Here is a 72,089-nt window from a genome sequence, read left to right as displayed (position 1 = left end):
AGAGGAAGTTCTCCTGGAAAGACCTGTGGGAGATGGAGGCATCCAGGGCAAGTTTTATAATTAGGGCTACCTATGATGTCTTGCCTTCTCCTGCAAACCTAAAACAGTGGTATGGCGAAGACCCCTCATGCCCCTTATGTCAAAGCCCAGCAACATTGAAGCACATCTTGGTGGGATGCAAGACCAGCCTCAGTCAAGGCCGTTACACCTGGCGTCACAATGTGGTTCTAAGGTGTCTGGCAACAGTGCTGGAAAAACAGAGAACAAGCGTGAACGCCCTTCCTCAGGCAACATCTCATCGGCAGCTAATACCCTTCCTCCGAGAGGGTCAGGCCACCTTCAACACCACCAGTGCAGCTGACATAGGACAGCTGGGTAGAGCACGGGACTGGAAAATGATGGTGGACCTGGACAGAAAACTCTGCTTTCCACGGGAGGTTGCATCCACCAACCTTCGACCAGACCTTGTACTGTGGTCATACACACTCAAGCTCGTATACATCGTAGAGCTCACAGTACCCTGGGAGAGTGCAATAGAGGAGGCCTATGAAAGAAAGATGCTGAGGTACGCCGAACTTGCAGCAGACGCCAAAGAGCAAGGCTGGAGCGTGAAGGTACGCCCAGTGGAAGTAGGCTGCAGGGGTTTTGTGGCCACCTCAACACCCAGGCTACTCAGGGAGATGGGAGTGCGAGGGAAGGCTCAAAGGCAGGCAATTAAAGACCTCTCCCAGGCAGCTGAGAAGGGAAGTCAGTGGCTATGGATCAAGAGAAAGGACCTGACCTGGGCCTCCAAATGTCTGGTGACTGATGGGGGTGAACTTGGGACGCTGGGATTCACTGCTGAACCCTCTGGAGGTGTCGTGGGCCTATCAGCGAAACACTGAAGAAGGAGGGCGCCCACTTGAAAACCCAAGTGACGTCACCACTCATCTGCTTGCCACAGTGTCTCATCGGTGCCTTAGTAATTATTCAGGGATAACAACAGCTAGTCCTATAAAACAGACATGATCATCTGGTGAACCAGTGACTGCTGTGAAAGCGCAGCTGACAACAAGGGAAAGACCTTGTGACAACATGGAAAGACAGTTGACAGGAGGGAATAGACCCCACCGGGGCCACCATGGGCTAGCTACTCATGGTGGTGGAATCCAGCACGAGTGGTGTATGGGTCCCACCCCAATTTTGCTACAAAGAATTCAAGGAAAACACCCCCAGAGCCTGCGAGAGCGGGGGCGGAAGATGGCTCACTGACTGCCAACCCGGTAACGAACATAGGAACGGAACAGACTACGAGATTAAAGATTAGCACACCTGAGGCACCGATAGTTATAGCAGGACGCAAGCTCCAGAAGTGTGTATGTGGTTGGACAAAAGTTACCACTACTCATGGCCTGCAGATACACCAGGGCAGGAAAAAGTGCCTAACAAAGGGACAACAGGGGCGTCGCATCGATAGCTACTTTTTAAGAAGTAGGTTGAATCAGTCGACTGAAGTTCAGCAGCAGGACACACACCACAGTCTGCAGGACATCAACACTCCTGTCCCAGAGGCGGAAGAACTAGGCACAGGAGAACAACCAGAATCCAACACATCGCACCCCCCAATTGAGAAGAAGATCTTGGGGCAAAGGCCATTAGTCAAGTGGCCGAAGTCCTGCGACAAGACACTGTGGATGGAGGTCAACAACGATCTCTGCCATATCCTTGAAGGGGTCAGAGGCAACACCATGAAGAAATTGGAGAGAATGGGGAACCTCATCTTCACATACGGATTGGAACGGTTCGGAGTGGTCGAGGGCAAACGATCTACTCCGACAATCCACACCAAATCCCGAAGGCAAAAAGAAATAGACCTGTTAGTTAAGGAGAGGCGGCAGCTGAAGAAACAGTGGAGGAAGGCCACAGAGGAGGAAAAGGAGGGAATAAACGTTCTGCAGGAAGAGATCAAGGGTAGGCTGTCCACACTGAGAAGAGCAGAAAACCTCCTGAGGAAACGCAGAAGGAAGGAGCAAACAAGATCACGCTTTTATAAAGATCCCTTCAAATTTGTAAAGAGTCTATTTGCAAAAGAAAAAAGTGGAAGTCTCTCTGCATCAAAGGCTGTCCTGGAAGAACATCTTAAAAAAACCTGTACGGATGACCGACACCATGAAGAGGCCTCACTCCCACCTGACATGCCACCAGTGAGCACACCAGAATACCAGCTTGACGCGAGTCCACCCAGGTGGAGTGAAGTGGTCAAAATTGTGCGTAGGGCAAGGGCCGCATCCGCACCAGGCCCCAATGGAATTCCTTATAGGCTCTACAAAAATGCCCCAGGCGTCCTGCAATTCCTCTGGAAACTGATGAAAGTTGTGTGGATAAAGAAGGAGATTCCAACATCCTGGCGGAGAGCCGGAGGGATCCTCATCCCCAAGGAGAAGGACTCTGCAGTTCTCGGCCAGTTCCGCCAGATCAGTCTCTTAAATGTTGAGGGAAAAGTCTTCTTCAGCGTGGTGGCTCATAGGCTAACAAGCTACCTGCACAGAAACAACTTGATTGACACATCAATCCAAAAAGCAGGGATCCCAGGCTTCTCAGGGTGTGTAGAACACACTAGCGTTATCTGGCATCAGATTCAGCTTGCCAAGAAAGAAAGAAAAGATCTCCATGTGGTCTTCCTGGACCTTGAAAACGCATTTGGCTCTGTCCCCCACAAGTTCCTGTGGACAGCCTTTGATTATTTCAAAGTCCCACCAGCTCTCACAACCCTGGTAAAAGCCTACTTCCAGGATATCCAACTGTGTGTGACGACGGCAGAGTACACTACAGCGTGGCAACACCTGGAAGTGGGAATCATGGCTGGCTGTACCATCTCCCCGTTGGCATTCACCCTGGCAATGGAAGTCATCATACGGGCTTCTCAATGGGTGGTTGGCGGGCAACAAATAAGACCTGGGCTGAGGCTTCCACCGGTCAGGGCCTACATGGATGACCTGACTACTCTGACTACGACCAAGGCTTGCACAGTACGGCTGTTGGGAAAGCTTCACAAGAACATAGAATTGGCTCGGATGAAGATCAAGCCAAGTAAGTCCAGAAGTATCTCCATCGTCAAGGGGAAGCTGTCAGACCACCGCTTCCACATTGGTGAGGAACCTATCCCAACAGTTTCCGAAAAACCCGTGAAAAGCTTGGGCCGCTGGTATGATGCTTCCCTCAAAGACAAAGAGCAAGTAGAGCAGCTCAGAAAGGACATAGCTGGTGGACTAGAGAACATAAACAGAACCCTGCTCCCTGGCAAACTGAAGCTTTGGTGCATGCAGTATGGTTTACTCCCACGACTTCTCTGGCCATTAACCCTGTATGAAGTGCCACTGTCAAAAGTGGAAAAGTTAGAGAGGCTGATCAATGCCTATGCCAGAAAGTGGCTTGGCCTTCCCAGGTGCCTCAGTACCATTGGACTCTATGGCAGGGGGATGTTAGAACTACCTATATCCAGTTTGATAGAGGAGTACAAGTGTGCCAAGGTCAGGTTGGAGATGACACTCCAAGATACCTGTGACTCACTGGTTGTCCAAGCAGCTCCCATCCTGGCCACTGGGAGGAAGTGGGCCCCCAAGGCAGCAACTGATCTGGCCAAGGCAGCACTTAGACATAAAGACATTGTGGGATGCGTGCAGGAGGGGAGAAGTGGTCTTGGTCTCTCATCTAGCGCACCTTCCTGGAGGAAGGCCAACCCAGCTGAGAGGCGTAGACTGGTGGTCCAAGAGATACGCCGGGAAGAGGAGGCAGCAAGGTGTGCTCAAGCCGTGGCCCAGGCAAAGCAAGGTCAGTGGATGGGATGGGAAGGAGTGGAGAAGAGGAAGTTCTCCTGGAAAGACCTGTGGGAGATGGAGGCATCCAGGGCAAGTTTTATAATTAGGGCTACCTATGATGTCTTGCCTTCTCCTGCAAACCTAAAACAGTGGTATGGCGAAGACCCCTCATGCCCCTTATGTCAAAGCCCAGCAACATTGAAGCACATCTTGGTGGGATGCAAGACCAGCCTCAGTCAAGGCCGTTACACCTGGCGACACAATGTGGTTCTAAGGTGTCTGGCAACAGTGCTGGAAAAACAGAGAACAAGCGTGAACGCCCTTCCTCAGGCAACATCTCATCGGCAGCTAATACCCTTCCTCCGAGAGGGTCAGGCCACCTTCAACACCACCAGTGCAGCTGACATAGGACAGCTGGGTAGAGCACGGGACTGGAAAATGATGGTGGACCTGGACAGAAAACTCTGCTTTCCACGGGAGGTTGCATCCACCAACCTTCGACCAGACCTTGTACTGTGGTCATACACACTCAAGCTCGTATACATCGTAGAGCTCACAGTACCCTGGGAGAGTGCAATAGAGGAGGCCTATGAAAGAAAGATGCTGAGGTACGCCGAACTTGCAGCAGACGCCAAAGAGCAAGGCTGGAGCGTGAAGGTACGCCCAGTGGAAGTAGGCTGCAGGGGTTTTGTGGCCACCTCAACACCCAGGCTACTCAGGGAGATGGGAGTGCGAGGGAAGGCTCAAAGGCAGGCAATTAAAGACCTCTCCCAGGCAGCTGAGAAGGGAAGTCAGTGGCTATGGATCAAGAGAAAGGACCTGACCTGGGCCTCCAAATGTCTGGTGACTGATGGGGGTGAACCTGGGACGCTGGGATTCACTGCTGAACCCTCTGGAGGTGTCGTGGGCCTATCAGCGAAACACTGAAGAAGGAGGGCGCCCACTTGAAAACCCAAGTGACGTCACCACTCATCTGCTTGCCACAGTGTCTCATCGGTGCCTTAGTAATTATTCAGGGATAACAACATCTAGTCCTATAAAACAGACAAATCTTTGAAAAGGTTCGCACCAATTGCCTGATACAAACAAAACCACATTTACACAGATCAGATTTGAGACTCCTCTCACGTCTCCAGATTTGCATCTAGTTAATGCATTTAGCTGCTAGATTGCTGTGTCATCAGAGTTTTCTTATCCATTGCTTTGAACTTTGATTGTAAATAATATCTTGTAAAAACTTTACATTTTTTCCACTTTCAACAGAGGGCCAATGGTAAATGGCGTGTACTTATTTAGCACTTTCTACCCTCTTTCGAAGGCCCAAAGCACTTTTACAGTCACAGTCCCATTCACCCATGCACACACACATTAACACACCCTCTGCTGCCAACCTCCCACCAGAGGCAAGGTGGGGTTCAGTGTCTTGCCCAAGGACACTTCGACACATGGACGTGCAAGGCGGGAATCGAACCTGCAATCTTACGATCATGGGTCGACCGCCCTACCGCTGCAACACGACCAATCCTGGCTCTGCCTGCTATCCCTGTGATTAGGGACTAGAGTTCGAGGAAAGGCTCAGTGCATTGGCTGTATAAGAAGCACTATCATAGATAAGTCATAGACCGCTCAGTGAGCCAGTAGCTCGAAAATGTTCATGTAGATTTTATCTATGGGAATGCTGAAAGCAATATCTCATAGCAAACACTTACACAACACACAATGGTAAGTAAGTGTCACCAGTAGTACAAATTTTATGTATTTTTCGCGACCCACTCCCTCTAAGTGCAGCAGACTGTGCAAAAAACGTGTAGGTTCTGCTCACGTGATAAGTGCGTGCTTCATCCGTGTAGCCTGACTGTTAATAATGAGGACATTAAGACAAAGTGCAGTTTATTCACCTTTTCACCTACACATCTCGTGCTTGCGGAATTCACATTGAGTTACTTAGTGGCCAGTACTCACACTTTAGCAACTAGTGTGGTGTAAGTGCAATGTACAACAGCATCACTCGTACATAATAAGTGTGTGCAACTTCCATTGTCCTGAGAAATACTTTACGATACTCTTACTAGAGACGTGAAAATTCTATGTTCCATTTTAATGACGTCCCTTGAGATGGTCGCATGAACCTCAAAGAAACTACAATACACACCTGCACTGCGCTTAAGATGTGGCCGCTCCCTTCCACGACCCTCCGTGGGCCGTAACAACCAATAAACCCCATATCACCCATACGGGTCAACAGCCATATCAGTGCATGTGACTAAAATACCAAGGTCATAGACCACTCAGTAAACCCACAGAGTGAAAATGTTCATGTACATTTTTTTAAATGGGTACACTGCAGGTGACAACTCGTAATGAATATGTAAACACAATGTAAGAGTAAGTACTGTAAGGATGAAGTTGGTGAGAGACAGGTGTGTCATACGGATTTTCCCTTTTTTTTAAAAACGGCTGCTTTTTTATGGGTTTTAACTCCATAGCAACCATTTTATGTTTTGGTCGCGTAGGGGTAACTAACAAGGCGAACAAGGCTACATATTTTTAGAAGAATCTGCAAAAGTAAACTTTTAGGGTGATTCAGACTGGCAAAACTGTTTGTTCCGGACCAGTCTGTTTGATTTGTTCCTGATCTAGCTCTGAAACTTGCGCTTGGTCTGAATACAGACCAAACTTGAGCAGACCAAAGCGATTCGAACCAAAGCTTGTAAACAAAACCACGTCTATAAAATTCTCTCCACTCATTTGTCATGATCAAAGCAACTCGAGACAGCAATTATGGAAGTCCTGAGTTTTGCAGTCCTTTTCAGGGTTAGTTCATTCAAACGTTGTTTTGATGACCAATTTTAAACGTCTATATTAACGTCAGGCTCAACACCTTTTCCGGGCTTTTTTGGTACAGTGGAGGCATGCTGCAAGAGGACAGCTAATAATGTACACTGATTAGTGTTTATGACATAGATTGTGTGGAAAACTCTGAGAAGCAATGTGTTTTAAAAGTTGTTTTTCTGAGCCCACATTAATCTGACTACATTTCAATGAGTTGCTATATATCATCGTTGTGGTGTTATGGCATTGTTTTAAGAGAATTCTGTTAAGGAACTACAAGGTAGCTTTTAGGATGACGTCACAGCAGCACATGCCGCATAACGAGGCTCAGAAAAGCATATAAGAAGTGTTTTCAGCCATGTTAAAATAAACATTGTAACACGTGAACAGTATGACTCTTTTTATCTGTTTGATTATACAACAATCATTGCTGTATATTTGTCCGTGGCTCATCTCTTGCTACATTCTGACTGTGTTTAGATCACATGACCAACGGTTACGGTGGCCGTTTTGGTCCTTGGACAAATTGTATTCAGTCTGAAAAATCTTAGAGTGAACCAAAGCTTAGTCCGACTGGAAACAAACTGAGACCACCTCCAAAGATGGGTTGGAGAGCGTTTCTGGTCCTGGACCATGGTCCACTTAGTATATTCAGACTGAAAATTTGTTCTGGATTATCGGTGCAGACAAACTCTGGTTCACTTAAAGGGAACCAAATGTGTCCAGTCTGAACACACCCTTAGAGTTCCTTGGCAACTAAGGTTTCATTTTAACCACACCCACGTTTTTGAGTATGTGGCAACATCCGAGATGTCACTAACATCTCGGATGTTAAAGGGTTAATCAAGCCCTGGTGCGGGGTAAGAAATAAAACCTTTCCAAAAAATGATTGGAGAAAGACAGTGGGAGGAGCTAAAAACTGGGATTACGGCCACTAGATGTTTGCAAGATATAAGCAGTAACTGATGTTGTCTGCTGATTTGTGAAAATGTCTATCCTGGACAGAACAGACCTGTGCTTTCCCCAATTTCCAAATAACTCCTGCAAGAAACCAGCCTTCTCTTTATCTGAAACTGTGTCTCTTCACTTCCTGCTCTCCTGCATTTCTCTGCTAACCACGGCTCTCAACTTGATCATTATCATCGCTGTCTCTCACTTCAGGCACAGTTTAGTTCTTCTATTTTGTGTCTTGCTTTTTTGTCTCTTTTTACGTATGTTAGATGTGCAGACTTTAAGACACTGGTGTATTACTATTTCGTTGTGAGCTGCTGTTTCTGTTTTGTTTTCACTGATAACCTAAGACTGTTTGGTCTAATAATGTTTTTCTGTGTCTCTACAGGCAGCTCCACACTCCCACTAACATCCTCCTCCTTTCTCTGGCTGTCTCTGACTTTCTTGTTGGTCTGCTTGCGATGCCTGCAGAAATCATGAGAAGAACGTCCTGCTGGTTTCTTGGTGACTCTCTATGTTTTCTCTATAATTATGTTTCCTACATCATCACCTCTGCCTCAGTAGGGGTGATGGTTCTCATTTCAGCTGATCGTTTTGTAGCGATCTGTGACCCTCTTCATTATCCAAGCAGAGTGACTGAGAGAAGAGCTAAAGTGTGTGTGTGTCTGTGTTGGCTCATCTCTGCTCTCTATAATATTATACTTGTAAAAGATGAATTGATTCAGCTAGGAATGCACAATTCCTGTTATGGAGAATGTGTGATAATTGTTGACAGCATCACAGGTACTATTGACACTGTTCTAACCTTTATTGTTCCAGTTTTTGTGATTGTAGTTCTGTACATGAGAGTGTTTGTGGTGGCCGTGTCTCAGGCCCGTGCCATGCGTTCTCATGTTACAGCTGTCACACTGCAGCTCTCTGTGGCTGCCACTACAAAGAAATCTGAGTTGAAAGCAGCCAGGACTCTGGGAGTTCTAGTAATTGTCTTTCTGTTATGTTTCTGTCCGTATTTCTGTGTCTCTGTTGCAGGTTCTGATTTGCTTAAAAGGTTTTCTGAATTTGTTGCGTTTCTGTTCTTTTTTAACTCTACCATAAACCCTCTGATCTATGCTCTGTTTTACCCCTGGTTCAGAAAAGCTGTCAAACTGATAATCACTCTTCAGATTCTGGAGCCTGGCTCCTGTGAGACAAACATTCTGTAGAGAGAAATTATCCTTTGAACTAAATTCTGTTGTGTAAATATAAATTCTGGAAGACCACTTTTACTTACATGGGTTAAAATGGCCTTTTCATTAGTATTCCATGATTTTTACCTAGGGAAGTCAAATGATGATGTATTAAACTATGGGGGTGCACTTAGATGATATCTGAAACTGTTAAATAATCTTGTGCGACATATGTTATTACTAATATGTCATAATTGATATGGTTACTGTGATAACTTACATATTTAAAATTTAATGCTGATATTATTAGGACTTATATTTACGTAAATGATAACATAGCAACCATGTATCATTGTTAAGATATGCATATTATAATAGGAGAGGGATTGAATAAGTTTGCTTCTTCCTGTCCCGTTTCAAGCATTAACAGTTTGTATAATGAAAAGTAAGATACAAGGATGACTTGTGTACTTTGTGGCAAGGATACTCTCAGATTTTGACTTATTTTACAATCAATAAACTCAAAAAACAAAAAATGAATGAAGTAGTTTGTAGTTTGAAATTGCAAACTTTGGTGTGTCAACTTGCTTCTTTCCTACAAAGAGCAGAGGTCAGATATGTTTGTACACTTCATTTAACAAATGTTCTTACTATGATCAATTCAGTCCTATATGCTAGACTAGCACTAGGGGGCCGGTTTAGCTCGTGCTGGTTTGCAGCACCTTCCGCCGTGAAACCTGGGTTCGATTCTGGGCTGCTACCTATTTCCCTTCTCTGCTGCAGTGCCGGTCCCAAGCCCGGTTGGACTGAGACGGTTATGTCAGGAAGGGCATCCAGCGCAAAACATTGCCAAGTTAACCATGCAACTCATCCTCGAGGGAGGGTTGTTTCACTGTGGCGACCCCTGATGGGAGAAACCGAAAGTGAAAGTAGATGCTAGACTAGCACCATCTCCATTTTCTCCTGGGTCCTGTCACAAGTTAAGAAAATATTGCTCAGATGATCTTGTTAATACTTACTCCATATATTTTTCAATCTTTTTGCCACAAGAGCTAATCAAACTACTACATATGTACATATTTCACCTGGGGTTTCTTGCCAAGTGGCCACCTTGAGGCAAGAATGCTAAGTTACACAAGAATATCCCCTTTGTTCTAAATTTAGAAGAATAGTAGTTTGTTTCCAAAAAAATTAAAAACATTGGCAGAGTTATGATTTTTGGCACATTTAATTATGCTGAAACTCCAATTAATTTTAGATTTAATTTATTTTACAAACTGAACACTGAAAGGTTTAACAGTTTAACTTAAACTATTAGTGCCTCTACATTGTAATGCATTACATGACTGCTTTCATAAAGTAAGTATCGCTATATTTTTTTGATTAAGTGATAGCACAGGAACACTTGAAGGATGTACCAGAACCTTTAGTTAGTTCAGTCTATGAAAGTGGAAATAAATGCTTTTTTTTTTTTAAACTTGTCCTGTCCAACAGCTAGGCAAACAGATGAGAGCTGAGGGCCTCTTGTGTTGGACATATTTTATTTTAACAAGAGGGGTTATTCATCTTTAGACAAACCAAAGGTATGTCTGAATAAACCCCTTTTGTAATTGAGGCCAAACTTTATTAATTTCAATCATGTTTGAAAATCTTTGGTGTTGGACCGGACGGAAAAGGAAAGAGGGGAAGAAGAGAGAGGGACGTTAGAGAGAGGGGGGGGTAGGAGGGTGATAATAGGAGGGGAAGGGGGGTAAGACCATGAAGCAGCATAGAGCGGACAGGTTTACTGGTTGTTTATCGTTACGGTACGGTTCAAATGTAGTACAAAAAGGGCGGGGCCTGTTCACACACACTCAAATATTATCAACACACCTGCTAGCCGCAAAAATGTCCACATGTCAACATGCACACAAAACAGATAGTGTTCACGAACGCATACCTATGCCTTTAAACCAACTAGTGTGAAATCTTTCATTCATTCAATCATGCAAACTATTAGTGCAAAGGTGAGCTAACACCTGTGCTCAGGTGAGTGTTTATGTTCTTCTAAAATGGATGGTGGAATGTGAAAAGAAGGAGGAGGAGCGCCCAGCCACCCCCACACCCATACCCCCGCCGCAGCAGCAGCGGCAGCCGGAATTCCCCCAACGCCACACGGGAACAGGCAGGGAACAACCGCCCCCCGGGCGACCAAGACCGCCACCCAGGCCAGGGCCAGCAGGACCGCCGCGAGGCCCCCAGAGCCAGAGAGCAGGGAGGCGCAGAGGGAAAGAGAGCGCCGCCCCAGCCCAGCCAGGAAAGCAGCCCCCGCCGCGCCGGAAGAGCCCAACGCAGGGCCCCACCGGAGAGGGACGCCCACAGCCCCAGACGAGCACCCCACCACCACCCAGGAGTTCCGGGCATCCCCCCATCCCGACCACCAGGTACGAGCCAGGACCCCCCAAGGGAGACCCGCTCCGCACTCCAGGCAGCCACCCACCCGGCCCACGGTTGGTCCAGGTAGGAGCAAGGCAGGGGCCCGCCGCCCCCGCCCAGGAGGGGGGGAACCCCGGGGAAAAAAGGGCGGCCCACAAGGGATGTTATAAATATGGCCCGACCAGGCTCGGCCATGTTGGAAGTTTGGCGGGGCCCAGCGCCCAGGGGCAAGGACCAGGACCCACCCCCCAGGGACACGAACACCCCCGGCTCAGGTGTAATATGAACCCCCCCACCGTGCGGAGAGAGCACCGCCGGGCCCAGGGAGCCGGCACCCAAGGGACACGGCCGCCATCGCCAAGGGGCCCGCACCCCCCACCAGGGAAGGGGTAGGGGACAGATGGACCCAGGTCCCACCTTCCTTGTAAAATGTGTGTGCGTGTATGGGTGTTTGAGAGGGTGTTTGTGTGCATGTGTGTGTGTTTATGTTTGAATGTATATATTGAAGGGGGAAGGGTGTGTGTACTAAGGGGGGTGCAGTTAAAATTGGCGAGTAGGGCACTAAGGGGACATCTCCTGATTACTCACAGTGATGTCCCCTCACCCTCCACACCAAGGGGCCCTAAATGTCTAAGGTGCGGTTAAAATTGGCGGGTAGGGTGCCAGGAGGACATCTGCTGCTTGCTTGCAGTGATGTCCAAGCACCCCCTCTACCAAGGACCCTACATGTCTAAGGTGCAAATAAAACCGAAAGAGGGGGGGCCCACTCCATACGGCAACCATAGGAGGGGGGCCACTCCCAAGTAGCCCCCCCCAAGGCGCATCGCAGGCTAGACCCCCCACCCCCTCACCCAAATATGAGGTTATATAAGGAAGGGGGTAAGTTGGGGACAGCTGGTAGACTGTCCCCCGGTGGTCAAACAGCCGTCCCCCAGCCCACCCCCAGCAAAGGGGCCAGGGCCACCCAGCCCAGGGGCCCACCCCCGGAGGCGCCGACACCCCAGGCCCGGCACCACCCACCCCACACAGAGAGAGAGAAGCCAGAAAGCGCCGCCCCCCCCGGAGCAAGCCCAGGCCCCCACCCCCAGACGCCGGCCCTAGAAGAGCTCTGGTCAGGCCTCGACGGGACCGAGGAGGCCAACCGGCCGAGGCAACCACTGATTGCCTCAGCGGAGACCCCGACCCGCTAGCCCCCCCGACCCGTACTAATAATGGGCCCCCCCTCCCCCCCAGAACGCCCCCCCACAGGACAGGGCCGACAAGCCCCCCACCCCACCCCACCCCAGACCTCGCAGCCGAAGCGGGTGACACCCAGAGCGACCGGGGGCCCCGAGAGGGTTGTCCCGTCCCGTCCCAGAGCCAGGGAAGGGCCGATCCCAGCCCCAGGTGCAGATGGGCAGCCCATCCGGCGCCGCTGGGCCCCCCCCACCCGAGCAGGGCCCCCCGCCAACCCCCCCCCCAGCACAAATAAATGCTTTTTATTTTCCAGAAATAGAAAACCTGTGCGCCTCGGACAACTTTAAACAAATGCTAAAAACAGTTCAAATGACTATGTATGATAGTCTGCTGTAAAAAAGACAGTGAGAATAGGCCCTATGAAAAAAAGGACTAGAAACACTTCATAGAAGTGAAATAAAGTGTTTGTGTTTATGAAGTCTTAAGGTCCAAATGAATTAAAAAGTTTTAAGTGACTCATGAGAAAAACTAAAAGGTGATTGTGTTGTTGTTGTTTTTTTTGTTAATTCCTCACTATCCAGCTGCTTTGCTCAACTACATTTTGGGCAGTTAGTCTGTTGAGAAAATAGTTACTGAACATGTAATCAGTAAAAATGTTCACATTTTGTTAGTATTGCCTTACATTGCTTTGTTAGAGTAAAAAGTGAGAATTTACTGTAATACATAACTTATAAACAAGCCACTCTCAACACTACTACTGTAAAACTATGTAATCTGGCTTCTGTATTTTACTTGAAAACAGGCAGAGGGATTATGGGGGGGGGGGGTCCATACTATCCATCATTAGTCCATCCTCTGAACCCGTTGATTCCCTTTTGGGGTTAGAAGGTTAGTGGAGCCTATACCAGCCGTTGTTGAGCAAAGGCAGAATGTACCCTGGATGGGTCACCAGTTTGTTTCAGAGCCACTCACTGTCACATTCAATTTAGAATCACCAATAAACCTATGAAGAACGTTTCTGAACTGTGGCAGGAAGAAAAATCTCCACACAGAAAGGTCCCAGCCAGGACTCAAACCTGGGCTTCACCACTGTGAGATGAAAGTGCCAACAGCTACACCACTGTGCAAGCTCCTGCGAAGAAAGTCAGAAACAAACATAACGACTAACAATCCTGACAAAATTCAAATATTGTATCTCCACCCAGTCTTACTTGCATTAATAGTTCATGAGATTTTGTTCAAAATCGATTTTAAAACTTTTTTTCCTTTATTTTAGCCTACCATTGAGAATATTAGAAGCAACATCAAAGCCTATCAGCAAAGTATATTGAAGCGGCAACAGGCAGCAGAAAAGAAAGCAGACAGGTATGATGGCCTTACCCATAAGCAGTGGGTGGAGCTAGAACATTTTAGATGGGGGAAGGAATGGGGGCAGAAAACTTTGGAAGGGTGGCAAATGACAGCAGCAGACTGGAAGACCATTACAATTAAAAGAACCAAAAATACATAGACATAGAATATACTTAAAAGATGGGGCTTGGGATTTCATTTCAAAATATTGCTTTTGTAATTTTTGGAATGTTTAAAGAAGCTTGTATTGATGATTTCAGTATCTTTGTTAGTAATGATAAAAATACTGACACAAAATTGTAGCCTATTTGCTTGTGGAATCTCTGCAACCAGCAGTTTGATAATAACTCATTACAAAAGTTATATAAAACAGCAATATATTCATCACTGTGACAATGTAGTGCAGGCTTTACTTGTGATGTTTAAGAACTATTTTACCCATAACATGTTCAGAAATGTTTTTATTTCAACAGATTAAAACTCTAAAATCTAATTATTTAAAGCAGTGTAGCAATAAGGAGATGACAAAATGTTACTAAATCTTTTCTTTTCTTTTTTGAGTGTTCAATTTTTTAAATTTAAACAGTTACAGAGCAAAATGTAATGTTAACCCTTATAACCAAAAAATTACTTATTTTACTTATACTGTATGTGTCTAAAGTAAGCTAGAGTAAGCTAGAGTAGCTGCCTGTTCAGTTGTTGCAGGTGTAGTATTGTTAATCTGCTATTATTAGATAACACAGGCCTCAGGTTCGCTTTATGGTCTCTGGTTTCTTTTTATATAAATTATATATCTAGATTCTCTATATTCTTGTGAACTAAATTGACTAAATTTGCAGGTTGGGCCTCTTTAGATGTGTTTCCTGTGCTTCATTGTGTCTAAAAGTAAACAATATTACAAATAGTTTTCCCTTAGCTTAGTGTAAAATATTTTGTGGTAAATTCGTTACATTATATGTATTTGGATGTAACCTTGCACAACACTGCTAACCCATAATGATGACAAGGCTGTAGCAGAAAGGCTTGCTGTTGTTCAGCAGCGGAGCTATAATGCTCCATAACCACAGGACAACATCTTCTGCAAAGAGCAGGGAGGAAATCCTGTGGTCTCCAAACCAGACTTCCTCTGGCCATTGTCTGCGCCTATATATTTTGTCCATAAAGACAATGAACAAAAACGGTGATAAAGGACAGCCCTGCCGGAGTTCGACGTGTTCCGGGAACAGGTCAGACTTACTAACCAAGCTCCTGCTCCTGTCATACAAAAACCATACAGCCCTTATTAAGGCTCCACATAATCCCAGAGAACCCTCCACAGGACACCATGGGGGGGGGGGGGGGGGGGGGGGGGGAGTCAAGCACCTTCTCCAAATCCTCAAATCACATGGACTGGATAAGGTGAAGTCCCACAAACCCTCCAGCACCCTTAAGAGGGTGTAGTGCTGGTCCACTATTTTTACGACCCAAAACAGATTAAAACTATCCTTTAAATCCTTTAAAATGTGTCAATGTCATTTTTATTTTATGTCATTTTCAAAAGTGGAAATTTTATTTTGGAAGTTTGGCACCTATTTCCGTTGAATTTACAATACATTACATTAACATTTACAATTTATAATTCTGCATTTATTTTAATGGTTAAAATTAAATCTTTTATACTTCTAACAAGTAATTTTCATAGTTTTCTCAATTGAATGAAAACAACAAATTGTTGGGTTCTATTGTCATTGTAGATGTGCTTGTGTACAAGTCTCTCCATGGCCACGCACCAAAGTACATCTCTGACATGTTAGTGCCATATGAACCATCTCGTACTCTGAGGACCTCAGGGGCCGGCCTCCTGTTGATTCCCAGAGTCAGAACTAAACAAGGGGAATCAGCGTTTCAATATTCTGCAGCTAAAATCTGGAACAGCCTCCCTGAAGGCGTAAGACAGGCCTCTTCTGTGTTCATGTTCAAATCTAGACTTAAAACATTTCTGTTTAGCCGTGTATATGACTGAAAGGTCCTATCTGCACTTTTCTTTCCTTCCTTTCTTTTTAAATCTTTTTTTTTTCTTCCTTTTCTTTTAAAGTAAATTTTATGTTGATTATTTCTATGATGTATTGTGATTTTAATGCACTTTTCTGTTTTGTGAAGCACCTTGAATTACTTTGTGTACGAATTGTGCTATACAAATAAACTTGCCTTGCCTTGCCTAGAACGCCTAAATCACTAAATCACTTATTTATCTTTTATAACAAATCTGTACCAACAAAGTCCTCCAATGTGTCCTCTGTCCTTTGAGGTCAAACACACTCATGCATGTCACTGATTTTCTGGTCTGAGTGGACCTCAATGTTTTCATAAATGCTGAGGCTGTACAACGGCAAATGAATATCTCCTCATTCTGCAATTTATATATTTTTTTTAAATATCCATTAAATATGTGGCTATGAAGCTCCGCTGACTAATAACCACATGATTCATTTGCATAGGAAGAAAAGAACCATTGGTTTACAGTAAAGGGAGGGCAAAAGTTGATGACAACAAAGCTTTGTAAGCAGGAACTGCAGCTGTCAATAGATTTGTGAGGATGTCGCTCCAGGATACAACAGACCTCTGTTTTCCACAGCTTTTCAATTACTCCTGCAAGAAGCCAGTGTCGCTGTTGTCTGAGACGATGTTGCTTCATGTGTTGCTCTCCTGCATCTCTCTGGTCACCGTGGTTCTAAATCTAATGATTATCATCTCAGTCTCCCACTTCAGGCACAGACTCTCTGTAACTTTTTGATCTGATTATTTACCATATTCTTTTGCAAAAAGAACATGTTAGAAATATTTTGTTAGAAATATGGTACTCAAACAGCAAAGTTGAAATGTGCTTTTTTGACTTTCATACAATGTGGGTCTATGAATAAAATGCACATAAAGAATTGGCAAATTAAGATAAAACTGATTATTTTTATTGTGACTTGCTATTTTATGCAATTGAATGTCTTTTATTATAATGATGTTTTTCTGTGTCTCTACAGGCAGCTCCACACTCCCACTAACATCCTCCTCCTTTCTCTGGCTGTCTCTGACTTTCTTGTTGGTCTTTTATCGATGCCTGTTGACATCCTTAGAAAAACCTCCTGCTGGTTTCTTGGTGACTCTCTATGTTCTTTATTTATTTATGTGTCATACATCATCACCTCTGCCTCAGTAGGGGTGATGGTTCTCATTTCAGCTGATCGTTTTGTAGCGATCTGTGACCCTCTTCATTATCCAAGCAGAGTGACTGAGAGAAGAGCTAAAGTGTGTGTGTGTCTGTGTTGGCTCATCTCTGCTCTCTATAATATTATACTTGTAAAAGATGAATTGATTCAGCTAGGAATGCATAATTCCTGTTATGGAGAATGTGTGATAATTGTTGACAACATCACAGGTACTATTGACACTGTTCTAACCTTTATTGTTCCAGTTTTTGTGATTGTAGTTCTGTACATGAGAGTGTTTGTGGTGGCCGTGTCTCAGGCCCGTGCCATGCGTTCTCATGTTACAGCTGTCACACTGCAGCTCTCTGTGGCTGCCACTACAAAGAAATCTGAGTTGAAAGCAGCCAGGACTCTGGGAGTTCTAGTAATTGTCTTCCTGTTATGTTTCTGTCCGTATTACTGTTACTCCATCGCGGGTTCCGTATTGTTTGACAGATTTTCAGAGTTTGTGTATTATTTGTTCTTTTTTAATTCTACCATAAACCCTCTAATCTACACGTTGTTTTACCCCTGGTTCAGAAAAGCTGTCAAACTGATCATCACTCTTCAGATTCTGGAGCCTGGCTCCTGTGAAACAAACATTCTGTAGAAAAAGATAAACTTATATACAAATTTCACATTATGGAAAATTAAATATGACTGCATGGTGGTATAGTGGTTAGCACTCTTTCCTCACATCGATGCATGTTCTCCCCGTGTATGCCTGGTGCAGGCCAGACTGACCATGAGTTGAGACATGATTCCCCGTTTTAGAACGCCAGGTTATTTTTAGTTGAGGAAGAAGCAAAATTCAAGAGGCTAAACTAAGCTATTTTATTTGGAGATGAAGAAGAACTTACAAACCTTTGGAGACCATTTCTCAGCATTCCTTCTAAAATAGTCTGACTTTGTCTCACCCTTCTGCAACTCCACGCATGCAGGGGCGTTCCCTTGATGCTCACACTTAAAAATCATTGGGGTTACCTGACACCAGAAGCCAACTTCTGACCAATCCAACTGCTCCTATGGCCTCCCTCCCCCTACTACAGCTGTGACCCCTCCTTTCTGCACACAACTCCAGATCTCAGACAATAGACTTATAAGTAAAGAAAAACGTAAGTCATTCAAAAGCAGTAATTAAACCCTGTAGAAAAGCTGTATAAAAATAAAATCTGTATGAAAAGCTTTTGTGAAATTAAAATCCTTCACATGCCTCATAGGAAAACTGAGGATTCAAAATTGTATGTTGGTGTGAACGTGACTGTGTGATCCTGCAACAGACTGGCGACCTGTCTGGGTTGTACCCCGCCTTCACTTCACAACAGTAGCTGGTTTGTCACGAGAAAACCAGTGACCCAGAAAGGAATTCAGTGAGAAGATAGGTTGATGGGTAAAAAAAACAAAGTTATTAGGTCAATAAATCCTTAATTTGACATTTTGTTCCTTGGTATTACTTTCTTTATTCATTTGACTTTATCAGCACCAGTTTCAACTGTTGAGTAAAATTACAGGTTCTTTAACCTAGAGAAGCTTTTTAGTTTTTACCTTATTTGTATTTATTGTTTTTACAAATAAGTCATTTTGTAATCCCAGACAGTGTGGAGCAAACAAGATTGTGAAAACATACAGCTAAAATGAAAATTGTAATTAACTCAGGAATAATACTTTTGGATTTAATTCTAATAAGTTTATCAAATGAACAGCTTCTAAAATTATTAGTCCATCAAATCCGGGCCCCTTAAAAAGCCACAAATCTTATGTGTAACAAAAACACGAACAGTCTGGAAACCGAGTTTTTTTTTTTAATCAAATACTTTCTCCATGAAAAATGTACAAGAGATAAGGTTTTGTTACTGGTGGTGTTTCAAGGCGGAAATGCAAGAAAATGAGTTGGAAATAACTTAAACTTTATTAAATAGAAAAAAAGATTACCTGAAATAAACTTTAAAAAGAACAAACTAAACAGATAAATTTCAATAGGGAAAAACAAAAATGTCAGAAAAACAGAGGCCCTTACCATGAGAAAACCATGAGACTTTAATAATGATGTATTATTACCTTAAAAAAAAGCAATTTTGATGTTTAAAAGCTCAAATCTGGTTTTACTATGACTGTAGAAAACACAGAATTCTAAAAAAGCTTAACATAATTAAAGGATTACTCATAACCCAAAGGATACCAGTAGAAAAGCACAAATCCTCAAAACACTTTACTTTATAACATGTTTGAGATAAACTTCCAATTAACATGGATGTGCCCCTGTGACTGCTATTGGCTTTTTTTTTTTACTAAGTTTCTGGCCAAAGGAAGCAAAGCAACCTTTTCTCAGCTGATCTGAGGGCTGTGCTAGACTCAGGCACTTGAAACAAAAGAAACAGTGACACCTCCTGGCGGTCTTTGAGAGCTACAGTTGCTCATTGATTCCTGATTGAGTCTCCTTTGTAATGAACATAAAACTGTCAACACTATATTGATAAACTGTGTCTTTATTAATCATATTTAAATGCTCATTATATTTAACAACAATCAAAAGATATCTCTGCAATTTTGCTATGTTTGAAGGAGGTTTTAGACACTAATTAAATCAAATCGAACTTTATTTATAAAAAAGCGCTGTGATATTTAAGGCACAAAATATACACAATATTACAATGAAAACCCAACCTACCTTTCACCCCCTCTGTTAATAAATACGACCCATGACCCCACACTCCTACTATTTCTTTTTACATTTTTTTTAGCATCAGCCCAATTAAAAACAGTTGGTAATTTCACAAATACCCAGCTCGTCTTTAGCTGGTGGTTTATCTCTTAGAAAAAAACAGCCGCAACTTCCTGCTTTTTCTGCCACAATTATCACAAAAATCCACGTGAGATTGCGCGCGCGGGGGGGGGGCTGTCGATCAATACAGACCATGAATTTCTGCTTTTTTTTTTTTGGGATGCTGGTGTGCCGCGGGATTTTTGTCAGGGTTAAAGTGTGCCGTGGCTCAGAAAAGGTTGAAAAACACTGCTTTAGAGTGACCAATTTACTTATTAAGCATGTTTTTGGATGCTCGGAGGAAGGCCCGGAGGAAACCCACACATGTACGTCTAGCATGATATCAGGGGTTTTACTTTAAATGTTTAACCCACCTGAGACTATGCACAGACTGAGAATAAATACAGTTATTACACAATATCTGTGGAACCTGGGTGTGATAAATTATCTATTTTATATTGTGATATAATTTTACATATAACAATAAACCATTGATCAATAAATGGCAGGTACAGTTAAACTTTATGTCCAAGAGACTGTAGAATATAACTAATGTTACATTTAGCAGCTTTGCTCAGTCTGCCCTTTTCTCCTGTAGCCATAAATCAAAGGGAGCATTTTCCTAAAAAAAAATATTCTTAAACCACGATTGTACATATCCAAAAGGAGATTAATTGCATTTATTTACGTCCGTTCAAACACACAAACCGGTGGAAATTCACGTTGGTCACTCAATGCATGCAGAAACAATCCACATTGCTCCATTGTCGGCACGTATTTTAAGTGCGTCCAAGGATAAAAGTCGGCCACACATACTTTTTCCTGGTCCGTGAGGCCAGACAAAATTCATTAACTCCCTACTACACGCACATGGAAACTTGTAAAAGATAAGAAGACAGCAATCACGGTATAAATTCTCTAATTCAATTCTACATATTTTTTTATATAGCGCAAATTCGAACAGACGTCTCAATGGGCTTCATGCCGGTAATTGTAAGGTAAACATACAATCAAAAAAGGATCATGAATACATAGAATGCATTAGGATAATACTAAACTTTAACAAAACAGACTAAACTAAACTGATAATCCTGCCCTTCGAACCCCCCTTCACAGTAAGGAAAAACTCCTTAAAAACAGGTAAGTGGCAGTATTGCACATGGAAACTTGTAAAATGCAAAGAAGACGGGCTCAACGTGGGCGGGGTTAACATTCCACAGCAGACGGGCTAAACGTGGGCGGGGTTAACATTCCACAGCGTGTTAACATTCCACAGCGTTTCAGCATTCCACTAAGTTGATCAATTCTGCAGGCTGCAGCCAGGGGTAGTTGAAAAAATTTTAGTGAAACCTTAAATAAAAAACTATGGATGAAGCCCATTAAGATCTTTATAACGACTGAAAATAAGGCCGCTTGTGTAACAGTAAAAGTAATTTTCATGAAATAAACTTCAGACCACCAGTGAAGACTCAGCCTTGACTGCCTTGTACACAGTGTGCAGTTTTAGGATACTTTTATTATAAATGCTAATCTCTCTTAACCCTTGTGCTATCTTAGATGACCCCACCCTTACATTGACGTCTTCTCCCTACCATGACAAAGGAGGATAAAGGTGGAAAGATTTCATGTAATCATTGGACACCAGTGAAGATCACAAATCATTGAAGAAAAAAGGTTCAGCGTACTGTCTAGTGGGTCTAGATGACCCAACTCCCAATGTTAAAGTGCCTATGATAGCACAAGGGTTACGTGTAGCAGGGTGGCCACGCTTTTTCGGCTTACAAACTACGTCCACCACAACATTCAACATGAATGAGAATGTGTTTGTTTTGTTAGTTGTTTCATACATTTTTATTTAAAAAGAATAATTTCTGTCGTTTTTGGCTTTAGCCTGCTCCTCCCATGACACACCTCTCCAGTTTTGGAGAAGACCCAATCGCACGATGATGCTGACATTGTGACGCATTCATATATATACATATATACACACACATACCCACAGTAAGCAAGTTCAGGCGGACTTCAGCCAGGGTAGTTTAAACGTGCCTTCTGGAATACCCCCCTGAAGGGTTAGATATCTTTGAATCTGGTGATCAACACCAGAGTAAGGGTCAAGCTAAAGGAAGAGTCCTTTGGAGCCTGGCTGGCTTTTAGGACTTTTGAGACAACTGACAGATGTTGGCAATCCCTACCTCCAACTCAACTTTTATTCTTATTTTTACGTTTCAGAACCGCTGATGGAATAATTACCTGCTCTGTAATTGGTTAACCTGCCCCAGGAACAGAGCATCTGGTTAGATGTCTCATTCAGAAACTTTCCAGTGCCTGTAGTTTCACCACAATAGTGACCCTTACCCAAAAATTAGAATATCATGGAAAAGTGATGCGCTGGATTCCTCTGTCTGATTTTTTTTTAAATCAGACAATGTTGACTGTTCCCTTGCTATATTTTAACTTACCAAAATAAAAGCACTATGAATTTGCTTTGGTAAACGCAACTTATATATGAGATACAATTGCAGTGCTTAACATTGTGATCATTAAACCGAATTTCACCATTTTACTAAAGTGGAGGACATTAAAATTCAGGTTGAGTTTTTTCAAAGTCATATTTTAAAAAAAAGAAAGAAAATATGTTTCGGTAAAATATCGGGAAATGTATCGTATCGCAGGGCGCGTATCGGGATACATGTCGTATCGCCAGACTCTTGCCAATACACACCCCTACTTTTGAGTTGTTGATTAACAAAATTATTTAAAAAAACAAACCAATGAAATAGGGCTGGACAAAAATGATGGTACCCATACCTTAATATTTGTTGCACAACCTTTTGAGGCAATCACTGCAATTAAACAGTTTCTGTATTTGTCAATGAGCCTTCTGCACCTGTCGACAGGTATTTTGGCCCACTCCTCATGAGCAAACTGCTCCAGTTGTCTCAGGTTTGACGGGTGTCAGATCTGGGCTCACAGAAGGCCACTTCAGAATAGTCCAACGCTTTTCTCTTAGTCATTCTTGGGCTTTTTTGGCTGCATGTTTTGGATCGTTGTCCTGTTGGAAGACCCATGACCTGCGACTGAGACCAAGCTTTCTGACACTAGGCAGCACATTTCTAGAATGCCTTGATAATCTTGAGATATCATTTGAGCTTGCACAACTTCAAGACACCCTGGGCCAGATGCAGCAAAGCAGCCCCAAAACAGAACTGAGCCTCCTTCATGTTTTACAGTAGGGAAAGTGTTCTTTTCGTTGTATGCATCATTTTTGAGTCTACAAACATAGAGCTGATGTGCCTTACCAAAACGCTCCAGTTTTGTCTCATCTGTCCAAAGGACATTTACCCAGAAGCTTTGTGGCTTGTCAACATGCATTTTTGCAAATTCCAGTCTAGTTTTTTTAATGATTTCCTTTCAACAGTGGTGTCCTCCTTGGTCATCTCCCATGAAGTCCACTCTGGCTCCAACATCGACGAATGGTGCGATCTGACACTGATGTACCTTGATCTAGGAGTTCACCTGTAATGTATTTGGAGGTTGTTCTGGGCTCTTTGGATACAGTTTGAACTAACCGTCTCCTCAATTTTTCATCGATTTTCCTCCTCCGGCCACGTCCAGGGAGGTTGGCTACTGTCCTGTGGGTCTTAAACTTCTGAATTATATGTGCCACTGTCGTCACAGGAACTTTGAGCTGCTTAGAGATGGTTTTATAGCCTTTACCTCTACAATGTTTCTCTATAATTTTGTTTCTAATGTCCTGGGAGAATTGGCCGGGATAGGCTCCGGCAGCCCCGGGATCCCGAAAGGGAATAAATGGAATAGAAAATGAATGAATGAATGAATGTCCTGGGAGAATCCTCTCCTTTGCTTTCTGTTGTCCATGTTCAGTGGGGTACACACCTTTTCACCAAACAGCAACATGACTATCTGTCCCCTTTTAACCCTTGTGCTATCCTAGGCACTTTAACGTTGGGAGTTGGGTCATCTACACCCACTAGACAGTGTGCTGAACCTTATTTCTTCAATGATTTGTGATCTTCACTGGTGTCCATGAATTATTTAATTTTCAATAAATTTTAACGTATTGTTACTTTTGAATGTTTGAGGTCATTACAGTGAGCATTGTGGACTTTCTGTAACCCTTGTGCTATCCTAGGCACTTTAACATTGGGAGTTGTGTTATCTAGACCCACTAGAACAGTGCGCTGAACCTTCTTTCTGCAATGATTTGTGAACCTCACTGGTGTCCATGGATCACATGAAATCTTTCCACCTTTATCGTGGTAGGGAGAACACGTCAATGCAAGGGTGGGGTCATCTAAGATAGCACAAGGGTAAACTGAGGGGTACCAACAATTCTCTCCACCACTGCATATATATAAAATACGACCAAATGCACATAAGGCCTAGCTATATGCCTCTTGTGAGGGGACAACCAGTCACCACCAGACAGACCAGGAGGTGGTCTTCTGGGGCTGCTTTGAGTGCATGAACTGGATTGAACTGGTTGAATCGCGTGGGGAGAATCGCATGGGGAGGACATCAAGGGAGCAGTGGGCTGTTTTGATGGACTAAATGAACTTTTGTGGGGATTTGGCGGTCCCTTTCAGAACTGTAAGGTGCTTCTCCAACAATAAACCCTGGGTCACTAGTGAGGTCTAGGCTGTGTTAAATAGAAAAAAAAGGGGTTTCCAGGAGCAAAGATCCTTACAAGAGGAAGCTAAAGGATGCTAAAGGAACATGTGGGAGCTCTGGAAAAGTATGGAAACTATGACGGGCTACAGCAGGAAAATTGGCAGTTGAGAAGGTAGAGGCCTGGAGAGAGCCGGGGAGCTGAACCTTTTCTTCAACTGGTTAAAAAACCCTTTTCTCAAGTCACCTTCAATCCGCCAGCCAAATCCTCCCGGCTTCCTGATCGCTATTTTTGACCTCTTCTCCCTCATTTGGCCCTCCAACTGTTCCCAACCATCCCCCTTCTTTCATCGCTGCTGTTCATGTGAGCAGGGAGCTAAGACGACTTCACCCCAGGAGGGAAGCTGGTGATGACCAGGTGTTGATTTGAAATGGTTTATTTCAAGCAATCAAATAAGAATAATGCACAAAACAATACAATCAGCAGTTAGTCATTCATACAAAGATATATCAAACTTAGGATAATTAGACATTAATTTTAAGATTGTTTGAAAGGGAGTGGAAGGAAGCAAACTTATAAAACCCACCCCTGTTCTGCTGTACCATTTTATTACATGATTTATCATTATCCGGTTCATAACTTCCATCAGACGGAATTAAGAATCCTAAAGTATCAATAAATCACATGACAAAGATGTAAAAATAGACATAAGTATTTTGGAAATCAACAAAGCAAATGCAGATCAGTTATCTAAAAGATATGCAGATTTTATTCATTAGAAAAATCTTGACTATGATTAAAAATATGACATCAGAAAATATAGACACAACACAGTTTTAAAAAATCTTCATAGCATATGATGATCAAGTATCAAAGTTAAAAATAAGTCCAAATTATTTTTCATTAGGAAAAATCATGAATCAATATTTTGAGAAAATAAAGTGATAATTAAAGCTGCAAGTGGCGTATCTCCCCGCAGGCGCTTGCCGCGCCCGCCTCCACACACCACTTCTGCTGTCGCTGCCCACCTCTACACAGCACCGCCGCCCTCAGCACCCACCTTTGATCAAGGCTAGTCAAAGCTTCATTGTATAGGATGCTAACTATGCTAGTTTTGCTAATGTGGCTAAAAGTGCTAGCACTACGATCAGTATCATCAACTGACTCAGAAAAGGACATTGCTTCAGATGCTAAGGCATGTTTGGCAATTTCAGCATTCCTTCTGGTCAGATGGTCAATCAGATGAACAGCAGATCCTTTCAGATTTTTCTTTTGATTTAGCTTGTGTTTTTTATTCACAAACCTGATTAGGATTGCTGGTTTATCTGTCTCCCTTCTCCTGGGAAGCAAGCGGCAGGCTCCATGGTATTTAGATCCAGTGAAATCGCATTAGACGTGAGAAGTGATTCCACTTGATGTTCCAGACTCTGTATCACTCCCCATTTCAGAAAACTGCTAACAATGCTAGCTCCAGCTGTAGTTAGCGTTGCCCGAGGTTTGATCTGTAATCCAGTGAGAATTATATTATTCATCCTTGCTTGTTGTTACACGTGGTCCACCCTTTTCTCCAGAATGTCGATTCTGTTATCTCATTGCTCGTTTGGAGCTTGGAGTCTTCGGAACTCTTCCACTAGACTCCATGAGAGGAGTTAGCTTAGCCTGGATCTTGTTCATTCGTTCCATGAAAGGATATAACGTAGTTGGAATATCGTCAAATATTTTTTTTGAGGTCATTGTAGTCACCTGTTGCTTGGTTTTTCTTCTGGGCCATTGTCAGATCTCTTTTTTCGGAGAAAATCAACTTTTAAGTCACTTGAAGAAAAAGAGCTGCCGAGGGCCACACGTGTCCGTGTTGTAACCTGGAACCGGATGAACTAGAGGACCCTCTTCAGCAGATCTATAAGCTGAGCCTGCAACTAGGGAAGGTGCCTTCTTTCTGGAAAACATCCTGCATCGCCCCAGTGAGCTGAACGACTACAGGTCAGTCACCCTCACTTCATATGTCATGAAGACACTGGAGCAGCTGGTCCTGTGGCTTCTGGGACCCAGGTGTAACATGAATAGGACCCTCAACTGTTCGCCTACCAGGCCAAGGTAGGAGTGGAAGATGCCATTCTCTTCCTATGCTGCTCTGTGAGGATGCGCTTAATTGACTTCTCCAGTGCTTTTAATATCAACCCGCCCCCTCTACTCCCACAGAAGCTCCTCTTACTGGCAGTAAATCCCCACCTGGTGCCCTAGATTATGGACTATCTGGTGAACAGACCACAGTTTGTCAGGATGGGGAGCTGTATGTCATCCATGCTGACCAGCAGCACAGGGGCCCCTCAAGGGACAGTTATTTCGCCTCTCCTCTTCATTCTCTACACCACTGACTTCTGCTACAACTCTGGTAGATAGATAGATATAAACTTTGTTATTCTCCCAAAAGAGAAATTCTGGAAATTGGTACATGTCAAAAAATTTAAATTGGTACATGTCACATGCAGAAATTCTCTGATGACACTGCAATTGTGGCATGTATCAAAGGGTTAGGAGGGGGAGAACAGGGGCCTGATGCAGGACTTCATGGAGGGGGGAATGTGGAGGGAGAGCACAGGGGCACGGTGCAGGACTTTGTGGAGTGAAGTCGGCGGAATAATCTCCATTTGAACATTTCAAAAACAAGAGGGATGGTACTGGCATCCGCTGGACATCTGCTGATCTACAACCCATCACCATTGATGGAGCAGAAGTGGAGGTGGTCAAAAACGACAGGTATCCTGCAGTCCTTTTTGACAGCAAACTTAGCTGGTCTGCAAATATGGACATCATCAGCAAAAAAACAGCAGGACGTATGTTTTAAGGAGACTCGCCTCTTTTAACCCTTGTGCTATATTAGATGACCCCACCCTTACTTTGACGTGTTCTCCCTACCATGACAAAGGTGGATAAAGGTGGAAAAATTTCATGTAATCCATGGACACCAGTGAAGATCACAAATCATTGAAGAAAAACGGTTCAGAGCCCTGTCTAGTGGGGTCTAGATGACCCAACTCCCAACGTTAAAGTGCCTAGGATAGCACAAGGGTTAATATGTGTCCCCAATTGCTTTTACATCTTGGCAGGTTGTTGTCTTCAGTACCATCCTCCATGCAGTGGTGTGCTGGGTGGGAGCAGTGCTAACAAAAACCTAAGTAACTTGTTCTAAGATAAAACATTCACTGTATACGAAAACTGGATTGAGAAACCCCTCCCCCCATACATACACACACACTTGCACTCTAAATAGGACGTATCTGCTGGCTCCATCAAGCCAAAATCCCATAGACTTCATTTGAGAAATAAACAGCTATTACTCACTCATTACATTTGTCTAAATAGTTCTTTATGCTCTGCTAACTTTTTCAGATTTACTTGCAAATCCTGATTTTGTTTTCATATCTCTCAACTGCAAGTTATTCGAGTTATAAGCTGGCAAATCAGATGACTCAACAACAGCATGTGGTGGCCTCTGGCCCCCACCTCTAACGTTCAAGACGTTGCAGATTCTTTCGAGCCTGCTTTCAGTGGTAGGTGTGTGGACATCAAACAAGCTCACTCCTAATTGGTACCAGTAGTTGCCACAAAAACTGTGTAAACTAGGAAAAATGACATAACTTTGGATGGATCCAGAAGTAAGCCATTTTCTATGGGTGACGTCACACTTGCTCTGTCCAGTTCTCTCAAACAGTAAATAGGTTAATCAAAAACTTAATATTTATGGTATTTCAAAACAATGACATTTTTAATTGAACAACAGAATGATCTAAACTAGACTGATTATTTAGAAAAAAGAACACAGTCTATGAAAACCTGTCAGATGATACTGTTATTGCATGGCTGAAAGGCTTTTTCTCTTGTGTGAATTGTCATGTGCTTAGTTAGGCTGTCTCTTCGAGAGAAAGTTCTACCACATTCTTTACAGGGAAAAGGCTTTTCTCCTGTGTGAATTCTCATGTGACTTTTTAGGTAGCTTACTTGAGAGAAAGTTCTACCACATTCTTTACAGGAAAAAGGCTTTTCTCCTGTGTGGATTCTCATATGACCTTTTAGGGTGTTTGCCCGAGAGAAACTTCTACCACATTCTTTACAGGAAAAAGGCTTTTCTCCTGTGTGGGTCATCATGTGACTTTTTAGGTAGCTTGCTTGAGAGAAAGTTCTACCACATTCTTTACAGGAAAAAGGCTTTTCCCCTGTGTGGGTTTTCATGTGAGAAGTTAGGCCTTTTGCATAAAAGAAACTTTTACCACATTCTTTACAGGAAAAAGGCTTTTCCCCTGTGTGGGTTCTCATGTGAGAAGTTAGGCCTTTTGTATAAAAGAAACTTTTACCACATTCTTTGCAGGACAAAGCTTTTTCTCTTGTGTGACTTCTCATGTGTCGTCTTAAACAGTAAGGAGTAGTGAAACTTTTTTCACATTCTTCACAGCAATGCTTTTTTACCGTCTTGGTTCTGCAATGTTTTTCCATTAGTCTTTTTTTCTTGAAGTGTTTTTTTACCTTCATATTGTTTTTCCGACTTAGTCTTAGTATCAGACTTTTCTGACTCATGATGGATGTCCAGGTTTTTGACACAGCTTCTTTTTTTCTGATCTTTTTTCCATGAGTTTGTTTCTCCATCATAGTCAATCTAGATACTTCATGATGGTTTCCTTCTTTATTCTGGTCATCAGTTGCATTTAAGGTCTGAGTTAGGAGATGCTGACAGTTTAGATCTTCCTTTTCTTCATGAGTAGGAGTTCCCATCAAGATATCCATCTCCCGATTCAGATCCAGCTGCTCTACATCCTGGCTGTTGCAGAGCTCCTGTTGCCCTTTAATCTGAAGAGGTTCTGCATTATCCAGCTTCACACTGGAGTTCCTCTCTTGGGTCCTTAGAAAATACTGGGGGAGAACTGCAGAGACAAAGATTCACAAGAAGAAAAAAACAGATATTTTTTAGGACACTTTAAACCTTTTTTCATTCTTTTTTTCTTTAGCTTTCTTTGAGTTTTTGTGTCATTGGTGTATTAAAGAACCAATACAAGGGGGGATGTGATCCCTGGCGCAAAAACTGTGGACCTACCAGCAGGTGCGATGGCAGGACAAATGGGTCAGACAGGGAGTATCTTTCTCACTTCCAATTAAGCAGACACACGGGCCTCAATAAACGCTCCTGTGGGCCAGAGTGGCCCTCCGCCACTGAGCCATTGCCGGGCTCTTGGATGGCAGAAAGAATGTTCTCTTAGTGTAGTTAAACACATATGTGAAGTGACATTTGTATCACAGGCTGTTCGAATGGCAGTTATGCATTACAGTCAAGTGACATACTTCACGGTGAGGATGATCATTCGCTGATGGATTTCTAAAGAAAATGTATTTTTATTGTGTTTATTTTTGATGGCCAGTGATCTACCCATATGTCATTGACCTAATAAGCGACCAATGCAATGAGTACCCCAAAATTAGATTACCTGTGGATGTGAGGCACATCCAGCGTGATTCACATCCAGCGCATGCATGAAATGCATCAAAGTCGCTGCTCTAGGCTTATCCAAAGTGTGTTCATTAACTCGCCACTTCCGCCACGTGTGAAAGGAGCTACCGTAAAAAAAAAAAATTCTCGTCCCCAAGTTCAAAAATATTAATTTCATACAAGTGAAAATGTATGTAGAACAGCAAAATAAGATAAACTTATATAAACAAAAAAAAAATCTAAAAGGGAGTGAGAAGAAGAAATATCTTACAAACTTTCACCCCCGTACCTTGTCATTAATTTCCTAAACCGGGAACTCCTACTATCAAAGTTCAGTGTCCTAGCTAAGAGTACATTTTGTTACAGTTACACATGCAATTATCATTCCAGAAACACCCAAATGAATAACAAAATCTTATTTTATAAGTAATAATAATAATAATACATTTTATTTAAAGCGCCTTTCACGAAACTCAAGGACACTGTACAGACAAAGGTTAAAAATAGACATTAAAAGCACAATAAATATAGATATAAAAGACAAGAATCGAAGGTGAATCAAGAAGGGAAGGTAGAAATAAACAGATGAGTTTTGAGTTTTGAACTGAATGTTGGCCCCCCAGCCGGCCGCAACTGAATGTTGAAAGGCGGTCTATGTTACGGAGGTCAGGAGGAAGGGAATTCCAGAGTTTGGGAGCAGAGCAGCTGAAGGCTCTGCTTCCCATGGTGACGAGGCGGGCCTGAGGAACTGAGAGCTGAACAGAGGAGGAGGACCGAAGAGAACGAGAGGGGGTTTTGATATGAAGGAGGTCGGAGAGGTAAGGAGGAGCCAGGTTATGGAGGGCCTTAAAAGTGAACAGGGGGAGTTTGAATTGGATTCTGGAGGGTATGGGGAGCCAGTGCAGCTGGTGGAGAACCGGGGTGATATGACTGAAGGAGGGGGTTCTGGAGATGATGCGGGCAGCTGAGTTCTGGACCAGTTGGAGCTTATTGAGGGCAACTCAGCAACTACAGCAACTCTCCGGATGATCAAACTGTACAACAAATAAGGAAAGTAAGAATTGAATTAAATGAAATAACTAATCAAAGAACACAGTTTTTATTACAGAGACTACGCTTGGAGAGGTTTGATCACAGTAATAAATTTGGGAAATATTTGGCAAATCAACTCAAAATAAACAAAGAGAAGACAACTATTTCATCAGTCATAGACCTAACAGGAAATGCAACACATGATCCAGCTACAATAAATTCAGTTTTTAATAACTTTTACCAATCTCTCTACTCATCCCAAATTAATCCTTCTGACAATGACATCAACAGTTTTCTCAATAGCATAGATTTGCCTAGACCAACAGACAGGAACAGGAACAAATCACAGCCCTGGAGTCCCCTTTTACTAAAGAAGAGCTACATAAAGCATTAACCAACATGCCTAGTAAAAAAGCCCCAGGACCAGACGGCTTCCCAGCAGAATTTTATAAAGAGTATTGGCAAATCTTAGCTCCCATTTTTCTCAGAATGACAATAGAAATTAAGGACAACAATTATCTACCTCCAAATATGAATTCTGCTCATATAATCTTACTTCTGAAACCTGGAAAAGATCCCACATCACCATCCAGCTATCGACCCATATCGCTGATTAATGCAGATCTTAAAATAATCTGCAAAGCCTTGGCAGGAAGGCTAGAAAAGGTAGTTCCCTCTCTAATACATCCTGACCAAACAGGTTTTATAAAGGGTAGACATTCATCTACCAACATGCGCAGATTAATCAACCTCATAGATTATACAACCATCAACAACCAAGAAGCAACATTTTGTCACTGGACGCAGAAAAGGCATTTAATCGGGTCAACTGGAAATTTTTAATAGCCACCCTGAACAAATTTGGCTTTGGGAAATCATTTATTAACTGGATTAAAATATTATATGCCTCTCCTAATGCTCGCATCAGAACAAATGATCAAACATCTCCAAGCTTTTATTTACAAAGAGGAACCAGACAAGGCTGTCCACTATCTGTTTCTTTATTAGCACTATTTATTGAACCTCTAACTGCTGCTATTAAGCAAAGTTGAGACATTGAAGGCATTCAAACCAAAAATGTAGAACACAAAATAAGCCTTTATGCAGATGATGTTTTACTATTTACTCCAAATTCACAATCTTCCATCTGCCAAATAATCTCCCTAATTAATAGATTTTCCTCAGTTTCAGAATACTCCATAAACTGGTCTAAAAGTACAATTCTACCAATTAATTGCAATTATCTAAATCCGTAATCTACTAAAATACAAACAGGCAACATAAAGTACTTAGGTATAAATATCTCCTCTACGCTTTCTGATCTACTCAAGCTAAACCACACCCAACTGCTTAAAACAACCGAGGCTGATCTCACTAGATGGAAAACTCTACCCATTTCTCTGATCGGGAGAGTTGCAACCATAAAAATGACGATTCTCCCAAAAATTAACTACCTATTTTCAAAGATTCCTTCCAAACCTCCAACTACTTGGTTCAAATCATTAGACTCATTCATTTCCCAATACCTCTGGGAAGCTAAACCCCCACGGATCAGTTTAAAAACTATAAAAAAAAACTAAAGATAGAGGAGGACTAGGCCTTCCAGACTTCCAGGACTACTACTCCGCGAACAGATTGTGTTATGTACAAAAATGGCTGAATCCTGGTGTGCTAGATGAATCCTGGCTAGACATAGAACAAAATCTCTGTGATAACCTAGATATTTCTAATTTACCTTTCTTCAGTTCTAAAATTAAACAACACAAATGCTCAGAAGTTTAAACATCAGCTCATCCTTAACAGCCTGGTGGGATTTTCTTAAAAAAAACAACCTCACATTATTTCCATGTAAACTTACCCCCATTTGAAACAACTCTGACATTTTGATTAACAAAAACATGATTCATTTTGCTTCATGGAAGAACAAAGGAATCCAGCAGTTCCAGCATATAATTCAGAATAGAAAATTTATGTCCCTCTCAACGTTATCCTCAACCTATGGAATTAATATAAACAAATTTCTAGAATATCAGCAGCTTAAATCAGCTATAAGCACTAAATACTGCCTGACCCAAATAGACCTAGACCTCCCCCTTACAGTAACACGTTTCATGGACCTTAAAAATCCCAAACTCACCTCCAAAATTTATAAGATGCTATCAGACATATATGAAACAATTTACTTACCCATGACAAAATGGGAGTCTGAGCTATCATTGAATTCTAGTGATCAATTTTGGATACAGATCTGTTTGAATGCCTTTAATATGACCAAAAGCCCTAATCTGCAACTTATTTAATACAAGGTTCTCCACAGAACTCACTACACCGGACAGAGGTTATTTAAAATGGGTCTCAATCAGTCTGCATGTCAGAGCATATTAGTTTAGAGATAATGTCCTCCACAAAAAACCTGTCGGCTTCAGACTCTCCCTGGCTCCAGCTGGTTAGTCACATCACCTAGTAGGGGTGGCATGGTGATAGGTTGAGCCGGGTCCTGGCTGGTTGGGTGGGCCGGGATGGGTTTGGGGGGGTGAGCTCTGCCGAGCCTGCCGTTCTCCCGGCTCGGGGCTCTGGTTGCCTGGGTGGGGTGGTGGGGGGGCGCACACTCAGCCAGCAACTTGGCAGGGGTTCCTGGGCGGGTGCCTTCTGGGCGCGGGGTAGGCAGTGCGGCTGACCGGGAACGGCGGCCGGGTGCCGTGCTGGGTGGCTGGTTGCCGTGGCGGGGGCTGGGGGGGGACTTGGGGCTCTGGGGTCGTCTGCCCATGGCAGATTATTATTATTATTATTTGATTATTCTTATTATTATTATTTAAATTCTTTTTTTGGGGGGGGGGGGGGGGGGCTGCGGGGGCGGTGTGCTAGTCCTTAGGGAGGCCAGGGTATGAATGGTGGGGCTGGACCCCCTGCCCCTCCGTTCTGGCACCGGGACCCTTCCTTGCTGGCTGTCTCTCGGCGCTACAAGGTTCTGGCCTCCAACTGCGGCTGGCTTGCCGTTTCTGGCTGCCTGGCCGCTCTGGGAGGCGGGGTGCCTACCGCGGCCGGCTGGGGGGCCGGTCGCTCGGGGGAGCCTTCTCTCCCGGTTGTGCCCATCCGCCTGCTCCTCCCCGCTCTCACCCAAACAAATATTGCACACAGGCACATAGGGCTCCGGGATCTGGATGGGAGGGGTATGCTGGCGGGGCTCACTGGGGATGCCCCTCTCTGGGTTCTCGTTGGCACCCGCCCTCCTCCCCGCTTTTTACTTGCATATTAGACACTCTGATTCATCTAGGGCAGGGGTCGGGAACCTTTTTGGCCAGGAGAGCCATAAACGCCACATATTTTTAAATGTAATTTCGAAAGAGCCATACAATAATGTAGTGTCCCTTTCCCACACTAAGGCACGGAGACTTAACCTCTTTTAAGGTTCTTTATTCTGGTTACTGCAGACCGCAACAAACGCCGTACAATTAATTCAGCAACTCCTGAATCTCTCCCGCCGAGACGAGAGCACTTCTCCCAACTTTATATTCCCCCGTCCTGCTCCAGCCCTCCCATTTCCTTATTCGGCCCATAGCTGAACCCCATTGGTCCAAACTCCCTAACAACAGGCTGAGCGACAGAACTGAGGGCCAATCAGATCTCTGCTTGAACGATGCGTTCCATGAACTCCAGAACTTTTAACGCGGCCCAACAGCCAAGTTAAACTCAGTCCGCGACAATATGTTTAAAACTAAATATACAAATGAATGTGTGCATTTGATGTAATTTCATCATTTTTAAAGTCCAATAAGTCTGTGGATTCTTTTTAATAACATTGTTATACTGTTGCTAATAAATGATGAGTATTTCTCGTGGTAGTTTTGCTGATGGTCTAGTCTGGTTGATCCGTGGTGAGTTTCTGCTTCATGCAGGCGTTGAGACTTTAAACGTGATCGTAGGTCTGAATGTTCTTTAGATGTGAGACAGACATGGAACCAAACACACACTCACGCTGCAGGAGTGACGGGCAGCAGGTTTACGTTTTTACCATCTCTGCGCGATTCACCTGCTGCCGGTCCCCCCCCCACCCCCCACCCCCTCTGCTTTCTTCCTCACACAACCCGTCCACCAAAACTGCGCTCTCTTCCTCAGGGAGGCAATTCAACGGTTTCCGGGTGGTACAAACTCTGTGAAATAATAGATAACAGTAAACTGATAGTTTTTTCTCCAAGCACCGCTACTACTGCGCGCCTCTGGCATTGCATCGCGCCCGAGAAGGACTGGTCTAATGAAAAAAAAAAAGTATAATTAAGGATTTGTCTGCGAGCCACATGTGACCATCAAAAGAGCCATATATGGCTCGCGAGCCATAGGTTCCCGACCCCTGATCTAGGGCCTTGTGGAGAGGGTCTGGTGGAGGGGGGCACGGTGAAACATCCGTGCTCACCTTTCGCTGGCCCCCCCCACAATTTTAACTTCCTCTGTAGACACACACACTGCATGCTAGCAGCACACACGCAGCAAATACACACCACTCACAGAGGGACCCCGGAGTGGGGGGCTATTTTTGGCTTGGCAGCGGTGGAGCCCCCCACACTGGGGACCTCCTATTTTACCTGCAGCACACACACAGCACTCCCACACCTCCATACATGGGTGGGGTCGGGGGGGGCGACCGGTCTTCATGGGGGCTCAGATATTATGGCGGGGGGGGGGGGGGGGGTTGTAGTGTGTAGGGTTGTAGGGTTATGGGGGGTGGCTGTGGGTGCGTGGCGATCCATGGGTTGCTTAGGTCGCGTGCCTGGGCTGGCTTGCAGAGACGGGGCGCCAGTCGGGGGGTGGCCGACTCATGGGTTCCGGGGGCCCTGGCTTCGTCCCTGGCCTTTGTCTCGGTGTCCGGCGCCCGGTGGCCCCCATGGCTGCTGCCTGGTATGGCCAAGCGCTCCTGTCTCGTGGCCTGGGGGCCGGACACTGGGTTCGCTTGTGCCTCTGGGCATTGGGGGGGCCCCTGTAGGGGGGCCCTCTCTGTGCCTGGCTGGTGGGGTGGGCGGTCCCCTCCTCCTCTCCTCCTGGGCTGCCTGGGTCCGGGTGCTGGGAGGGCTTCTGGCCTGGGGGGCTCTCCTCCCCTCTCCTGGTCTGGCTGGTCTGGCTGGGTAGGATCTGTTTCCCCTTATGAACACACGGTTCACGTCGGCGGCATGCATGTATCTCCACCCCCACGTGCACGTGCACACTGCCACACTGCTCCCTGTCTGCTTCATCCCTCCTCCTTACCCACAGTGTATTGATGGACAGATTTTTTTTTCCGCTCATCTTAGTGTCAGATTTTCACCTTTGATGTAACATTCGTCTTTCCAGCAGATCTGGTATAATTGTTACAGCTTAAAATAATAACTTATTCAAATCAGTGCTTGTATCCCCCACCTTTTCACCTTTCTTCCTTTTACTCTCTTCCACCCTCCCCTCACATTCTTCCCCTCTCCCTCCCCACACACACTAAATGTAACAAATACATTTAAAAAAATGAAATAAAAAAAAGAGAACGAGAGGGGGTTTTGATATGAAGGAGGTCGGAGAGGTAAGGAGGAGCCAGGTTATGGAGGGCCTTAAAAGTGAACAGGAGGAATTTGAATTGGATTCTGGAGGGTATGGGGAGCCAGTGCAGCTGGAGGAGAACCGGGGTGATATGACTGAAGGAGGGGGTTCTGGAGATGATGCGGGCAGCTGAGTTCTGGACAAGTTGGAGCTTATTGAGGGTTTTTTGGGGTCGCGAGACCACAGAGGAGAGAATTACAGTAGTCTAAACGGGAAGTGACCAGACTGTGAACCAGGATAGAAGCAGAGGGGACGGTGAGGGAGGGGCGTAGACGATTAATGTTACGTAGATGGAAATGAGCTGACCGAGTAATGTTATTGATGTGGGACTGAAAAGATAATGAACTATCTAGGATGACACCCAGACTCTTCACCTGAGGGGAGGGGGAGACAGAAGACGAATCAATGGAAAGAGTAAGACTTGTGGCTTTGGAGAGGGTGGATTTGGAACCGATGAGAAGTAGCTCGGTTTTATCACTGTTGAGTTTAAGAAGGTTTGAGGTGAACCAGTTTTTGATTTCAGATAGACAGGAGTGGAGGGAGGAGGGTGGAAGAGAGGAGTCAGGTTTACAAGTATAAGAATGTACAAATGCTAATGTTCTGTTTTGTGTGTGTACATATTCATCAATAATCCTTTTTCTGTATTTATAGTTAAACTTTTATATTTGGTCACTGTTTCAAGCATTCACTGGTTCTGTTCCACATCTTCCCTCAACATATTGAGACAAAACCTTTTTATGTTTGTACGGGCTTTATGTATAAGAAATATATTTTTTCCCCTAGAATTGTACTTTTCCACTCTTTTAAATAAATAGCCTTTGAATATTCGTTGATAATATTTTTTTTCTGCCTTGAATACTATTTGAGCTGTACAATACTATAGTAGATCATAATATTAGTCATTTTGATTGTATGAATAATTTTTTCATGTGCTGAAAGTAACTGACTTTGTGTATGATTCGTATTGCTCTCTTTTGAAGTACTGAAAGTGAATCTAACGTTGTTTTATAGTTGTTCCCCCAAACATCTATACAAGAGAAATATGTGTAGATATATGGTAAGACAATAAATACTATAAAATATGGAGTGAGGATGTTCAAGATGGGTCTCAGCAACTCAGACATTTGTCAGCACTGTGACGGTAATCTACCTGACAATTACATGCATGCATTATGGTTCTGCACGCCTGTCCAGGCTCTCTGGCAGCAGGTATGTGCCGATCTATCAGTCTGGCTTAAGGTTTCAATCACAGCTTCACCGTCACTTTGTGTGCTTGGTGACATGAGTGCCATCGATGTAGAAGGAGGATTAGGCTCTATCATTTTCATAACTCTTTGCATTGCTAAAAAAACTATTTTAATAAATTGGAAAAGCAAGAAAAATATAAATATAAGTCAACACAGAAATCTGCTGCTTGATCATATCAGCTTGGAAAAAATGTCAGCCCAAGGTTCAAGTAACTTTGAAAGAATTCGGTCTCTCTGGTCTCCCATAGCTAACTCCATGACTTAGGGGGTGGGGGGGCCTGGTCGTCGTTGCTCCTTGCCCTTCTGCCGTGGGCCGGGGTGGGGGTCGGGGCCTCCGGTGCCTGGCGGGGCTGGTGGGGGCTCTGTTGGTCGGGGGGTCGGGCTGGGGTGCTGCGTGGTCCTCTGGGCTTGGGTGTGGGGGTGCGTGGTGGGGGGGTGGGGTGGTGGTCTGGCTTGGCTTGGGGGGGGTGGTCCCTTTGCCTGTGCTGGGGGGGGTTGGCGGGGGGCCCTGCTCGGGGGGGGGGGGGGGGGGGGGGGGCAGCGGCGCTGGATGGGCTGTCCATCTGCCATCTGCACCTGGGGCTGGGATCGGCCCTTCCCTGGCTCTGGGGCGGGACGGGACAACCCTCTTGGGGCACCTTAGACATGTAGGGCCCTTGGTAGGGGGGGGTGCTTGGACATCACTGCCAGCAAGCAGCAGATGTCCTCCTAGCACCCTACCCGCCAATTTTAACCGCACCTTAGACATTTAGGGCCCCTTGGTGCACCGCCCTTAGTACACACACCCCTCCCTCCTCAATATATACATCCCAACATAAACACACATACATGCACACACACACCCTCTCAAACACACACATACACGCACACACATTTTGCAAGGAAGGTGGGACCTAGGACCATCTGTCCCCTACTTCTTCCCTGGTGGGGGGTACGGGCCCCTTTGCAACGGCGGCCGTGTCCCCGGCTTCCTGGGCCCGGCGGTGCTCTCTCCGCGCGGTGGGGGGGTTCACATTACATCTGAGCCGGGGGTGTTCGTGTCCCTGGGGGGTGGGTTCTGGTCCCTGCTCCTGAGCGCTGGGCCCCGCCAAATTTCCAACTGTGGCCGAGCCTGGTCGGGCCATATTTACAACACCCCTTGTGGGCCCTCTTTTTTCCCCGGGGTTCAACCTCCTGGGCGGGGGCGGCGGGCCCCTGCCTTGCTCCTCCCTGGACCAACCGTGGGCCGGGCGGATGGCTGCCTGGAGTGCGGAGCGGGTCTCCCTTGGGGGGTCCTGGCTCGTACCTGGGGTTGGGGCGGGGGGATGCCCGGAACTCCTGGGTGGTGGTGGGGTGCTCGTCTGGGGCTGTGGGCGTCGTTCTCCGGTGGGGCCCTGCGTTGGGCGCTCCCAGCGCGGTGGAGGGGCTGCTCTCCTGGTTGGGCTGGGGCGGCGCTCTCTTTCCCTCCGTGCCTCCCTGCTCTCTGGCTCTGGGGGCCTTGCGGCGGTCCTGCTGGCCCTGGCCTGGGTGGCGGGCTTGGTCGCCCGGGCGGCGGTTGTTCCCTGCCGGTTCCCGTGTGGCGTTGGGGGGATTCCGGCTGCCGCTGCTGCTGCGGTGGGGTCTTGGGGTGGGGATGGCTGGGCACTCTCCCTCCTTCTTTTCACGTTCCACCATCCATTTTAGAAGAACATAAACAAACACTCACCTGAGCACAGGTGTTAGCTCACCTTTGCACTAACAGTTTGCATGATTGAATGACTGAAATATTTCACACTAGTTGGTTTTAAGGCATAAGTATGCGTGTGAACACTATCTGTTTTGTGTACATGTCGACAGGTGGACATTTTTGCAGCTAGCAGGTGTGTTTATAACATTTGAGTGTGTGTGTGGACAGGCCCCGCCCTTTTTGTACTACATTTGAACCTTACCATAATGATTAACAACCAGTAAACTTGTTGCTTTATGCTGCTTCATGGTCTTACCCCCCTTCCCCTCCTATTATCACCCTCCTACCCCCCCCCCTCTCTCTAACGTCCCTCTCTCTTCTTCCCCTCTTTCCTTTTCCGTCCGGTCCAACACCAAAGATTTTCAAACATGATTGAAATTAATAAAGTTTGGCCTCAATTACAAAAGGGGTTTATTCAGACATACCTTTGGTTTGTCTGAAGATTAATAACCCCTCTTGTTAAAATAAAATATGTCCAACACAAGAGGCCGTCAGCTCTCATCTGTCTGCCTAGCTGTTGGACAGGACAAATTAAAAATAAATAAATAAATAAATAAAATAAAATAAAATAAAATAAAATAAAATAAAATAAAATATGGAGTGATTTGTGGTCCAGAACCAGTCTTGCTTTGTTTAACACAGAGATACTTCTGGACAATTTGGTTTGTAAATACTGACCTTCCCAGGTCAGTTTTTCATCAATTATAACCCCAACAAATTTATTCTTCATAAATTCTTTCAAGTTTCACACCATGTATGTGCATGTCTGTTAGGGCTGCACGATATGAGGAAAACTCACAAAATTTGATATTAATGTTCAATATTGCGATGACAATATAACTTGCGGTAAATTAACAAATAGCAAAACAACCAAAGACTTAATTTCCATTTCACTGCAACAGTTAAAAATTATACTCCAAATGACCCAAGTCTAGATAGGAGACAAACATCTAAGATAAAAAGGTTCTATTGGATTGGTAAACAACCTTAAAGCGTCCATCTGATTGGTCCATTGCATAAATGGATTTATTTTGTTTGTTAATTTTTCAAGCTGCCATAATATGTTTAAGCCCATTTAAGGTCACCATTTATTGCAAATTTCTTCATCTTTTCCGATATACGTAGTGTATAGTGATATCGCTATAACAATAAATTTACACTTTATTGTGCATTTTAATGTTTTTTGCTTCATAAGTGGTGGTGTCGCTGAGTAGGTTGGTAACTTTGGCTTCATAGTCCGCCGCATTCAGGATCACAGTGCATCTCCCTTTATCCGCTGGTAAAATGTTGATACTGTGGTCCTTCTCCAGGGCTGTCAAGGCCTTTCTTTCATCTGAGGAAAGATTGAGAGGTGGTGGTTTGGCACTGGACAGTGCCGCCGAAATTTTGAGTCGCAATTCTTCAGCTTGAGATCCAGTCAGATTGTTCCTCTTTATGGCCGTTTCTGTAGCTGTAATGAGGTCTACCACGGGGATATGATTTGGTGTAACAGAGAAATTCAGCCCCTTGGATAATACCTCTTTCTCTGTTTGGGTCAGTTCACAGTCGGAAATATTCTTAATCCACCTCTCTCTATCAATCCCTGCCTTAGTGTGGTTTCCTCTATTCTCCCTGTTGAGCCTGTCCTTAAGGATTTGTTGTTGGTTTGTGAGAATCTGAAATTTCTTGATTTGCCGTTGCTTGCTTTTGTGGTGTTGTGCCAGTTGTGCTGTCCGGGTGAAGCCGACAATCTTCTCAAGAACTTCTTCCGTACTAAAAGTTTAAATTGGACAAAGCTATTTACAACAATGTCTGTATTTTGTTTCTAAATGTGCAAAAACTGCATAAAATGTAAGGCAGGTCTCTTCTCCTTGGCTCCTCAAAGACCTTGCTGATGCTGCCAGTGACGGTTTCTGTCTAGCTAGCCATATACTCACATCATAAGTCTCACACTTACATCACACAGAACCTCCAACATCCCAAAGTTTTTACTTTTTTCGCCCTCTGGCACCTTATCAGCTCCAGCTCACAGGTTCGCACAGGACACAAGAAAGTTGAATATTAATTTATTGTGATTTAGCTTCTCTTGACCGCAGCCCACCCCCCAACACAAAATACCACGGCGGCCTCGTCGCAAATCAATACTATTACAACGCAGTGTTCTTTATTAACAAATAACAGTAACAACTAACTACTACCTAACTATTAACTAACTTACTACCTAACTAACTAATGAACTAAATATATAGGTGTTATAGAATGACTGCGTACGTGTGTCAGTGCACTGCGTGTGTAGGAGGAAGGAGCGCACAGAAGTGTGTTGGGGGTGAGTGTTGATTCTTATGCACCGGACCGCTCTCTGACCTGCATGGTTCTGCTATCGGTACTACTGGAGAAGTCCCTTTTTTATTGTGTCCCACAAGATATATTTAACCACCAATTCAGTAAATTAATTAATGATTTTATTAATTTGGCTATCCTTGCTGAAGAGGAGATGTCTGTCTGGCTATTTGTGTGCACGGGGGGCGTGGCTGTTGTTCAGACAGCACACGGCACGCGCACACACACAAGACAAAGCAGCGCACACACGAACGCTGCCAAAGATAAGGTGGAAAGAGCTTAACGGTCCAAAATGCTGCAGCTCTCTGTGTTTTTGTAAAATAAAAAACTCAATAAATCATGTTCTCAGATTGTCGTGGTGCCTTTAACACCATCAGAGCATTCAAAGGGAGACAGCAGCGTGAGCACGCGGAGGGGGCGTGTCGGCACCTGTGAACACCGACCAGTCTGTTATGGGATGGAAAGTTTTTCTGGAAAAATAGTCAGTGGCGATCTTGTAGGGGACAAGTGCGTGCCGAAAAAAGAAAAAAATCCCCCCCCCCCCCAAACTTTGACCACCCATTTCCGCGTAAAATGAATTCAATTTGCGTTAGGGCGCCCCACATTCCTGTCAGGAAAATCCTAGAAAAGTATTTCATTGTGCACTGCATAATGACAGTAAAGATTTTTATTCTTAGATATTTTATATTTTCTGAGTCCCATTGCAGTTTAAATTTTTGTCTGAGTGGTTCAGCTGGTTTGTAGTTCATGCATCATATTTGAGTTTTGGAATTTGTACCCTGGTTTCCCTCCATAATCTTTTAAAAATGCCGGAAGGTTTCGGAAATGCATTATTTGGTTTCTGTAAATATACAATAATGTAAACGGCACAAAGCCCCTATTTTTTATTCTTGCTTTGCTATTGTCACCCCTTTTAGATCCTACCACTGTTGTATATTTTGAGCCTGATTCAGCTGATGCTGAATAAATAAAGCAAAGAGGGTTTGACTTAAACAGCATCCCTGTTTAAATCTGTTAAATTTCTATTTATTTTAATTCTGCTCACTTGCTTATGGTACAGAGTTCAGGAAGAAAAAGAGTCTTTCACTGATTATTCATGTAAATAGTTTACAATCAACATTCATTCATTTTCTTAACCGTTTAGTCCCTTTCGGGGTCACTGGGCTGCTGGAGCCTATCCCAGCCACTTGTGGGCGAAGGCAGGGGACAACCTGGACAGGTTGCCAGTCTGTCGCAGGGTAGAATGTCCACAATCACACACCCATTCACTCTCACCCATGGAAAATTTAGAGTTGCCAATTAACCTATTGTTCGATCCTGGCCGTGTGCCATGGGGTCATGTACAAGCAGCTGGCGGCCTGGATGCTGCACGGACTGCTGCTGGACCAAAGCGAGGAGTTTTTTGTGAACCAAGTGGCTCGGTTGGTAAGGTGGTAAGGTGACAAGCTACCATGCAGGAATCCAGGGTTCGATTCCCAGAGGGGAATAAGCAATGGTACTGGGGGGCAATTACCATATCAATGGCGAGCAGTTAACATCACCCAGTGGGGGTCCTTAGGCAAGGCCCTTAACACTACTGCCTCCCGAGCGCGGTCCAGCTGCAGCTCACCGCTCCCCCAGGGGATGGGTCAAATGCGGAGAAGAATTTCCCCATTGAGGGATGAATACAGTATAAATTTATTATTTTATTTATTTTATTTATGTTTTTGGACGGTGGGAGGAAGCCAGAAACCATGGAGAAAACCCATGCATGCACGGTGAGAACATGCAAACTCCACACAGAAAGATCCCCCGTTGATGTAGTTTTTCACGTCCCCCAGCTGGGATTTGAACCGGAGGCCTTGTTGCTGTGAGGCAAGAGCGCTAACCACTGCGCCACCGTGCAGCCAACATTTACAATAGAAATTGGTTGATAGTGCTCACAGTACTCCTTATTTTTCCCTTCTTTTGTTAGAACTGAAATATTTGCTTCTTTCCACGATGGTGGAGTTTTGGTGAGTGTAATACAGCAGGAAATTCTTCTTTAAATATTTTGGGCCATTCGATTGGGTAACCATAACTCCCAGGGCTTTTATTACTTTTCAGTCTCCCTATAGCTTGATTGAGCTTTTCTCTAGTGATAGGTGAGGTTGAAATGTTATTTTAAATGGTTATAATAGATGGCAGATCTAGGTTAACAAAAAGGTCTGGGATTTCTTTTTAATTTACTGGTTCAGAATGGCTATATCCATTTCGTCATCCATCTGCTGCAGCGAACTCACTCACACCTGGATGGTGGAGGAGGCATGGTGAGAATCACCTTCTTTGACTTCTCCAGTGCCTTTAACACCATCCGGCCTTCTTTACTGGGTGATAAGCTGAGGCTGACGGGTGCCGGTGCGTCCACCATCTCCTGGATCACTGACTACCTGACAGACAGGCCACAGTGTGTCCGACTGGGCAGCGTCCTGTCTGACGTGGTACTGAGTGGTGTGGGAGCCCCACAGGGCACTGTGCTCTCTCCATTTCTGTTCACCTTATACACCTCAGATTTTCAGCACAACTCGGAGTCATGTCACATACAGAAATTCTCTGATGACTCTGTGGTTGTGGGGTTTATAAGCAGTGGACGGGAGGAGGAGTACAGGAGGCTGGTGGACGGATTTGTGGAGTGGGCTGGAGAGAATCACCTGCTGCTCAACGTGGACAAGACCAGGGAGATGGTGATCGACTTCCGGAGGAAAGGGGCAGTCTTTCAACCCCTCTGCATCCTGGGCAAGGATGTGGAGGTGGTGGAGGAGTTTAAATACCTGGGTGTGACTATCGACAGCAGACAGAGCTGGAGGAGCCACAGCACTGCGGTGTACAAGAAGGCCTGCAGCAGACTCTACTTCCTAAGGAAGCTGAGGTCTTTCAATGTGTGCAGCCAGTTGCTGGGATCTTCTACCAGTCTGTGGTAGCCAGCACGTTATTCTCCTCTGTGGTCTGCTGGGGAAGCAGTATTGCAGTCAGTGAAGCCAACAGACTGAACAAGCTCATCAGGAAGGCGGGTTCCATCATTGGCTTAGTTAATTAGTACCCTATATTCCACAGAAAACCCTTAACCCTTTTACAATAAGGGTTAAGGGTTACAATAATAATTTGTTGGATCCAAACAGAAAGGAAGTCATTGTATAATTAAAACATCAAATAAAAACATTTATGCCATTAGTCTGCTGGTGTACACCAGAATATGAAGCAAGATGGAAAGAAATGGAGACTAAAAGTATAAACATACCAATACAAACGATTATAGGAGATGTTAAACAGACGGACTATAACCAAAGGAATGTTGACTTGGTAAATGGTGCATACTTATATAGCGCCTTTCTTCCAACAAGGACAAAGCGCTTTACAGTCACAGACCCATTCACCCAGTCACACACACATTCACACACACATTCACGCACTGGTGGTGGCTCCGCTGCCAAACACAGGTGCCTGCCTACCACCAGAGGCAAGGTGGGGTTCAGCGTCTTGCCCAAGGACACTTTGACTCATGGGCATGCAGGGTGGGAAAAAAACTATGGGAAAAAGAAGTTAAAGAATACAAACTGCAAAATGAAAGAAAAATACTCCATTGGATCACATATGACCCGAATTTCCAACCAAATCGATATGATTCAACATTTAGACACTGGATAGACAATGGCATAACAGCATGGTACACAATTACAAAAGAGGACAATCTACTTAGCTTTAGGGAATTAAAAATTTAATCTGGGAAATCAAGATTTATTTAGATACCTACAAATTAAAGACTTTTATATGAAGGAAATTAAACCTAATCTAGAACCAAAAAAAAAGAGGAAGCATAACTAAAGTAATATCAGACGCTTATAAAAACAGCAAAACTAGGGTTATTTCAACATTTTACCGTTCTTTTACTGCTAACAGGAAAAATTCATCACTCAACTTCATCGGGAATCTGAGCTTAATCAAAAAATTTCAGAAGAAGACTGGTTTAAAATGTGTCTCAAACAGTGCTCTTCTACCAGAATTTGCATGGAAGAATCTTACACAGTATTTTATAACGCCCCAAATCAAAATAAAAAAAAAAACTGAAAACTCCTCAGTCTTGTTGGAGACAATGTGGGAATCAGGAAGGGAATCATATATTTTGGTCTTGTCCCAGACTACAATCTTTTTGGAAGGCTGTAACAACTGTTATAAAGAGTGTTTTGGGATGTCATCTGCCAAACGAATTTACAATTGTGTACCTAGGAAACATTGAAGACTCTATATTGAATGAAGATCTTTGCCTGGTAAAGATATTACTCTTGGCAAGCAAGAAAGCAGTGACAAAAAATGGCATAAGGTGGACCCTCCTGGAAAGAATGACTGGGTGAAAATCATATGGACAATTTACTCCATGGAAAAGTTGACATTTCAACTAAAACTAAAGTTAGACTTTTTCCAAAAAAGATGGGAAAAATGGTGCCAATATGTGCAAAACAACTAAAACTCTAAAAAGATTGTAAAAAAAAAACACAGCCCAATTGTTGTGGATTATGTTTGTTTTTTGTTTATGTTGTGGTTGCTTACCCGTGTTTGTAAACACTGACAACTGGAAAAACACTCAGTAAAAAATAAAGTAAAAAAAAATAAAAACACTTATCATTTGTTTAACCTTTTATTTTATCCTGGCTGCAGTGAGCAGACCCACACTGGAAAAAGAAGCAAAATCCGGAACCACTTCACTTTCATTGATAATATAAAAAGGAGTTTCTACCCCCAGGCCATCAGGCTCTTAAACTTTAATTCTAAACGTGTATCTTAATTATTTAAGTCTACAGTCCACATTCATGCACATTATTTTGCATTCTATATTTAATTCTACAATACACATTCTTTTCTTATTTCATCTTTACATAGTGTCATTTATGTATATTATGTATATTTTACAGAAATATATTATGTACATTTCCTGTACTGTTTTCCTTAATTATTGCACTGTCCATGGAGCGGACCTGGGTTACATTTCACTACTGGTTGTATTTGCTAAATATAACTTTGTATGTGACAAATAAAAGAATCTTGAATCTTGAATCTTGAAAAGAGAATTTAAGGTATTTCGAGAATTTAGAAAAATTTAGAACGGGGATCACCAACCTTTTTGAGACTGAGGGCAATTTCATGGGCACTAAGTGGCATCCTCTTACCATTATCCTCTTACTTAGCAGCGACCCCAATGGACATGTCCGAATGTGCTACCTGTGCCCCATGCAAACCACAACCCCTGGTTTGTTGCGAACGACAATCACATAAGTAATGGTTATCGTTTAGGTTTTAACGGTACTACTACTCTTATTGATACTGCTTATCGATCTGGTATTTTGACAAACTCTTATCGATACTTTTTGAGAACGAAAAATAAATAAATAAAAAATTAAGAACATAAAGTGTTTTATTTCCTCATTGTGCAACAATGTTTTTTTTAACAAAAAATTTTACTTTATACATATTTCCAACATGAAAAGTAAAATACATGAAGAAATTTTTCAAAGAAAAATAAACAGCAATGTTTAGTCATATTGCTGTCATGATGTAAATATAAAACAAATTAAATAAATGTTTGAGTTCATAAGATCATCCCAGAGAAAGTCTCTGCTTCAACTCCCGCAGTGAAAGCTGCATCTGACGCCAGTGTTTCCATCTCTCTAGCCACGGTTAAATGCGCAAAATATCTTGATCGGATCGCTGGTCGGATTAAAATCCAACCGTATACATGGGATCAGAAAAACTTTTTACGATTAGAAAAAATGTTTACATGGGTCACACTTTCGGTCGGAATAAATCATTTGGGCATGCGCAGTAGTGTTGAAAATACAGGGAGAGGAAATGAGTCCTGTTGTAAACAAACAGAGTTGCCATATATGCAGCATCTCGTTAATATATGAGATGAATGAATGAATGAATGAATGAATGAATGAATGAATGAATGAATGAATGAATGAATGAATGAATGAATGAATGAATGAATGAATGAATGAATGAATGAATGAATAGCTTTATTGTCACATGTACAGCTTTTACACTGACATACGAGATGTGTTCTAGTACAACCTGAACAAGATCAGACATACAAGAAATACACACATACAGTTCCAGGGCTCGACATAGCCATTTGTCCGCTGGCCCGGTCCTGTTTTTCGAGCAGTGCGGACCACAAGACTTTACTTTTCACTTGTCCGCTCGGGCCACTAAAATATCTAACGGTTTATATATTCTTCACCTTTTTCAATAAAGTAAATTTTGCGAAAACGTGTAGATTTACCTCGTCTTCATAATTTAGTTTTTCTGCTAGTCCTGTGTTCAGACTTCAAGGGTTTCTATGGGAAACCTTTGATCACTTCTCCTTCTCTCCTGCCTGCGCGCGCGCGGCTTTCACTGCCGAGCACCACGCGGCACGCGCTCACTACTTTTTTTTTTCAAACTTTATTGAATGTAACAATTCAATACAAAACAATGTTAAACAGCAACAACGAAGGCACAAGCCAGTGGGTTATGATTACATTTGATTATAAATCCGACACCGTCACTGAAGAGAGACTGAAGCATGTCAGAGATGTGGAAGACATGGCAGGAATAGATAGGAATATGTTAGATGGAGTAATGGGTATAATTAGTAGTATGGACAGCAAGATATTTAATGAATGCATTGAAGATGAAACTGTATCCACTAAGCTTTAAGCTGAATGTCAAAGAATCAAAGGCAACTCCAAAAACCTGAATCTCAGACTCAAATGCAGTAGAATGTTAAACTACTTAATTTTGTTTTTCTTTACAACACTGTAAGCAGTAAGTATTTCTAGTTAGCTGAATGATCTCAGTTAGACCTGCACAATATGAGGAAAACTCGCGATATGAGATATCAGAGATTAAAATTGCGATAACGATATAATTTGCGGTATATAAACAAACAGCAAAATAACCAAATAACCATTCCCAGTTAAAAAATTATACTCCAAATGACCCACGTTGACATAGGTTACAAACATCTAACATAACAGGGCTCCATCTGATTGGTCAACAATGTGAAGGCGTCCATCCGATTGGTCAAATGCATTAAGGGATTTATTTGATTCGTTAAATGGTTCAAGCTGCCATTAGATTGTTTTAACACATTTAAGGTTTATGATTTATTGCGATATTTGCCGTTAGAAGCACCATGAAAACTTCTGAACTAGTGTTACCTACTACACTGCAGTGCTCTCTTCAAAACATCTGAAACAGACTAGAGCAGATTTAAGTTTGATATGCTCTATTTTCAGTCATTGAAAAGTGTAGAAATAAGTGATGTCACCAGAATGCACCAAATTGCACCATATTAAAAGTTTCCGGGGGGCATGCCCCCGGACCCCCCTAAAGTTGCAAGCACCTGCGGAGCGGCGGGTCCCGCTATGCGCGGTGTCGGGCCAGTAACTTTCAGGCAGGGCCAGTAAGTTTCAAAAACTACTGGCCCTGTGGGCCAGTGCAAATTTCTGGGCTATGTCAACCCCTGAGTTCAGAGTTGAGTGAGGCTGCTGCTTCGTGGGATGCGCACCTTGAAGATGGGTGTAGTGTGCAGATGGTCCACGATGGGGCGGGGGGGGTTGGTGACAAAAATTTGCATCTCTACACTGCGTAAAATGTGTAGATACAAGGAAAAACTACACCGTTTAACATAAATAGCAGATTATGCAGACAAAACACAAACCCGAAGCTCAGGAGGGTAGGGAGGGGAGCGGGGGTCCTCCGTGAATCTGTCCTTCAGGTGCAGCTTTGAGAGCCAAGCACATCCTCCAGACAGCACACGGAGGGAGGGGGGTAGTAGGAAAGCCGAGGTCAAGCAGGGGGGGTGGGTTGCAGTTCTCCATCCTGTGAACAGCTGGAGCTCTGTAGAGGCGGCTTTGTTTTTGTAGAGCCAAGGACGGTTGTCCACAGCTCCTTTGGGGGGTCTGATAAGATGACATACTTTTGAGCGCCAGCAGGTTGTGTGTTCTGCTGACTGAGTCCTTGAGTCCCTGACTGGCCCTGCTTTTTTGAGGCAGATTTTTAATTCGAATAAAGTGGGTGAATATAGCCCAGTCTTCCCTCGATCCGAGCGGAGACTCGATCCAAGTTGGCTTCCATCTACCGCACAAGTTCAGGGGTCTCAAGCAATCTGCTTAAGCGGGCAAGACAAGCACAGAGCTTTTGATCCGCTTGTGAAAGTTTCTCGTTCTGAGTCTCTTCTCCACGGAAAATCCTTCCCAGGAACCTTGACAGATCGCCTCTCTCCATCTTCCGCTCCCAGACTGCCTGATAAATCAGAAATCCTCCGAGCTGGGCCAGGCACACCAGCCTCCACTTGCCCCATGGATCGATGGTGTATCCAGCCGCATGGGTGCCGTCTGGGAAGGAAGGGTCCGCTTTACCGTTCCTTAAAGTGGAAAAAACTTTGTCGATCGAATTCAGAGACCAGCTGATCAGATCCATTTCCAGAGACAAGGCTGGAAAAAAGCAGCTCAGGGGTAGACAGGACAAAAGCCTTGGGAAGGGCTGACACAGGAAGAGCGAGAGGAAAACACGTCTGTCCTCGAAGGCTAGATGATCTTCTAAACGTGCTTTTATTAATGTTATGAATATTATGAAGCACCTGTTTGCTCATCATTTTATGTTTAACCCTCCTGTTATGTTGCGGGTCAAATTGACCCGTTTTAAAGTTTGAACATCTAGGAAAAATAGTTAAAAGTATTAGTGTTAATTAGTGTAATCAACACATATTATGAATTTGGTTCATCTCACATATTTGCAACCCCCCCCCCCCGCATGTTTATATGGCATAGATACTGTTCGGGTCAATTTGACCTGGCAGTCAAACTGGAGGTACACTGTGTTATAATAAGTAGTATTGCTTTCTTTGCAGCTGTGAGACATATTTCACCCCAATCTCACACATAGACACACACACACATAAACACACACACATTTTATGACTTTTGACAGGAACCATTTATGTTCGTGCGGGAAAACTTAACCCACATCAGGGAAGGGGCAAAACATAAAATATTCTCATGGGAGTCCTTCCAACATTACACAGGCAGACCTTTACAAAATGAGCAGCAGAAGCAGAAAGATGACAGTCCAGGAGGCTCTGGAAGTCATCACTAATCATGATCAGAGGAAGACTATCTTGAGCTAAATTCTGATTCTAATGATTCTGATTTTGAGCCAGATGAGGGAATTGCTATTCCTGTTCCTCCAAGCAAGACATTCATATCAAAGAATGGTGAAAGACATTGGTCTTCATCCCCAAATATGCGTCAGACAAACATGTCTGTAGAAAACATATATAGACGGTGCCAGGGCCCACTAGGATGGCAGTGACTCATGTGACCATGTCAATTCAATCTAATTCAATTTTATTTTGTTTGTATAGCTCAATTTCACAACAGTCGTCTCAATGGGCTTCGTATCGGTAATTGAAAAAGTAAAACATAAAATTGCTGTAAGGAAAAACGGATTCCGCAAAAAACGAAGAAACCTCAGGGCTGCCCATATGAAGGAGGGATCCTTCCCCAGGACGGACAGGCGATTTACCAGAACTCTTAGAGAAGAATTAACTTATCTAACTCTAAAACTACATATTTAAACTCCAGCAGACGAGCTTTATCCAGATGGAGTTGTGGGGACGGCTGGGGGCGCGAGTCGAGCCGGAGACAGGATCCAGGTCAATACCAGCATGACCTGTGCGAAATGTGCAAAATGAATTTGCACAAAGCACAGTGTGATGAATGATCACTCTTGTGCTGTGTATATGTACAGACACAAACATAACTTCGTATTGCAATTTCTTGTCTGTTGTATTGTGATTTTGTTTTTTCTGGTTCACAGTGCATGTATGTAAAACCAAATTTCAAGATTATGTTTCAATATTATGTAAAACTATTGTATTTTATATGGTGGTCTTTCAAAAATAATACAGTAGTGAAAAATTTGAAAAAAGTTTGAACATGTATATTTTTAAGGAAAACGGGTGAATTATCTAATAATTGAACCACTACCTGTTAGAGGTAAGGAACACCATTTCACTAGGTTTTGATAGAATAATTTGTAATAAAGTTAGTAATGAAATATTAACACTGCTTGTTAGGATTTTTTGGGTTTCAGACATCTTTTAATTAATAAAACATGCACCGGGTCAAATTGACCCGGGAACATCATCTCTGTTCCTCACAAACGAACGCAACAGGAGGGTTAATTGGTGTGGTCAGTGCTTTTTATTGTGGAAGAACGGAGCTCCCAGGAGAGGCTAACACGTGCTAACAACATTTAGCCTTGGATGAACACAAAATCCATGCGGGAAATGCTGCAATCTGCATCTTGGCTGCACGTAAATATTTGGGAATAACATCAGCCTTTATTTTGTCGGGACACGACTGGAAAAACAAATCCACATGATTGTTTGAACAGATTCTAAGGACTGAGCGGCATTTCTGCTTTGAAAAGCTCACACAGTGGCCTAGGGGCGGTGTGTGAGCTGGAAGTCTGAGCTTTGCTCGGAATAAACGGTTCTCCTGAGTCCGGCAGCCGCTCACCCAGAGTGGTGGGACGGATCGCAGTCCGAAGTCTCCCACACATAACAAAACAACAAAAGGCACACGTAACAAAGCATCCTCCTCCCTTCCCCTCAAATACAAGTTATAAACCCGGCTGCTCTGCTTAGAGACACAGTTCGCTCGGTCCAGCGGCGCCCGAGCCCGGACTGTGAAGGGTCCAGAAAGAGAGAAAGGAAAGAAATTTTGACCCGAACGAGTCTGATTTGGGCAGAGTACAGTGATCCCTCGCTATAACACGGTTTACTTTTCACGGTTTCGCTACTTCACGGATTTGCAGCGTGCATTGTGTTCTGCATTCTGATTGGCTAAAAAGCCACTCTACTTCTTCTCTACCTGTGCGTCAATAACGTTGCAGTTTAATATGTACACGTACGTAAAACAGCTTGCCAAATTTACATTATGTACTTGCAAATTCTCTTGATGTTGGCATGTCGGTGTATAAGTATGTTTTTGCGAAGAAGAAAAAAGAGCGACACCAACTGCCGATCACTATGTTCTTCTCCCGAACAAACACACCTGCAGCTGCACCGCGGGCTTTAAATGAAGAAAAATCTGCAGAGCGGAGTCAGGATGCAGCGGCTCAGTCTGAACTTAGAGCAGTTAAATACTCCCGAGTCACTATTTGTCCGACTGGACTTTCATAATCATCATTTTATATTTTCTCCCGTTTAATCCAATTACGCGGGTCGCGGTGGGCGGGGCTAATCTCAGCGATTTGAAGCCTTCTGTTCACATTGATGATTAAAATTATTATTAGACAGTACAGTACAGAAGTTATTTGTTAAAAAACGTTTCTAAAGTACTTTGATTTGTGAAACAAATGTTTGAGCCTATAAAATGGTTTGTTCTTTCTTTTCAATGTATAATAGAGGATTTAATTGTATCATAATTGTAAAAAAAATAGAGGTTTCTACTTCACGGTTTTTGACTATCACGGGCTCTTTCTGGAACGTAACCCCCGAGAAAAACAAGGGTTTACTGTATTCCGAACGGCGTGTTCACATAACGCATCTTTCTTCCGATGAGGCATTCTTTCCGATTACTTTTGTTCATGTAAACGCAGCTTCTGACAGAGTTTAAAGCCAAAGCCCCTCCCCCGCCTCTCTACCTGCTTTTCCTCTCTACCTGTTCACCTGTTCAGATCCTCTGCAGCGAGTCGTTTTTTCCCCCGCCGCTCCAGTGTATTCTATACAGAGAGCGCAAAACGCGGTCATCATAGCAGCAGGTTGACACGATAGACGGGGCGCTCTGATACAGATTTCATTAATTTTACACGCTCGCCGCATACTGTCTAAACAACAGCCCCGCCCCCCGTGGACACAAATAGCCAGACAGACCTCTCCTCTTCAGCGAGAATGGTGAAATTAATATCATCATTAATTAACTGAAAATTGACTGACTTGGTGAGTTAAATATGGCAGATAATGTTAAATCTTGTGGGACACAAAAAAAAAGCGACTTCTCCAGTACCGATAGAAGAACCGTTGAAGTCAGATCTTAACGATACTGCGGTCTTGTAGAATGTGGCCCGGAGGTTGGTTGAATACCAGGGCTCAGTACTGTGGTGGTGAACAGGGGTTACATAATATTTTCTATGATCTTTTTATTATGCATTACAGGGGTTCTATTATATTTTCTATGTTCTCGTTATTATGCATTTAATGGATTCTATATATGCATGTATATTGTACTGCAGAAATATGCTTGATTGCTGCCTTCAGTAGCAGATAATATGTGCCAAGGTCACCAGTAGGCCTGTTTTGACTTGTGGTCTCTGTTTTCTTTCTGTACTGGAGTGTTTATGGACGACACCTGCAATGCAGACTAGACAAAACACACCATTTTAATGACGTATTTTGTATGTTTTCATCTTCCCTTACTGAATAGTAAAAAAAGCCTTTTTGCCTTAAGGACAGGGAGAGCGGACAGCCACAAACCTAACAGGTCGTGTTTTTCCACCTCTCCCCTTTTGCAAAAAGTCTAAAACTTCATGCAGACTCTTGTGTGTCTTTTCGTTTGCCAACTGCACATTTCATTTTTGGACGTCCTGAACCATCCAAAACTGTGAAGGCCGGATGAGACGGCAACAGTACCCATCCCTACACAGAAGTTAGCGGACAATCATATTGATTAGCTATATGAACAGTGCTATGTTTGGAGCATTCCCTGCGGGCGCCATAAGGGGTTCTCGGGGGCGCAAGGGCGCCTGCGGGCACAGGGTTGGTGACCCCTAATTTAGATTTTTTTTAGCATATCACCACTGCATGGCCGGTGACTACAAATTTAAATTTCAACCCCCGATGGCACTATTTTATTGCATTGTATTTAATATTTTTGCAACAGCATTTTAATTCTAACATCCCCAGCTTCTCTTACTTATTTTAAAAAATATACTTTTGTCTTTTTCAAGATACAATGCACCATAAGGCACTTTGTTTATATGGACATCTTCAGTATTTTTATATATAGGAATATCTTAAGGTCAAAGACATGATTAATGTTAAGTTTTTATAAACAGGCCTCAATAAGCAAATGTTATGAAGTGATAAATACTTGTGTGTGTGTACGCTTTAAAATACTTCATATTAGGGTGCAACAGATCATGGCTGATCAGTGATTCCTATGGATTTAAACAATGACTTTTGTGATCCGTTGCACCTCTACTTCTTATCGGTTTCTTGAAATATATACTTTCAATATTTAAAAAAAAAAAGGAATTTTAGGTTTTAATTTTGTTATTTATTTCCTGTTTATGAATACTTTATTAATCAGAAAAATGATCCGAACCGTGATTCAATCCAAAAAAGGAGTTTTTTTGGTTCCGTTGCACCATTAACTAATGTTGCTCCGGATTTTTTTTTTTAAGCTTTAGTTTCTCCATCACTACTATTCCCACAAAAATGACAGTTTAAGCGATAACAGCACGAGGACACAACAACAAACAATAGCTTTTTTTCTGCATTATAGGAAAAGAAAACAGCAACTAAAGCAGTTAAGAAGACAAGATCAACAAACCACAGCCTGTAACTACTGGATGAAGACAAACGCTCCAATTATATAAATATTTTCTTTGAGTTTTTTAACTTTGCCGTTTAAGGAGAGAAATTAGACTCAGTCGGATTTGTGCGTGCGTAATTCTTGATTTGTGCGTAAATTAGGATTTGTGCATAAATTTGGACTTGTGCGTGACTTGTTACTCACATAATACATTTTGTGTATAAGTTGAAAAAATATATAAAATGAAAAAAATACAAAATGCAATTTACGTATGCACAAATTAAGATTACAACAGCTTGAAACTACTTACACACACACACATCTTTAAAAAACACGCATGAATCCCTTGTTGGGCACACACGAAGACAAAGTTACGCATGGATCTACCGTGAGACTGTTTTCACGTCTCACAAATTCGTCCGTAAGTGCTGCGTTTATATACCAGTGGAATGCTCGGTCATTAGAATTTTCCTATCAGCCTTCCCTTCTAAACGTATCCAGACAATGACTCAGTCAATACATGAAGACAGTACATTTTAGTGTTGAACATAGAGGCTACTTACTTCGGGGCGCTGACCACCGAGATGGGCCGCCATTCTTCCCGTGACTCTCTCAGTCTGACTGCCTTTGATTTTTCCGGAAGAAAAAAAACAGTGCCCCCTACTGGTCGTTCCTGTTACGCATTTTGTATCAATTCGGTGTCTCGGAGAATAATATACTTTTAATATATATATTAGCGTTTAAAAGTGAACGTCATATTCTCAGATAATAATTTTTATTTTCCTTTAAAGTTTTTTTAAGCCCTGCTACACCCACTGAAGGAAATAGGTTTAGAAGGGAAGGCTGATAGGAAAATTTTAATGACCGAGCATTCCACTGGTATTTAAACGCAGCACTTACGGACGAATTGAGTAAGCCCTGGCTGCAGCCCGCAGAATGGCTCAACATAGTGGAATGCTGGAACGCTGAGGAATGTGAACACGCTGTGGAATGTTAACCCCGCCCACGTTGAGCCTGTCTGCTGTGGAATGTTAACCCCGCCCACGTTGAGCCCGTGCATTTGATTCACCTTCGTCAGTGCAGTTGTGATTGCAGGAAAGGGGAAGAATCAGTGGAGCACATTTTGTGTCATTGGTAATTGTATGAGGAAGAAAGAGAACAGAGGAGGAAAATTTGAATGGTGCAATGTTTTTTTTCACACAAAAAAATGATTCAATCCCCTCTTTCATGTAATACAGTAAAATTCTGTTTGTTTATTTAAAAATATTTTTTAAATATTTGTTTTTATCTAGCGCAAATTCGAACTACAGACGTCTCAATGGGCTTCATACCGGTAATTGTAAGGTAAACATACAATGAAAAAGGGATCTTGAATACAAAGAATGCATTAGGATAATACTAAACTTTAACAAAACAGAATAAACTGATATTCCTGCCCTTAGACCCCCCCTTCACGGTAAGGAAAAACTCCTTAAAAACCGGTAGGTGGCAATATTGCACATGGAAACTTGTAAAACCAAAGAAGAAGACGGGCTCAGCATGGGTGGGGTTAACATTCCACAGCGTGTTCACGTTCCTCAGCGTTTCAGCATTCCACTATGTTGTGCAGTTCTGCAGGCTGCAGCCAGGGGTAGTTGGACGAATTTGTGAGACGTGAAAACAGTCTCAGGGTAGATCCGTGCGTAACTTTGGCTTCGTGTGTGCGTAACAAGGGATTCGTGAGTGTTTTTTAAAGATGTGTGTGTGTAAGTAATTTCAAGCTGTTGTAATCTTGATTTGTGCATACGTAAATTGCATTTTGTATTTTTTTCATTTTATATTTTTTTTAACTTGTACACAAAACGTATCTGAGTAACAAATCACGCACAAATCCAAATTTATGCACAAATCAAGAGTTACGCACGCACAAATCCGACTGAGTCTAATTTCTCTCCATAGCCGTTTGAGCTCAACTTAACTGAAAATCACGTCAACGTGGTTTTGATACATCTGCAAACCTGACGGTTATTTATTCTGCGTTCCTGCAGTAGAAATGAACTTACGGAGAGTTTGAGGTCTCGTCTGTGGATCCGCGATGATTTCCAGCAGTCTGCTCTGACGATGGAGCTCCTCCTCAAACTGAACGCAGCTTTCTTCGAAGTGTTGGATGATTTTTTCAGCAGCATCAGTGACCACGTTGTTGATAAAGTCTTTTAGAGGCTGACCGGAAGACATTTTTGAAACAGCGGCTCCAACATTCACCAAACGAGAGGGGGAAACAACGCCAACTTCTTCTGAACACTTCTCGATCTGATATGGCTAACAGTGTTCAGTGTTGCCAGATAAGATAGAGTCACAGTTTTCCAGCCCAAAAGTCATGTGAAAACCGCCAAACCCAGGAAAAGAAACGCCCAACCCGCGCGTGCGCGCGCGGGGAGGGAGGGTTCAAGAACGCCCACCCCACACACACATGTATGAATAATGAGATCTGGGGCCTGTTGCACAAAAGTAGAATTAAGAAATCCTGGATAAATGACTGAGCTGAGCTCAATGAATCCAAAACATGTGCGCCCAGGCTTAATCGGTTGCACAAAGACCAAGCCAGGATGAGCAGACACGGATTCATCAAGCCAGGTGTAACCAATCCTGGATAGGTGCGCGCTCACGGCTCACTCAAACAGACCCCTCCACAGATCACAGATAAACTGATTTACCATGGCAACTAGAGCCGTGTACCTTTCCCCGTCGGAAGCACAAATCCTCATGGAGGCATACGAGGAGGTAAAAGATATAATTAAGAAGAAAGGCAACACCGCCACAGTGATAAAGCACACTCAAGATTATTTTAAATTAAATTACCAGCCAATTAATTTTATGAAAATGTAACTTGTCATTTCAACCAGAAAATGTTATGTTTGTAAATCTTACGTGAATGAATCATGTCGATCGTACATAAAAATAATCCATTTAAAAGTTACTAATTTCAATCATGTTGATCCAACATGATACCGTTAAATTGGATACATTAGTAATCGCAAGGAATTGTGGGATTCCATTTTCTTTGTCTATCTGGGCAGATTGGGGTCCAAGTGTGAGTTTTTGTCCATGGGTTTTATTGTCTAGCTCAGGGGTCGGGAACCTATGGCTCGCGAGCCATATATGGCTCTTTTGATGGTCACATGTGGCTCGCAGACAAATCTTTAATTATAGTTTTTTTTGTGAAAAAGAAACACCAGCTCTTTCCTAAGTGGAAGGTCCTTTCCAGGTGGTGATGACCATTCAAACTGCTGTGAAGATAGCTGAAAGGTCTACCTGGATATACCTGACTCACTGTAAGACGGTTATCTTAAATAAAGACTCCAGAGAGGAAGGTGAGCACAAGTCTGATAATAGGGTGGACTCAGACGTTTAGAGTCTGGGTAGACCTGAAAATGAGTGAAGCCGTCGACGCCCCATCCTCGCTTAGATTGGAGTCTCATCTTTGGTCCAGATGGCCAAGTTTGTTAATTGTATGAAATGCTTTTTTTGTGTTGTTGTCAATGCTGTTACATTGTATTTGATCTGAAAGTACCTGCAGGTTCCGGAACACAGAGAAGCTAATTCTACCTGTGACATTGATAAGCATGTCTGCATTGATCTAGGAAGCAGGAGTCCCCTTCTAATCATTGACCTACCAGGATTACCCTGAAGCCACAGGAGCTGACAGATGACCCTTGATCTGCAGAAATGACCCTGATCTCCTGGGGTTAACTAAGGAATTTCCTGGGAACGGACGTCTCTCTGTGTTCTCATCATTGTGTATGTGTGACCACCATCTGTTTGTAAAGATTGGGTCTTATATGCTGTATGTTAGTTAACGCCCAGATTGTAATAAAAGGGGGGGCAAACCTTGCAAGACTCAGAACAAACCCTAGAGTTTGCTCTCCACGTGAAATGACATCATCTGAGTCCGTGTCTTTTCTTCTGGCATAAATAGATAAGAAATGTTGGTTTAGTTTTAGATCCAACAGTCATTCTATGGAATTCATGTTGAATGAACAGGATTTAACCCCACACTACTGTATTCTCAGTTACCAGTTAAGGAGTTATATAGACTTCATCTTATTAAACAAATAGAGAAAACTGATAAAGAGATGTCCTACTTAGATCCTTAAGTCAGATCTGGAAATTGAGATCCTAAAACACAAGCTACAGGTATGGTGTGTATTGTGATTGGTGAATTCTATAAAGGTTTTGGATGAATATTGAATTCTTACTGTTGCTTTTCAATTTGTAGGAAATAAGGACGACCAAATAAATTGTGACTTGAATTTATTCATTGTGGTATTCTTTTTTTATTTATCTTTTTTTTTCTTGTTGTGGTAATTCTCTATGAATTAATGCAGCCTCCTCGTCTATTGGGTCCTCCAACAAAGGACAACCCATTCTTGTCACTTAGCTTGTCTCTGTGTGACGGAATTGTGGGCAATGAAGGTTAAAGCGAAAAATACCGCTTTGTTATTAAAAAGGGGAGGGGACCGGCAGAAACCTTGAGTTTAGAGAATAAAACCTGCTCCCGACCAGGTTAGGTTTACAGCGTAAGTAACCATGGACACTGACTCAGAGTATAAGTTACCTCTCTTTCAGAAACGGGTTTGACTTACTCTGCTTTCTCTGGTTTAACAAACCTCCCATTCTGAAACGGAAAACCCAGGGTTTCCCTAATTTCAGGGTTAACACACTCAGAGTTTACACTTAACCTCCTTTCTGAAACAGGCCCCTGGTCATTTAAAAAAAATCAAAATAACGTACTGATGAAATAACAGACTAATAATAAAATTAGTACAGTATTGTAGCGCCCCTTTTTTCAAGGCACTGAGACTTTTTCCTTTTTAAGTTTTTTTTTTTAATTATTATTCTGGTTACTGTAGGCCGTAACCAACACCGTACAAAACATTCAGCAACTCTGAATCTCTCAAACTTCCCAACAACAGGCTGATCGACCTAACTGAGGGCAAACCAGCATATCTGCATGATGCGTTCAAGGAACTCTAGAACTTAGAACGTGACCCAACTTTGTTTTTTTTTAATTGAAATATGATCATTACAAAACTATCGCAGACAAAACCACACACTGATGCAAGGCACAACTCTTCACAAAAACAAAAGTGTATTCATATATAAAAAATACAAAAACTTTCAGCAAAAATTAAAATACAAGGCAAACAACCAATGAGTTATATTGCTAGAGGAGACACGCCCGCTTGGGAAGCCTGTCCGATGGTGCCGGAGAGCGACGCCATCTTGGTGAGGTCGACGTCGCCCACATGACAATGATTTCTATAGCCTTTGATGGCATCTAAGTAGCTTTTATATAATTTATATATATTTATGTTTATATATATTTACAAATATATAAAAATATATAATTTATATGTATATCATTTAGATATATACATCATTTGTTGTTGTTAAATAAGAGAAACAGGCAGCCTTAAAAGCTCAAACTTTAATGAAAAATGCATAGTTGCAGGACTTCTTGCAAAAACAATTATTACAAAGAATGTTTTTAAAAAATTAAAACATGTAGAAGTTTCAGACCTCTTTGACATGTAATTTCAGTTATTTAGAAAAGCCCAACAATAAGTCAATAGGAAGTCAATAATAATAATACATAACAACAATATATACATAATAAGTCAATAATAATAATAATAATAATAAATAATAATAATAAATAAATAGTAATTTAATAATAATAATAAATTATAAGAATAAATCAATAATAAGTCAACAATAAGTCTAAAAGTCAATAACAGATTTCCCCTTTAAAAAAAAAGAAGAAAAACAATAGATTCACTAATTCATGTGAGTGGTCAATTTGGTGTTACATAGATGGTATGGTGTCGGGTTTCAAGCAGTCTGGTCAGTCTTATCAAAATCTGTTTCCACAAAATGTTTTGAACATAGCCAGACTGCATTACTAGTTGGTAACCACGGTGATCCAACTGGGTTAGCTCTTTTTATTACTAAGGATCTCTTTTTCCTTAAGTCTGAATCCATTGGAAACCTGTAAAAAAAGTTCAGTCACTGAGTCAGACATGTATAAACCTGTATTACTATAATAGCCTAGTCCTAGTATACTTTATATAGGTTTAACAAAATCAAATGTACATTTATGTCGACAGGAAATTATACGAACATCATCCCTACATGTTGATAACAGCCCTGCAGCCTCATGCATGTCTAATGCATGCACTCCAGCAGTGATCTGACCTCACCAAGATGGCGGTGCTCTCCTCCCATGAGGAATCACGTGATGACTGCTCTAGCGATATAACTCGTTGGCAAACAACAATCTGGACCCTAGATCTGTAACTATTCTGTTGCAGAATTACAAATGTCATCAATGAAAGGACTCGAGTTCTGAATACATTTCAATGAGGATGAATACAGTCTGACTTTATTTTTAAAACACAGGAAATTCGGCTGATCTTTTTTCCACTTTTTCTTATGAATATGACATTTTCCCCAAATCAGGAGGATGTTCACTAATTTTGTTGTCTCTTTTGACAACTTACTGTTATAAAACAAAATATATTTTTCTGTGAATTGTATGATGTTAATTCTTTGACTAAGCCAATTATTAAAATCTTGCCAGAATCTTTGGATCCCTTGACATGAAAAAAACTAGGTGTCTGGTTGTTTCTGGGGCTGTATGACAGAAATCACACGGATCAACCTCAAAGCCAAACCTATTCCTCAATATCTCTGCCGATGGGTGGTAATTGTTTATAAGTCTGAACTGCATTTCTGTAACCCTTGTGCTATCCTAGGCACTTTAACATTGGGAGTTGGGACATCTAGACCCACTAGACAGTGCGCTGAACCTTTTTTCTTCAATGATTTGTGATCTTCATTGATGTCCATGGATCACATGAAATCTTTCCACCTTTATCCACTTTTTTCATGGTAGGAATAACACGTCAAAGTAAGGGTGGGGTCATCTAAGATAGCACAAGGGTTAATTTGGGGAACCACTGGCCATTTTATGAATTTCCATAGTTGAGCACCCGATGTGACAGGTGTCTCAGTTATTTTATATTTCCCTTTCTATTAAAGTTATGGTATAATTTACCTTTAAAGGATTTGTTTAGGTCTTTATCATCACATTTTTTTCACTAAGTTTTATTTCTCCTATTACTAAATTTGGTAGTTTAATTTAAACATTGGAAGACAATATTGTATTTTTTAAAAATGTAGTAACCCTTGTGCTATCCCAGGCACTTTAATGTTGGGAGTTGGGTCATCTAGACCCACTAGACAGTGCTCTGAACCTTTTTTCTTCAATGATTTGTGAACCTCACTGATGTCCATGGATTACATGAAATCTTTCCACCTTTACCCACCTTTGTTATGGTAGGGAGAACACGTCAATGCAAGGGTGGGGTCATCTAAGATAGCACAAGGGTTAAAGCAATTGGAATTGCTCTGCAGGTTTTCTGAAATTCTTCGGTTGAGCGTTCAATATCATATTTGCTTTTGAAGTATCTTTACTGAAGAATTTCTACATTTGAATCGAGAATATCACAAAAAGAATCTTTTGGTCAAACCAATTCTGATGAAACATTGTCTTCCTGTTTGTGGTAATTACTCTGTTGTTCCACAGGGTGGCGCAGTGAGGGGTAAAATTATGACTAAATATAATTTTCCAGTGGAAAAGTACCTGTTTGTGAAATTCTGAAATTGTATAGGAAGTTTGGAAATTTCAAAGTCACATCTAAGCAAAAAATCTAATCCACCTACTTTTTTGAAGATGTTTTTGGTAATATGAAACCATATTGAGTCAAGGTTAGCCATAAAGTCTTTGAACCATTTTATTTTAAAGGTTCCAAACATTGATTCAAAATCAGTCATCTTTATACCTCCCAAATTATATTCCTTAATTAGTTGAGATTTTCTGACGTAATGGGTCTTATTTCTCCAAATAAATTTATAAATGATTGAGTTACTTTTTTTGACATTCTTTGGGTTAATGTAGAGAGATTTGCATTGGTATATTAATTTTGAAATTCCTTCTGATTTGGACAACAAATTTCTTCCAAAAATGGTTAAATCTCTGATTAACCAATGATTTAAGGATTTTTGCATTTGATTTTTTTCCAATTTTTTTCCATCATGGTTTTTTTCTTCTTTTTCTTTCTTCTTTTCTGTTGTTGTTTTCTAATTAATTTAATTCCTAAATATTTCACTTTGTGTTTTACTGAGATTGAAAACATTTATTTTTTTCAGACGAGTACAGGGGGAGTAATTCATATTTTTGTAAGTTTAGTCAAAGGCCAGAAGCTTTTGAGAAAATGGAAATAATTTGCTGGGCTTTCGTTACCATGTTTTTGTCTTTTAGAAAAAATACTGTATCATCTGCAAACAGACTGAGGCGGAACTCATAATCAAAAACTTTAATGCCTTGAAAATTAGGGTTGTTCAGAATTAAGTATGCTAGGAGTTGAGTGCATAGAAGGAAAATTATTGGTGACATTGGACGTCCTTGCCTTATTCCACATGTTACATTTACGTGTTACATTGTTACGTGTTAATTCTGAGTTAACAGTGATGTAACTGTAAATTTCAGAATAGACCATTTTTATAATTGAGCAAAAAATTTTTCCAATCCAAAATGTTCCAGCATTGGAAATAAAAAGTTATTGTGAAGAATAGTTAGAAACTGCCTTTAACTTTTATTACAATAATGGTTTAAACTTAATTCACTAAGCATGTATTGTCATCTCAAAATTATATTACATTTGAAGACAGCACAGCCAAGCTATTTTCCTCACAGTTTATTCTCATACTCCCTTTTTCTGTGCATGTGTGATCTGCTGAGGAGGCCTCAGACTTATCTTCACTTTAGCCTTGGGGCTCCTCTCCAGCAGCAACCTTAAAACCCATAAAACGGGTTACTTGGGTGGGAACTCTGGTTTGTGATTGAAATTGAGAAGCTGGTTCTCAGGACAGCTAAGTCGGCAAAGACTATCTTTGTAGGAGCTTGATGTGATCGCTGAATTCCTGAGGGTGTTTGTGGCTGATCATCGATCATACACCTGATAAAGATGGGTGGGACTCATTCGCAAAATCTAACAAAGACAGTAAGAAAGCACATTGATCAGGTCCAGAAAGCTTTTCATAAAGTTTGGAAGTATGTGGAAAGTCAGGATCAGACATTAATCAAGTATTTGGATAAATGGGTTAAAGATTCTGGATTTCATGGAAGGTTAAGCAGCCTCAGAGTGCAGGACCGAACAGAAGGAGGGGGGAGCAGCCTCACAGGTCAGAGTGCGCGTGCCCGAGCCTGCAGACAGGCGGATGAAAACTCGCAAAAAGGAGGGGTGATTTCTCCGTTGTAAGCAGATGTAAGGACTTTCTATGCTCTCAGAATAAAAATAGGTCGTGTTTTAGTGTGTATTTTAGTGTGTATTTTAGTGTTTAGGACATGGACAAGGGTTGATGTTCAGAAAAAGCTATAGAAAGTATCATTTCTTACAAAGCAGACGTGGATCATTTTGTGCAGGACACACCTCCCTCTTGAATAAACATGATCAGACTCAGATGGCTGGTGCCGCCTTCCCTTTTTTAGTTCACTCTCCCCTGTTAATAAACAGTTTGATTGCAGCCTTCTGACCCCACTTCTCAGGTCCCTGCATTTCTGCTTGTAAATCAGGATTGACCCCTTAAAAGCATTCTTGAGGATCTCTGGTTCACTAACTTTAATGGACATGTCTGCTAATCTTTCTAAGTTTCAACTCTCAGGGCAATAAGTGCAGTAAATCTAAACTCCAGCTGGCCCAAGCACAGGTTAAAAACGACGATCTTCTGAATGTGCAAATGCAGGCTTTATATACCAAGCCCATCTCTGAGCTCGTTGGTTCGGACTTTGAATGCACCATGTTCATCTGTCTGTCCCCTTCGTGTTTGTACGAAGTAAAACCTCCACAAAAGATAAGTAACTGTCTCTGAGTCATTATTCATTCATTTCTGTGTGCAGGAAGCTCAAGGGGAACGAACCTAATTTACCTATTTTACAGTCCTGTTTAGAATCTCCAGTTTCCTCACAGTTATGTTCTACAGCAGTGGTCCCCAACCACCGGGCCGCGGGACACTTGGCACCGGGACGCACAGAAAGAAAAAATACTTTCCATTAATGTTTTTTTTTTCCGAAAAAAAAAGTTTTATTTTGAAAAGTGACCGGATTCTCTCTGTAACATCCTTCACACTTAACGCACGTCAAAGTCGCGACACAAAACATCACGTGATACACCCCGCTAAAATTAAACCCAAAAAACCAAAATGAGCAAAAAACAAACTTCTTTAGAAAGTTGCCTTGACAAGGAGAAATGGTCCAATGAAGGAACTTGCACCCGCTAAAAAAGGGAAATCTGCCTTTAACAGGCAGTATCAAGAAACCTATTTAAAATATGGATTTATCGCCACGGGCAATCGCAACGCACCAAACCCGATGTGCGTAATATGCGGTGACCGGCGATGAAGCCTTCAAAATTGCCCCCCCCACACACACACACACACACCGGTCCGCAGTAAACATGCCTTGCGTTGTACCGGTCCGCGGTGACAAAAAGGTTGGGGACCACTGTTCTACAGAATCAAAGGCTTTGAAATAGTCAATAAATATAATGAGACTTTCTGTTTCTAGCATAGACTGATAATCCATCATGTCCAGAACTAATCTAACATTATTTTGTATATTTCTTCATTTTATAAAGGCAGGTAAAAAACTATCCACTACTTTGTCTATAACCAGTTTAATCCTGTTTGCATAAAACAGTGCCAATAGTTTATAATCATTACACAGAAGTGTGATGGGCCTCCAATCTAATTTTGTCAAGTCCTTATTTGGTTCAGGGAATAAGAATATCAGTCCAGTTTTCATAGATGGAGTTAGGCAACCTTCCTGGATACAATCTTTGACAGCATTAACAGGTTGTGTTTTTCCACCTCTGCCCTTTTGCAAAAATTTTGAATATTTATGCAGACTCTTGTGTGTCTTTTCGTTTCTCAAACTGCACATTTCATTCTTGGACGTCCTGAACCATCCAAATCTGCGAAGGCCGGATGAGACGGCAACAATTTGGAGGCACGGACGGGGTGGTTGAGGACGGTTTTCCGGAGTAGTTTGGCCTGGATGAAGGGTTTCTCACGAGTGGACCGATGACACAGGTGTACCCTACAAAGGTAAGCAGAAACCTGTTCCACCAAATTCGGCTTTGGGCGTGGCCAAATGAAGTCTGTGATGTCCACAAAGTGAGTAACTCAGAAAAGTGTAGAGTTCGCATTTGGGAAAAGTACAGTTTTTCAGAAAAGTAAAGTTGAAGTGCCAAGAAGAAAAGTGAAGTCGAAGTTTACAGAATAAAAGTGAAGTTTAAGTTTACAAAATTAAAGAAAGAAATTAGTGATTAATTATCCTTGAGGTGGTGGCTCCAACAGTACTCTGATGGGGGGCTGGTTTACTGGGTTTGAACGATTCCTGGGGAGATGAGGACCCCCAAATTCAGTCCTTGAGGTGGTGGCTCCAACAGTTCTCTGACGGGAGGCTGGTTTACTAGGTTCGGAGCCTGGGGAGTTGAGGACCCCTGAATTTCAAAACTGAGTAGGCTCAAGAAACTATAGAATAAAGTTGAGAGACCAAAAACGGCGAGATACTGGTGAGCGGAAAAAAGAAATTGGACAGTCTCAAGAAACAATCTGAGACCAAACTTGAAAGAAATCTGAAGATTGAGCGAAAAAACAAATTGGCCAGTCCCAAGAAACTACAGAAAAGTTGAGGAACCAAACGCGCAAGAAAATCAAAGGAGTGAGCGCTCTAGGTTAACAATGGTGTTTTAGATAAACATCTGCTGGAAACCTGATGGTGTCAACACAATGCAGGGGTCTGTTGAAGTAGGAGCACAGACCTCTGGATTAGGATATAATATTAATAAACACATAAATATTATAGTTTAATAATAAACTTTATACAATATATGCATTTAGGATATAGTATTAATAAACACATAAATACTGCAGTAGAATAATAGATAACAATATGCCGGCATTTAAAGCTTGTCGTGCTATATATATAGATTATTGAGGGAGAATTTGACAGGAAAACTAATGATGATGGTTGGGGCCCGGATGGGCCGGAGAGAAGCATAAGGGTGCAGTTTTAGAAGTCTCGGCTGGCGGTGTGGTGGCAAAGTGCAGAACATATGATGAAGTGCACTATTACTGGTCTTTAAAAAATTCTTTCTGGATTTCCCCAGCATTCCAGAAATCTGTTAGATAAAGTGTCAATGAGGGTCACGCAAAAAGAAAGTAAAATAAATAAAAATAAAAAGACCTGGAAGACACAGACAGAAAAGAAATTCTGCTGGCAAAGGAGGAGCAGCTGATGTCTGAACCAACTGCAACAACTTTTTATCCTAAACTGTTTGATAAACTTGTCCTCTTTATAAGCCTGACGTTGTTGAGGAATTATAAATTAGAATAGGAATGTTTTGTAATATTATTTTGTAAGGGAGCGTAGGATTGAGGTTTTGCACAGAGAAGCAGGTGCAGCTGCATGTTGCCGCGTATCTATTTGCTGGTGGAGCGGGTGCACAAATGGAGTCTGGATGTGTGTGACAAAAAGACAGACAAGGGGGGGGGGGGGGGGGGCATGAAAGTTAATACTAATTACATACTAATGCATTTATTTCATTAGAATGCTTTATTTTGTTTAGGGGTTAAGATCCTTAAGTGTGTGTTGTGTATTTTGTGCTTTTGTGTAGAAGTTTTTATTGTGTTAAAAGTTTTGGTTCTTTGCTTTGTCTGCGTTTTAACAAACCAATTGTAGTTGTGTGTGTGAATTGTGTTTTTGTTTAATTGAAGATGTGTTGACGACGTGACTAAAGGTAGATAAAGAGAAGCAGGGGCTCTGGGGAAAGCATGAGCTCAGAGGTGATTGGGGAACCAGCGTATGCAAAGGCAAATGAAACGGAACAAGGAGGATCTGATGATGTCTGACAGGACAGAGCAGTGAAGAAAGGCAACGTCTTCCCTCTGGGGGTGTCAGAAAAAACAGGAAAATGAGATGCACTTCGGACAGGGATCTGTGACAAAGCAGGTTCGTCTTGGAACTGCTTATTGAACAGGATGATGGACATACAGCACACACATACATACTTAAAAAAAAACAGCACTATTTTTAGATGAACAGAAAGCTGCCGTTTTAGAGGTTCCTAAATCTCTAACTATAAAACAGGTGATGTCATTTCTGTAGAGCATGGATATTTGTCAGGAAACTTTTTCCGGAATCACACTTCAAAGAAATGCTGTTAGTTCGAGCCCAACTTTTCCAGACACACGAATAGTTTCGATAAGACTCAAAAAAATAAATAAATAAAGGGAAAAAGCTTTTGAGGTTTGAACAGACAATGCTTTCTGGCCACCGAAGGTGCATCAGAAAAATTTTAATCAGTTCTAGTGTTTGGACACACATACTAGAGTTCACCAGCCTCTCCTCACAGCTGCAGGTCTGCAGCCTTGAGTTTCCCAGAGCGGTTTGTTTTAAAGTTTCTGCAAATGGTGCAGAGGAGTGTCTGTGCATGCTGGTGTCATTTAACCCTTGTGCTATCTTAGATGACCCCACTCCCAATGTTAAAGTGCCTAGGATAGCACAAGGGTTAACAATGCCAAACTATAACAAATGCACCTGAAAGTGAGAAAACTTTGTGGATTAACACGTTTAACCCTTGTGCTATCCTAGGCACTTTAACATTGGGAGTGGGGTCATCTAGACCAGTGTTTTTCAACCAGTGTGCCGCAGCACACTAGTGTGCCGTGGAAGATGGTTAAGTGTGCCGTGGGAAATTGCCCTCATTCACTGATCTAAAAACATTTCCCATCTCCAGGAAATCAGCTCTGTGTTCATCCAAACTGGCCCTAATAAAACACTGAGTAGTTAGGAACATAAAAGATCTTAAAATTACTTTTTCTTTGTTTTTATTTAATTCTATTAAAGACATTTTGATAAGAATGACGGTACCACGATTTAGCTGCAGCTATAACTGTGTAAGGAAAAGTCCCGCCCCTTTAACTGTCTCCGCCAATCATTCTTGAAAGCTTAATCACATGTGATCAGTCTGACCAATCAGAAGTGGTTAAAGTCTTCACTTCCTTGTTCTTAATTCTGCTGATAAAGTCGCTCAGTTCTAACAAAAATACCAGCTAAAGCTCGTCTATAGCTGGTGGTTCATCTCTTACAAAAAAACAGCCGCAACTTCCTGCTTTTTCTGCCACAATTATCACAAAAATGCACGTGAGACTGCGGGGGGTGGGGGGGGGGGGGTTGTCGATCAATACAGACCATGAATTTCTGCTTCTGTTTTTTTTGGGTGTTGGTGTGTCGCGGTATTTTTGTCAGGGTTAAAGTGCGCCGTGGCTCAGAAAAGGTTGAAAAACACTGATCTAGACTGCGTTAAACCTTTTTTCTTCAATGATTTGTGATCTTCACTGGTGTCCATGGATTGCATGAAATCTTTCCACCTTCATCCACCTTTGTCATGGTAGGGAGAACACGTGAATGTAAGGGTGGGGTCATCTAAGATAGCACAAGGGTTACTGTAAGAAGGAAGACAATAAATTGGAAGACATCAATAAACAGTTAATTGGTTTGCAGCTGACAGAGGCTTGGCAAAAAGGTAACAAAAATAAAATAAATAAAATTAAATATATAAATAAAATTTCTGAGGCTCACAACTAAAGCTCAGTAGTCGTATTTGTCTGGTACATTTTCGCCAGGTCCAGCCTGGTTTCCTTTTACAAAATATGACTCACCTATGAAGAGGTTTGGTGTTGACGGCTATCAATCCGCCCCTCGCCCCGCAGGATTTAGGGGACAGTGACCTGGAAAGGTGGCGTGAGAGACGGAGGTTTCCAGGGCGGTACACTCAGGGAACTGTTGGATGCTGGACTGTGCTATTACTGCGAGGAACTGGCCATTGGACTAGGGGCTGTCCATAAAAACTTTGACAGCCTAATGGATGACATGGGTCCAGAGGTGGACCACCTAGGGGCAGAACTCCAAGAAGGTGTGGGCCTGTTCACCAAATGCCTGCAATGAACTGGCATCCCAGGAGGCATGGAACCTCTGGAACCCTCAAGAGCAATGAGACACAGACTCTGCCATACACCAAGCCCTTAAACCAGGGGTGTCAAACATACGGCCCGCGGGCCATATCCGGCCCGCCAAGTGGTTTCGTCCGGCCCAGACATGGAGAGTAAAAATCACAAGAATGTTTAAAAAAGAAAGCAGGTTTCTAGTCCATTCCTGGGGCGAGTTATGATTTTTTAAAGAAATAACCGAAATGCGCAATTCCGCTACTAGGGGGAGCAAAGGAAAAGCTTAACAGTTGCAACAACTTAACTCTGCATGTGCCAAAAAAAAAAAAACCTAACAGCTATGTGTCTGGGTAGGCAGTAGTTTGGTTCCACGTGAGCTTCATCACTGAAGGATGATCAGTATTGACACCCTAATGACCAAAATTTTGTCAAAAAGTAAAAAAAGGATGAAGTGAAGTGCTAAGCTTTCCAGGAAAATGGAAAGCGTTTTATTTGTTCACGGAGCTGAATGCAAACCTGCATGCTTGGTATGTCATCAACAGGTTATCCAAGAATATAACATTCAGCACCACTATGAGACTCTCCACGAAGAAAAGTTTCACCATTTGCAGTTAAGAAAAAAAGATTTACCAACTATTAGCTGGACCGATAAATAACCATCTGGATTTACTGCAGCCGTGACGTCAGTGATGGAGCAGTGACACCTAGCTACCTGTTGGAATAATGTATATAGGTTATCTCATATTTGCTTATTTTATGCATCACCTAGCTATATATATATATATATATATATATATATATATATATATATATATATATATATATATATATATATATATATATATATATATATATATATGTATATGTATATATATATGTATATATATATATATAGGTGATTTAATCATGTTTGCAGAAGTGTCTGTGTGTGTCCAAATCTGTTTCACAGGAAGGTGGAGGTGACACCCTTGGGAGAAAATGTTTATCTTTGCGTCTTTTTAGCATTCTCCTGAGAACCTGTGTTAGCTGTGTCTAAAATGAATCGAAGGACCCTCTGTGTTAGTTTATCTGTGAAAAACGGATTTGCGGGTCCAGAGATGATTTGAGAAGACTGTGGAAGGACGGACATGTTGTAATAAATGTTTTCTGATAGCGCTGCAGCTGTGTTTTTATCTGTTTCCCCTCCTTAGAGCTCAGCGCATGTGTAACTTAGGGACAACCCAAATCAACTTATTAAAAGAGGAGGCAGCAGAATTTGCGCCAGAGTGGAGAGAGATTGTTTACTGGGTATATCTCTGTCTGCTCTCCTCGTAAAGGTACCTTTGTCTGTTGGTCTATCTTTCCTTTTTGAATTTTTATGATGTTGCAGGTTGTTTTAACCCAACATTAATTTGGTCCCTTCGAGCTGGATACCAACATACCTGAGGATTTCAGCGAGTGTGGTGGGCCCCAGGAGACTGTGGCCACAGTTGACTCCTAGGTGAGTCAACCCTTTGTTGGAGCTGGTGCCCATCCCGTTGGCTGGAGTCCAAAAGGTTGACGGTATACCGAAGGAGAAAGACAACGGAAAGGACGACGGAGTCCTGTGAAATTCCGTAAGTACGGACGACGTACTATTTGGTTGGACGGCGGAGTACGTGAAATTCCGTGTTTAAAAAGAAGTAAAGCCCTGAGAATTCTAGACACTATCAGGCAAGGACGTCGGGGTCCTGGAAATCCCGTACCATTTGGTTGGACTGAAATTCC

The 72,089-nt window shown here is 42.5% G+C and overlaps 2 protein-coding genes and 1 long non-coding RNA gene across 3 annotated transcripts in view; 2 read left to right on the top strand and 1 right to left on the bottom strand.

Annotated features, from left to right (window-relative positions):
- The first annotated feature begins 15,812 nt into the window (after window positions 1-15,812).
- On the top strand, window positions 15,813-19,285 carry LOC101169890 (trace amine-associated receptor 13c-like). The gene has a single exon (XM_023951192.1). The coding sequence runs from the start codon at window positions 16,580-16,582 to the stop codon at window positions 17,513-17,515; it is 936 nt and encodes a 311-aa protein (XP_023806960.1). The 5' UTR covers window positions 15,813-16,579; the 3' UTR covers window positions 17,516-19,285.
- A 7,994-nt stretch (window positions 19,286-27,279) lies between these two features.
- Window positions 27,280-57,700, bottom strand: LOC105356788 (zinc finger protein OZF). Its single transcript, XM_020713207.2, has 2 exons — window positions 57,275-57,700; window positions 27,280-29,212 (listed from the first exon to the last, which is right to left on the bottom strand). Exons 1-2 carry the CDS (start codon window positions 57,444-57,446, stop codon window positions 28,134-28,136), a joined length of 1,251 nt encoding a protein of 416 aa, XP_020568866.1. The 5' UTR covers window positions 57,447-57,700; the 3' UTR covers window positions 27,280-28,133.
- A 13,566-nt stretch (window positions 57,701-71,266) lies between these two features.
- Window positions 71,267-72,089, top strand: part of LOC111946711 — a 5,979-nt gene continuing 5,156 nt past the window's right edge. The window contains exon 1 of the long non-coding RNA XR_002872440.1: window positions 71,267-71,938. This is a non-coding gene — a long non-coding RNA (uncharacterized LOC111946711). The remainder of the gene's footprint in view (window positions 71,939-72,089) is intronic.

This window comes from Oryzias latipes, chromosome 21 (assembly GCF_002234675.1).
Source record: "Oryzias latipes chromosome 21, ASM223467v1".
NCBI lineage: Eukaryota > Metazoa > Chordata > Actinopteri > Beloniformes > Adrianichthyidae > Oryzias > Oryzias latipes.
Note: the sequence above shows the minus strand (reverse complement) of the source record. Positions and strands in the feature narration are given on the sequence as shown.

Bases quoted from the DNA above. Each gene is read 5' to 3' on its own strand.
- LOC101169890 (XM_023951192.1), top strand. From the start codon at position 16,580: ATGAATAAAATGCACATAAAGAATTGGCAAATTAAGATAAAACTGATT.
- LOC105356788 (XM_020713207.2), bottom strand. From the start codon at position 57,446: ATGTCTTCCGGTCAGCCTCTAAAAGACTTTATCAACAACGTGGTCACT. The intron at 29,213-57,274 runs GTAAGTTCATTT...TTGTCTCTGCAG, and splicing joins GACGAGACCTCAAACTCTCC to TTCTCCCCCAGTATTTTCTA.